This window comes from Oncorhynchus mykiss, chromosome 3 (assembly GCF_057628025.1).
Source record: "Oncorhynchus mykiss isolate SJ-2025 chromosome 3, ASM5762802v1, whole genome shotgun sequence".
NCBI classification, from domain to species: domain Eukaryota; kingdom Metazoa; phylum Chordata; class Actinopteri; order Salmoniformes; family Salmonidae; genus Oncorhynchus; species Oncorhynchus mykiss.
The window spans coordinates 10925693-10995649 of record NC_143024.1 but is presented as its reverse complement, the minus strand read 5'-3'; the positions used below and the strand labels follow the sequence as shown (position 1 = coordinate 10995649).

Genomic DNA, 69957 nt, shown 5'->3' with positions numbered 1-69957 from the left:
GGAGTAATCCACCGGTCCCTGCTCTGTGTATAGAGGAGTAATCCACCGGTCCCTACTCTGTGTATAGAGGAGTAATCCACCTGTCCCTATTCTGTGTATAGAGGAGTAATCCACCGGTCCCTGCTCTGTGTATAGAGGAGTAATCCACCTGTCCCTGCTCTGTGTATAGAGGAGTAATCCACCTGTCCCTGCTCTGTGTATAGAGGAGTAATCCACCTGTCCCTACTCTGTGTATAGAGGAGTAATCCACCTGTCCCTGCTCTGTGTATAGAGGAGTAATCCACCTGTCCCTGCTCTGTGTATAGAGAAGTAATATACCTGTCCCTGCTCTGTGTATAGAGGAGTAATCCACCTGTCCCTACTCTGTGTATAGAGGAGTAATCCACCTGTCCCTGCTCTGTGTATAGAGGAGTAATCCACCTGTCCCTGCTCTGTGTATAGAGAAGTAATATACCTGTCCCTGCTCTGTGTATAGAGGAGTAATCCACCTGTCCCTACTCTGTGTATAGAGGAGTAATCCACCTGTCCCTGCTCTGTGTATAGAGAAGTGATCCTTCCCCTGTCCCTACTCTGTGTATAGAGGAGTAATCCACCTGTCCCTGCTCTGTGTATAGAAAAGTGATCCTTCCCCTGTCCCTGCTCTGTGTATAGAGGAGTAATCCACCTGTCCCTGCTCTGTGTATAGAGGAGTAATCCACCTGTCCCTACTCTGTGTATAGAGGAGTAATCCACCTGTCCCTGCTCTGTGTATAGAGGAGTAATCCTTCCCCTGTCCCTACTCTGTGTATAGAGGAGTAATCCACCTGTCCCTGCTCTGTGTATAGAGGAGTAATCCACCTGTCCCTACTCTGTGTATAGAGGAGTAATCCACCTGTCCCTATTCTGTGTATAGAGGAGTAATCCACCTGTCCCTGCTCTGTGTATAGAGGAGTAATCCACCTGTCCCTGCTCTGTGTATAGAGGAGTAATCCACCTGTCCCTACTCTGTGTATAGAGGAGTAATAATCCACCTGTCCCTGCTCTGTGTACAGAGGAGTAATCCACCTGTCCCTGCTCTGTGTATAGAGGAGTAATCCACCGGTCCCTACTCTGTGTATAGAGGAGTAATCCACCTGTCCCTGCTCTGTGTATAGAGGAGTAATCCACCGGTCCCTACTCTGTGTATAGAGGAGTAATCCACCGGTCCCTACTCTGTGTATAGAGGAGTAATCCTTCACCTGTAGACCAGGACCTTCCACCTAATCCTACAGGATTACTCTAGATGCTTTAGTACAGGCTTTTATTTAGTTATGACAGGCCTGTGTCAACAATGTTACCTTCTCAACCCACAACGTGATGGAAAAAATCTTTGTCCAGGGAAAGCCACTTGTCTAAACAGATAACTCTGAGAACGACAAATGTTTTTTTTAAATAAATGGGAACGTTGTGATTGATTTGAGTCTGTATGAAAGCACAGACTGCAGTGTGATTTAACCACAACTATTTATACTATTTATAGGAAGAGCCATGGTGCCCATATTTGGGCATGGAGTTCTGCCAAATTGTGGAATAATCACATGGCCTTGGTCTGATCTACTGATCACTTTGCATCCTAAATAACTAGTCATTATTATATGAAGAGTCACAGTCAGTCATAAGTTACCCGTAACGCATCATGTCAGCTGTGAAGTCGGACAAGCCCACTTTCTCTCACAGGCATGGAGAATGTCCTTGAGATGTTGTTGCCAGCTCTGAGCTCCAGCAGGGGGCTTGTGTTATGGTCCGTGCTCCCCAGTCTCAGCCATCTGTTGTCAGGCTCACACGGCCTTGGGACCTGCCCTCTCCTCACAGCCTCCACGGGCGGCTGCTGTATGAAGGGGGGCGAGAGGCTCAAGGCTCTGTGTGTGTGTATGTAGGGAGGAGGCTTACTTGTGTGATGGGAGCCTTTTCATGCCTCCTGCTTTGATCTTCTCTCTGTGCCTTTAGGCCCCCAGTCTGCAGAGCACACCGATGGGGGGACGTGGGGGTACGGGGGCGGCCGCTGCTCCTCTCACTGAGACACTGCTTGTTCTGTGTCCATAATGCTGGGAGGTGCTGCAAGCTGTACAGGGGACACTGCAATCACAATCTGCACAGGGGACACTGCAATCACAATCTGCACAGGGGACACTGCAATCACAAGCTGCACATGGGACACTACAATCACAAGCTGCACATGGGACACTACAATCACAAGCTGCACAGGGGACACTGCAATCACAAGCTGCACATGGGACACTGCAATCACAAGCTGCACATGGGACACTACAATCACAAGCTGCACAGGGGACACTACAATCACAAGCTGCACATGGGACACTACAATCACAAGCTGCACATGGGACACTACAATCACAAGCTGCACAGGGGACACTACAATCACAAGCTGCACAGGGGACACTACAATCACAAGCTGCACAGGGGACACTACAATCACAAGCTGCACATGGGACACTACAATCACAAGCTGCACATGGGACACTACAATCACAAGCTGCACAGGGGACACTGCAATCACAAGCTGCACATGGGACACTGCAATCACAAGCTGCACATGGGACACTACAATCACAAGCTGCACAGGGGACACTACAATCACAAGCTGCACATGGGACACTACAATCACAAGCTGCACATGGGACACTACAATCACAAGCTGCACATGGGACACTACAATCACAAGCTGCACATGGGACACTACAATCACAAGCTGCACATGGGACACTACAATCACAAGCTGCACATGGGACACTACAATCACAAGCTGCACATGGGACACTACAATCACAAGCTGCACATGGGACACTGCAATCACAAGCTGTACAGGGGACACTGCAATCACAAGCTGCACATGGGACACTACAATCACAAGCTGCACAGGGGACACTACAATCACAAGCTGTACAGGGGACACTACAATCACAAGCTGTGTCCTAAATGGCACTTTTCTATGTACAGGGTGTCTTTACTATGATCCTCAAACAAATACACACACACATTACACACACATTACACACACATTACACACACATTACACACACATTACACACACGTTACACACACATTACACACACATTACACACACATTACACACACATTACACACACATTACACACACATTACAAACACATTACACACACGTTACACACACGTTACACACACATTACACACACATTATACACACATTACACACACGTTACACACACGTTACACACACATTACACACACATTGCACACACGTTACACACACGTTACACACACATTATGCACACATTACGCACACATTACACACACATTACACACACATTACATACACGTTACACACACGTTACACACACATTACACACATATTACACACACATTACACACACGTTACACACACGTTACACACACATTACACACACATTACACACACATTGCACACACGTTACACACACGTTACACACACATTACACACACATTACATACACATTACACACACATTACACACACATTACACACACATTACACAAACATTACACACACATTACATACACATTACACACACATTACACACACATTACACACACATTACACACACGTTACACACACATTACACACATATTACATACACATTACATACACATTACACACACATTACACACACGTTACACACACATTACACACATATTACACACACATTACACACACGTTACACACACGTTACACACACATTACACACATATTACACACACATTACACACACGTTACACACACGTTAGACACACGTTACACACACATTACGCACACATTACGCACACATTACACACACATTACACACACATTACACACACGTTACACACACGTTACACACACATTACACACACATTACACACACAAAACAGTGGAATTCCACACCAAAACAAAATTTGTTCTCGAAAATCAGGATATTGAAACACAAGACATAATGTGACAGCCAACTAATTTAATGTGACAGTCTCCAACCCCCCCTACCCCTTCCTCCAATCACCCTCATCCTCCCCTTTCACTCCCTGCTGGGTAGTCAGCAGTCAGCCATGGGCTGAGTGAGGAGAACAGATGTGAAAGCGGTGACCCTAATTGTGGACTAATTGGATGGGTAGAACACTTACCTTTCATTAGACATGTGTTAGACCCTGACAACCAATCACCGACCAACAACACCATCTCAACACATGACTGCACTTAATAATGCATGACCAACACATTTGGGTCGATGGGAGGGAGGGAGGAGGGAGGAGGAGGGAGGGAGGGAGGGAGGGGGGAGGAGGAGGGACGGAGGGGGAATGTCTGTGTTCTGATAACAGTGTGATGATGTGGGGGGTGTCTGTGTTCTAATAACAGTGTGATGATATGGGGGGTGTCTGTGTTCTAATAACAGTGTGATGATGTGGGGGGTGTCTGTGTTCTAATAACAGTGTGATGATTATCCCATTGGAGGTAACAACGACAGATTGGTGAATTGCCATGACAACAAGCCACCACACCTTATCCCTGCATTTCAGCGCCTTTACATTGAATAAAGCCATCTCCTTTACATTGAATGGCAGTGTTGGATTGGGAAGATTGGCACTAGACATAGTAGTACGGTGTTTAGTATTCATTTATTATTAATGGTACAACATGTTGTGATGCCACGCTTTCATAGGGGGGAAAATGCATGTGTGTGTGTGTGCGTGGGTGTGTGCGTCTTGCCTGTTGCTGGTCGTGGTTGACTGTGGGCCTACGTAAACAGGAGGCAAATAGGCAAAATCCCAAAAGCATTGGCTGTCTGATGTACTGTATGTAACTACATTAACTACTACATCTCTCTCTCTCTCTCTCTCTCTCTCTCTCTCTCTCTCTCTCTCTCTCTATCTCTTCCTCTCTCTCTCTCTCTCTCTCTCTCTCTCTCTCTCTCTCTCTATCTCTTCCTCTCTCTCTCTCTCTCTCTCTCTCTCTCTCTCTCTCTCTCTCTCTCCACCATCAGTGGGTTGGCTGTCTGGTGTATTGTATGTAACTACATTAACAGATGGTGAAATTGGGATTAAAAAGAGAGGGAGTAATGGAGAGGGAGTAATGGAGAGATAATGAGAAAGGAAAAAAGAAAGGAGGAAAAGAGAGAATAAGTGTCACAGAGACTGAGAGAGAGACAGAGATACAGAGAGACAGAGAGAGACAGAGAGACGGAGAGAGAGAGAGAGAGAGAGAGAGACGGAGAGAGAGAGAGAGAGAGAGACGGAGCGAGAGAGAAAGAGACAGAGAGAGACGGAGAGAGAGAGAGACAGACAGACAGACAGACAGACAGAGACAGAAAGAGAGGTAGACATAAAGAGAGAGAGAGACAGAGAGAGACTGACACCCCTATCAGATCACAGCAAAATCACAGTCTACTTGAACCCAGGGCCAACCGCACCAGCATATGGTCTCACAAGGGGTCTGAGGATCTCATCTCGGTACCTAATGGCAGTCAGGCTACCTCTGGCGAGCACATGGAGGGCTGTGCGGCCCCCCAAAGAAATGCCACCCCACACCATGACTGACCCACCGCCAAACCGGTCATGCTGGAGGATGTTGCAGGCAGCAGAACGTTCTCCACGGCGTCTCCAGACTCTGTCACGTCTGTCACATGTGCTCAGTGTGAACCTGCTTTCATCTGTGAAGAACACAGGGCGCCAGTGGCGAATTTGCCAATCTTGGTGTTCTCTGGCAAATGCCAAACGTCCTGCACGGTGTTGGGCTGTAAGCACAACCCCCACCTGTGGACGTCGGGCCCTCATACCACCCTCATGGAGTCTGTTTCTGACCGTTTGAGCAGACACATGCACATTTGTGGCATGCTGGAGGTCATTTTGCAGGGCTCTGGCAGTGCTCCTCCTGCTCCTCCTTGCACAAAGGCGGAACCCATTGCCCTTTATGTTTGTGAGGTCTGGGGTCCGCTTACCAACCAAGAATTCACAAAATGGGACAAACACCAAATTGAGACTCCGCATGCAGAATTCTGCAAAAATATCCACAGTGTATAACGTAAAAAACAATAATGCATGCAGAACATAATTAGGCCGATACCCGCTAATTATCAGAGTCCAGAAAAGAGCTGTTAAAAGGAAGTGATTCCCAAACCTTCCATAACAAAGCCATCACCTACAGAGAAATGAACATGGAGAAGAGTCCCCTAAGCAAGCTGGTCCTGGGGCTCTGTTCACAAACACAAACAGACCCCACAGATCCCAAGGACAGCAACACAATTAGACCCAACCAAACCATGAGAAAACATGCCAATAAAGCCCCATAAATTGAAATTGAAATTGAAATTGAGAGGGAGAGAGAGAGAGAGGGAGAGAGAGAGAGAGAGAAAGGGGGCTGTACTAACACTAAAAGGCTTTCTGCAGGCCGCTGAAAGTTTCAATGCAGTAGAAAGTAATGGGGCTGGCAGGCCGGAATCAATTATTAACCACAACAGAATTTCCCACAGGTCTGAGGCTGCCAGCTGGTACTGTGCTTCCACTGGCAAAGGAAGACTTTACTGCAACAAAGGCAGCTGACATGTAGCAGGTCATGGACATGTAGCCAGTCTCTCTCTATAGTAACAGGTCCAGTCTCTCTATATAGTAGCAGGTCCAGTCTCTCTCTCTCTCTCTCTCTCTATAGTAACAGGTCCAGTCTCTCTATATAGTAGCAGGTCCAGTCTCTCTCTCTCTCTCTATAGTAACAGGTCCAGTCTCTCTATATAGTAGCAGGTCCAGTCTCTCTCTCTCTCTCTCTATAGTAACAGGTCCAGTCTCTCTATAGAGTAGCAGATCCAGTCTCTCTATAGATAGTAGCAGATCCCGTCTCTCTGTCTATATACTAGCATATCCAGTCTCTCTCACTATATAGTAGCAGGTCCAGTCTCTATCTATATAGCAGCAGATCCAGTCCCTCTCTCTATATAGTATCAGGTCCAGTCTCTCTATATATATAGTAGCAGATCCAGTCTCTCTATAGATAGTAGCAGGTCCAGTCTCTCTATATATATAGTAGCAGATCCAGTCTCTCTATATAGTAGCAGGTCCAGTCTCTCTCTCTATTTAGTAGCAGGTCCAGTCTCTATCTATATAGCAGCAGATCCAGTCCCTCTCTCTATATAGTAGCAGGTCCAGTCTCTCTCTATATATAGTACCAGATCCAGTCTCTCTGTCTATATACTAGCAGATCCAGTCTCTCTCTCTATATAGTAGCAGGTCCAGTCTCTATCTATATAGCAGCAGGTCCAGTCTCTCTGTCTATGTAGTAGCAGGTCCAGTCTCTCTCTCTATATATAGTAGCAGGTCCAGTCTCTCTATATATAGTAGCAGGTCCAGTCTCTCTCTATATATAGCAGCAGATCCAGTCCCTCTCTCTATATAGTAGCAGGTCCAGTCTCTCTATATACGTATATTAGCAGGTCCAGTCTCTCTCTATATATAGTAGCAGGTCCAGTCTCTCTCTATATACGTATATTAGCAGGTCCAGTCTCTCTATATATATTAGCAGGTCAAGTCTCTCTCTCTCTACAGCAGCAGGTCCAGTCTCTCTATATATAGTAGCAGGTCCAGTCTCTCTCTATATATAGTAGCAGGTCCAGTCTCTCTCTATATACGTATATTAGCAGGTCCAGTCTCTCTCTATATATAGCAGCAGGTCCAGTCTCTCTCTATATATAGTAGCAGGTCAAGTCTCTCTATATATAGTAGCAGGTCCAGTCTCTCTCTCTATATACGTATATTAGCAGGTCCAGTCTCTCTCTCTATATAGCAGCAGGTCCAGTCTCTCTCTATATATAGTAGCAGGTCCAGTCTCTCTCTGTATACGTATATTAGCAGGTCCAGTCTCTCTCTATATATAGCAGCAGGTCCAGTCTCTCTCTATATATAGTAGCAGGTCCAGTCTCTCTATATATAGTAGCAGGTCCAGTCTCTCTATATATAGCAGCAGGTCCAGTCTCTCTCTATATATAGCAGCAGGTCCAGTCTCTCTCTATATATAGTAGCAGGTCCAGTCTCTCTATATATATTAGCAGGTCCAGTCTCTCTATATATAGTAGCAGGTCCAGTCTCTCTATATATAGCAGCAGGTCCAGTCTCTCTCTATATATAGCAGCAGGTCCAGTCTCTCTATATATAGTAGCAGGTCCAGTCTCTCTATATATATTAGCAGGTCCAGTCTCTCTATATATAGTAGCAGGTCCAGTCTCTCTATATATAGCAGCAGGTCCAGTCTCTCTATATATAGCAGCAGGTCCAGTCTCTCTCTATATATAGCAGCAGGTCCAGTCTCTCTCTATATATAGCAGCAGGTCCAGTCTCTCTATATATAGCAGCAGGTCCAGTCTCTCTCTATATATAGCAGCAGGTCCAGTCTCTCTCTATATATAGCAGCAGGTCCAGTCTCTCTATATATAGCAGCAGGTCCAGTCTCTCTCTATATATAGCAGCAGGTCCAGTCTCTCTCTATATATAGTAGCAGGTCCAGTCTCTCTATATATAGTAGCAGGTCCAGTCTCTCTATATATAGCAGCAGGTCCAGTCTCTCTCTATATATAGCAGCAGGTCCAGTCTCTCTCTATATATAGTAGCAGGTCCAGTCTCTCTATATATATTAGCAGGTCCAGTCTCTCTATATATAGCAGCAGGTCCAGTCTCTCTCTATATATAGCAGCAGGTCCAGTCTCTCTCTATATATAGTAGCAGGTCCAGTCTCTCTATATATATTAGCAGGTCCAGTCTCTCTATATATAGCAGCAGGTCCAGTCTCTCTCTATATATAGTAGCAGGTCCAGTCTCTCTATATATATTAGCAGGTCCAGTCTCTCTATATATAGCAGCAGGTCCAGTCTCTCTCTATATATAGCAGCAGGTCCAGTCTCTCTCTATATATAGCAGCAGGTCCAGTCTCTCTCTATATATAGTAGCAGGTCCAGTCTCTCTATATATATTAGCAGGTCCAGTCTCTCTATATATAGTAGCAGGTCCAGTCTCTCTATATATAGCAGCAGGTCCAGTCTCTCTATATATAGCAGCAGGTCCAGTCTCTCTCTATATATAGTAGCAGGTCCAGTCTCTCTATATATAGCAGCAGGTCCAGTCTCTCTATATATAGCAGCAGGTCCAGTCTCTCTCTATATATAGCAGCAGGTCCAGTCTCTCTCTATATAGCAGCAGGTCCAGTCTCTCTCTATATATAGCAGCAGGTCCAGTCTCTCTCTATATATAGTAGCAGGTCCAGTCTCTCTATATATAGTAGCAGGTCCAGTCTCTCTATATATAGCAGCAGGTCCAGTCTCTCTCTATATATAGCAGCAGGTCCAGTCTCTCTCTATATATAGTAGCAGGTCCAGTCTCTCTATATATATTAGCAGGTCCAGTCTCTCTATATATAGCAGCAGGTCCAGTCTCTCTCTATATATAGCAGCAGGTCCAGTCTCTCTCTATATATAGTAGCAGGTCCAGTCTCTCTATATATATTAGCAGGTCCAGTCTCTCTATATATAGCAGCAGGTCCAGTCTCTCTCTATATATAGCAGCAGGTCCAGTCTCTCTCTATATATAGCAGCAGGTCCAGTCTCTCTCTATATATAGTAGCAGGTCCAGTCTCTCTATATATATTAGCAGGTCCAGTCTCTCTATATATAGTAGCAGGTCCAGTCTCTCTATATATAGCAGCAGGTCCAGCCTCTTATTTCATGATCTTAGCCAGCCAGAGTTACGTTTCACTCCAGTTTTTGTTTTTGCCACTTTCTCATTGATATGCAAACATTGTTTTTCCGGAATGTAGGTCGAGGGACAATGTGTGGCCTCAAAAGCTGTTTTCTCTTTGGTCCTCACTTCCCTGGTGAGGACTTCATGTGCTGTCTCCTGTTGTGCTGGTTTGGGAATCAGTCTTTAGGGCTGCCTTGCCTGCCTTCCAACCATTGTGTCATTGCTTAAGGCTGGATGCTGGTAGTAGGTGTATTGGATTACAGTGTGCCTGCTTATGGTGTGATATGAACTCTGTTACAGGGGAGATATGGCAGTAGGTTTGGAAGAATGCATCAAGTCTACCAAACATACATATTGTGATGGAGATTGGAGTGTTTGCCAATACTTAGTGTTTAAAATATATATGTTTTATTTGGGGTTAATGGTTAGAATAGTTTATGAAAACTTTATTTGAAGATTCTAGAATTCAAGAGAAGGTTAGTGTTTAAGTTAAAAGCACCCTATTCACTAAATGCCCTGTGAGCCCTGGTCCAACGTAGTGCACTATATGTAGTGTTTAGGGACTAGGATGCCATTTAGGACGAGTCCATGTGATGTCACTGGTGTGTAACCTGAGGAGCTGTCTTCAATTCAAATCAAATCAAATCAAATTTAATTTGTCACATACACATCAAAACAAATCAAAACAAACCTTTGACTAAACAGAGGAACACGGAAGTGAACACATCCTCCTTTACAAGGTTTCACCTGTCCAGAAACCACCGCACACTAACATTAATGGATGCCAACAAAGGTAGGAAGGTGAACAGCGAGAAGGAAGGTGTATTTTGGTCTGATGGCTGGTGGGAATGGGTCTGGTCTGGTCCCGGTATAGAAACTGACTGACTGGTTGACCTGTCGACCGACTGACACACACTATATTATAGATCCCTGGTGGATCAGGGTACCTGCCTGACACTGACTGCTTGACTGACTGGGTACTGACTACCTGACTGAGTGCAGACTGACTGACTGACTGACTGCCTGGGTGTAGACTGACTGAATGACTGACTGACTGCCTGACTGACTGGGTACAGACTGACTGACTGATTGGGTACAGACTGACTGCCTGACTGACTGACTGGGTGTAGACTGACTGACTGCCTGACTGACTGCCTGACTGACTGGGTACAGACTGACTGACTGGGTGTAGACTGACTGACTGACTGGGTACAGACTGACTGACTGCCTGACTGACTGGGTGTAGACTGACTGACTGACTGACTGACTGCCTGACTGACTGACTGGGTGTAGACTGACTGACTGACTGACTGACTGCCTGACTGACTGGGTGTAGACTGACTGACTGACTGGGTGTAGACTGACTGACTGGGTACAGACTGACTGACTGACTGACTGGCTGGGTGTAGACTGGAACCAGTGGGAGGGAGACAGGAAGCTGTGGCCCATACGATAACATTGTTGTACTGAGGGTGTCTGGGGGGGACACAGGCAGGTTAGGAGCACCATGGGTAGCGCTGAGATGCATGTCTAAGGTTCTGTCCCAAATAACACCCTATTCCCTATATAGTGCACTACTTTGTCCAGAGACCTCATCAAAAGTAGTGCACTACATAGGAAATAGGGTGTTATTTGGGACACACTATAAGTCTCTGAAGTCACTATGTGGTATATTGTGTGGCATTTATTTACTCTCTCTTTTTAAATGCCTTTGTCTATTTAGGATTCTAATTATTACATTAAATGAGAACTTTGAATTATTGATTTACTAATGTGTTCTCTTACAGTAGTAGGTTAAGAATGATGATCAAGAAATTAATCCTTACCATGCAGTCAGTCAACACTCACTCACACACACACACACACACGCACGCACGCACACACACACACACACACACACACACACACACACACACACACACACACACCCTCCCTTATTCTCTTGCAGTTGTTGCATGACAGATATAAGATGTCTTGGTGGTGTGCACACAGGACGCAGGAGGCCTGTGAGTGCCGTTGCTGCCGACAGACCCCACAGTCGACACAGTAAATCAACCCTGGGAGGTTCCTGTGAGACTTACCTGCTGTGTGTGTGTGTGTGTGTGTGTGTGTGTGTGTGTGTGTGTGTGTGTGTGTGTGTGTGTGTGTGTGTGTGTGTGTGTGTGTGTGTGTGTGTGTGTGTGTGTGTGTGTGTGTGTGTGTGTGTGTGTGTGTCACATTCAGCCAGCTAGAGAGGGTCTGTAGACGGGTGTGATAACGCTCGCCTGGACCCGCTCACACGGAGATTGAATTACCACAGAATTAGCTCAGGGCTGTGGGAAGCAGCACCTCCTGAACACACACACACACTCACTGACACACACACACACACAGACACACACACAAACAGTCACAAAGGGAAACCTGAGGGAAGACTGAAGAAGGCAGCTGGGCACACGCCAGGTCTCTAACAAATGCTTTCTGATAGCTTTTAACTTCCTGACTCTGCCTTGAGAACCAGTATGAGGCTCATGGTCCATGGGATTCTTGGATTAGTTCATTATAATAGTTCTGGTGCCATATTTATATTTCTTTACAGTAAGGTCATAATACTACAATCATGTAAAATAAAGACGAAGCAAACGAACTAAGGGCAAATTATTGCAAATCAGAAGACATAATTGTTCCATTGCCATGAGGGCAAACATCCAAGCATCCAGAAGAGATATGAGGGTTGAAATTGGTTTGCTGGGGAAAGCAACACAATTGGTTTGCTGGGGAAAGCAACAAAATTGGTTTGCTGGGGAAAGCAACACAATTGGTTTGCTGGGGAAAGCAACAAAATTGGTTTGCTGTGGAAAGCAACACAATTGGTTTGCTGGGGAAAGCAACAAAATTGGTTTGCTGTGGAAAGCAACACAATTGGTTTGCTGGGGAAAGCAACAAAATTGGTTTGCTGGGGAAAGCAACAAAATTGGTTTGCTGGGGAAAGCAACAAAATTGGTTTGCTGGGGAAAGTAACAAAATTGGTTTGCTGGGGAAAGCAACAAAATTGGTTTGCTGGGGAAAGCAACAAAATTGGTTTGCTGGGGAAAGTAACATAATAGGTTTGCTGGGGAAAGTAACATAATTGGTTTGCTGGGGAAAGTAACATCATTGGTTTGCTGGGGAAAGTAACATCATTGGTTTGCTGGGGAAAGTAACATAATTGGTTTGCTGGGGAAAGTAACATAATTGTGTATAATGAACACAAATAATTCAGTACTAATACAGAAGGCCTTGACAGTAGTCAGTGTGAGGAGAACGGTTTGTGTCTGGCTAATGGAAACCATCTGACCACCAGTCTTGGCTAGTGTATCCCAAATGGCACCCTAAAGTGTATATAGTGCACTACTTTTGACCAGGGTAGTGCAAAAGTACTGCACTATATATGGAATAGGGTGCCATTTGTTACGCATACCTAGTGTAGATGTAGCAGCACCACCGTAGAGCCTGATTAGGGCTAATAGCTCCATAAACAGACTTGGAGCGACGCCTCCTAAATCCACTGAAGCTCAGGGGAAAGTCACAGAGGGGCCATGTTCGGCTTCTGTCTGGGGTCAAGGTAAAGCAAGTGGTTGTCGTTGATCTGGCTGAGTTGTTAGGTCAGTGGACTGTCTTGCCAAAGGCCTGTCATAACTCCCTAAGCATTCTGGAATACAGAGAGAATAACACAGGGAGGCTGTCCAGGGAGGCTGTCCAGGGAGGCTGTCCAGGGAGGCAGTCCAGGGGAGGCTGTCCAGGGGAAGCTGTCTAGGGAGATTGTCCTGTGAGATTGTCCAGGGAGACTGTCTAGCAGGGAGACTCTCCAGCCCGAGAATGGGAGACAGTCCAGCAGGGAGAATGTCCAGCAGGGAGAATGTCCAGCAGGGAGACTGTCCAGCAGGGAGACTGTACAGCAGGGAGACTGTCCAGCAGGGAGACTGTCCAGCAGGGAGACTGTACAGCAGGGAGACTGTACAGCAGGGAGACTGTCCAGCAGGGAGACTGTCCAGCAGGGGGACTGTACAGCAGGGAGACTGTCCAGCAGGGGGACTGTACAGCAGGGAGACTGTCCAGCAGGGAGACTGTACAGCAGGGAGACTGTCCAGCAGGGAGACTGTACAGCAGGGAGACTGTACAGCAGGGAGACTGTACAGCAGGGAGACTGTCCAGCAGGGAGACTGTCCAGCAGGGAGACTGTACAGCAGGGGGACTGTACAGCAGGGAGACTGTCCAGCAGGGGGACTGTACAGCAGGGAGACTGTCCAGCAGGGGGACTGTACAGCAGGGAGACTGTACAGCAGGGAGACTGTACAGCAGGGGGACTGTACAGCAGGGAGACTGTCCATCAGGGAGACTGTCCAGCAGGGAGACTGTCCAGGGGTGTGTGTGTGTGTGTGTGTGTGTGTGTGTGTGTGTGTGTGTGTGTGTGTGTGTGTGTGTGTGTGTGTGTGTGTGTGTGTGTGTGTGTGTGTGTGTGTGTGTGTGTGTGTGCAGCTGCTCCTTGGAATCAACTCCAAGTGCCAACAAGTTAACAACTGAGCTAATGGACAGGCCAGGGAAACAGGTGCTCTCCTCCAAGGTGCTGCTGGGAACAGAACAGAGACAGACAGGGCAGAGACCTGCTCCAAGGTGCTGCTGGGAACAGAACAGAGACAGACAGGGCAGAGACCTGCTCCAAGGTGCTGCTGGGAACAGAACAGAGACAGACAGGGCAGAGACCTGCTCCAAGGTGCTGCTGGGAACAGAACAGAGACAGACAACTGTTGACTCAACTCTGGAGAAACATCTAGTTTTGCCCGTGGTTAAGATCTGTCAGTGTCAGGCTTTTCTTTCTCCAATTACTGGCTGAATGTTTCCTGGGTGAGGGGTGCCATTCAGGCTCCTTGAGCCAGTCAATTCACCTGGTTGCTCTTCAGAACAGGGAACTTCCTAGAAGTGCTTGGCAACTGAAGCAACAAGAGCCACTGGGGCCTCCAGTCCGATCAATGCTGCTGTTGACCCACACAGCTGACAGCATACAATGAACAACACACTCTGCCTAATGGCCCATGAGTCCTGTTACACTACACACCAGTGAAGAAGGCGAGAGCTCTTGGGCTAATGGTTCCTGTGGCCCCTGACTGGGAGCTCAACAGGGGGGCTGAGGACCGACTGACAGGCTGGCTGCCTGGGAGTCTTGGTTTGAGCACCAAGTGGCTATAGGGATCTGGTCAAAAGTAGTGCATTTTATGGAGAATAGTGTGCTATTTGGGACACATCCTTGAGGAGGTTAAAACTATTTATTGAATGGTGATTGAAAACATATTCTGTGGGTTGTCTTAAAGATGCAATATGTATCAGTTTCGGCTACTCGACCAAATTCACATAGAAAATGGAATTATAGATGTCATTTTTGTTGAAAGCAAGTCTAAGAAGTGTTAGATCAGTTCTATGTGCGCTATTTCTATGCCTCCATTCTCTTAAATTTCCAATTGGCTCGTTCATCCCTCCCTCCTCTCCCTGTAACTATTTTCCAGGTCATTGCTGTAAATGAGAACCTGTTCTCAGTAACTTTACATTGTAAAATAAGGGTACAAAAAAATAATGAAATAAAATAAAACATTTCGTTGTTGACGTAAACAGACATTAGGCAAACTATTAGAATGCAACATTTGTTTTTTTTTTGCGTAAAATGAAATTAAGCAAACTATTAGAATTTGACCAGGAAATCGCGCATCTTTAACTAATGGTAGACCTACAGTTGGAGTCTACGGATTATATTTGTATCGCCCATACTGGCATTCAGAGAAGCCCCGCCATCATTGAACGAAAACAACAAAACATGTCACTCAAACGTCAGTTTGATTTTAATAGGCTTAGTACTTTTAGAGCCCGCCTATTCCCCGCCCCTCTCATTTTAAGCTACATGGTCTGAAAATAATACCCTGAGAACAAGGTTTGACTTTAAACAGTTGCGTGGACACGTCGCTTTCACAGGATTTGCGGAGATCACATTGAGGGACAATCTATACTGAATATTGCTACTTGGGATTCTGGAGCAAAATGAGACGAAAATACAATTACAGCTGTTCATCTGATAGCGAACTTGATGACAATATAGAAGTGGAGAAGGACAGTGGTGACGAAAATGTGTATGTTGAAAATTCAGTTATGAAGAATAGGAAATATTTTTTTTAATGAGAAAATCAATTAATTTGTCATTCTGATATAAACCTAATGTGTATTTTTTTTTGTTTTTGTGGTAGTCTAATCTAAATCACGCATCTCTACACAGTGTATCTCTCTTGAAGCCTATCGTCACCAATATTTTATTGAAACTGAATGAAAATGACTTTGATTATTTCAGAAACCTTGACTCTCCGCATGACTTGATGTCACCCCCGAAAACCACTCAAACTCAAGCCAGAAAACGACGCAGAGGAGTGAGTATTACATTTCTCTTGCATAATTATACTCCATATATATTTCCATTATTAAGGTTCACCATCACCTTGATATGCTGTCGGAGACGCAAACATCTAATTACACCTCGCTCTCATCCACAGATTATTGAGAAACGGCGACGTGACCGAATCAACAACAGCCTGACTGATCTCAGAAGACTTGTGCCAAGTGCGTTTGAGAAGCAGGTAAGGCTACAGACAACTGTATATACCATACAGACCTATTGGATTCAGAGTATATTCATCTCAGTAGTCAACTTCCGCCTTTTCTACGTCTGTTGGTTAGGACTGTTATTTTACACGTAACACAATCTAATCGAATTTTTGTCACAGGGATCGTCAAAATTGGAAAAAGCTGAAATTTTGCAGATTACTGTAGATCATTTGAAGATGGTACATGCTGCCAGCGGACAAGGTGAGTCAATACCAAAACAATACAAAGATTTGATTTATGATGACAGCCTGTAAAAAACATGTTGTGATAGGGAAACTTCTAGAAAAACTTCTGCATATTTGTCGGGAACTAGGCATATCCTCCAAGCTCCAACACAGAATTAGAACCAAGTGTCTCCATGTCCTTTCGTTCCTCTAGTTGTGTAGTGCTCTGTATACTCCTGTGTGTTGTAGTTCCTGCTCCTGACCCTCTGCCTCCCTCTCCTGGTAGGGTATTTTGAAGCCCACGCCCTGGCCAAGGACTACCGCAGCCTGGGCTTCAGGGAGTGTCTGTCAGAGACGGCCCGCTACCTAAGCATCATGGAGGGCTGGAACAGTGTCGACCCACTCCGCGTACGCCTGGTCTCTCACCTCAACAACTACGCCTCTCAGAGAGACATCCACACTGGATTGACTGGACACCCTGGACAACTAGCCTGGGGCTCCGCTTTGAGGACATCCTCCGCCCACCTGCCACACCCCCTCTTACCACTCCCCCAGGGACGGACACTAGCCCCCCACAGTACCAGCAGCCCACCCTCCTCCTGCTCCATCTCCTCCTCCTCCTCCTCCTCCTCCATGTCATCCCCCTGTTCAACTGAAACCTCAGTGACCTCCAGACTCAGCGTGACGGCCCCCTCAGAGGCACTCAGGGTGCCCCCCAATGACAATCTACCCCTGGGGCTGGCCCTGTCAGTCTCAGCCTCCAAGCTCTCCCAACCACCACCCCTCCTCTCCTCCCTGTCTGCCTTCTCCTTCACTACTTTTCCCCTAGTGTCCCCGGCAGCCCTCAATTCATCAGGCTCCTCCACAGCCCTGAGAAATCAGCCTTACAGGCCCTGGGGGACAGAGATCGGGGCCTTCTGAACTCTTGTGATCATCAGGACCGGAAGGCAACAACTTAGATCCCCGCCAACCTGCCTCCCCCCAATCTGCCTCCCTCCAACCTGCCTCCCCCCAATCTGCCTCCCTCCAACCTGCCTCCCGCCAACCTGCCTCCCGCCAACCTGCCTCCCGCCAACCTGCCTCCCCCCAACACGCCTCCCGCCAACACTCCACAAACCCAGCAGGAGTACCTGGCTGTCTCATCTGTTTTTCCCCTCTGGCAATGAGGGGGATGGGGTAGGCTAATGCCACCTCCCTTGGTCAGTACTGCTGTATAAAGGAACATAGATAACATAGTGTTCTATCCTATATGTTTTTATCATGAATAATTCATGTTAAATGTTGTTGTGAGCCCAGATATGGCCTCCAAGGTAAGAAAGGACTGACTATTGTTTCATGACCACAAAACTGATTTCATTTGGTTTATTATCAGAGTGCACTAAGAGAAGGATTTTGGGGTATTTGTAGGTCAAATATAATATTGTAAAAATAGAACTCCTGCAGCTTTGAAAGGGAACAAATACACCTACAATGTATCATAAATAGAGTTACACATGACCTGGATCTGCTAATACTTTAGTTATGGCTATATGGGATTGTCGAACATGCTTTATATAGAAAGCAACTTTGAAAAAATGTAGTTTTGTAATATTTTTGTACCAATAAACTGAGTTAAGGAGATGCGTGTTTTTTTTTTAAATCAATGCTCAGGATTCATGTGTTGTTCCTATGAACTGTTGTGGGGTTTAGAGTATGTTGTCCACTTCCCACATCACTTCAAATAAACTCAAATCATTTATCGGTTTCAACTGTGTCACGGCTGGCTGGGTGTGTAGCGAGGAATCAGGCGCAGAGAGCAGCGAGGTCCAGGGGAAAAGTGCACTTTAATACGGCACCAAAATGAAATGCCCAACACGCAGGGAGAAAACACTGACCAACCCAAACCAACGGGTAACAAGGTCCAGAGCACTAACAACACCAACGTGAACATCAAAATAATCCCGCACAACAAAGGGGCGGGTTCCATACGCTAAATAGGGAAGACAATCAAGCACACATAAAATAGGAACGGGTGTAACGAATGAGACAAAACTAACCGAACAGAAAAAGCGATCGGTGGCGGCTAGTAGCCCGGTGACGACGACCGCCGAGCACCACCCGTACAGGCGGGGGAGCCAACTTCGACGGGAGTCGTGACAAACTGCCTTTTTTTCTTGGTTTTTGGTGAATGAAGGAGTTGCATACAGATGTTGGCTCTTCATTTGATCACTCTTCTGTTGCTGAGCATTGTCCTACACAGCAGGAAATTCAAACTTGTAGTGTATTTGAGTTTTATAACGACTTCTAAAGTGTAATTCCGACATTGACATTTCAGACTTGATTTGCCTTGCAGAAAAAGGTATCAACCCCTACAAAAATGTCCATTAATTATAATGCACATAATTCACTTTTTCTGTTGCTGCAGGATTATTTTACTATTGTAACAAACTGGCTCAAATTAAGATCCTACATCTGTATGTACTATATGTTTTATATATGAGCAAAGTGGTAGCTAACAGTAATATAGCAGAGAATCTGACTGACTGACTAGCTGGCTGACTGACTGGCTGGCTGGTTGTAATCTCTCATAGACAGACGCAAGATTTTGGTTCTGGGTTGACGAGATTAGGGTTGGTCGAGATACAGTCTCCAAAACGTAGTTTTAGTGCCATTGTTGCCTCCATGAATACCCAGGAAGTGATTAAAAGGAAATCCTTGAGGAAATCATCGATGCCCCTTGACGCCACTCATATGGACTGGCCTGATATGACCTCACTAATATAGTCTGGTCTGACCCCACTAATATGGTCTGGTGTGGCCAAGATTGAGGTATAGATGGCAGCTGGATGACACTTTTGACTAGGGCTCATGGGGTTCTGGTCAAAAGTAGTGTACAGTAGGGAATAGGGTGCCATTTGGGACTCATTCACTCGATGTGCCCTTTAAGTTCCTGCTGTGGTAGTATGCAATGTATCCACTAGAGACCATTGGATAGCAGTAGAAAACTAGTGATGGAGACTTGCTGCAGCCAAATCATTAGTGTTAGGTTTATAGCATCCCAGCGGAAAGAAAAAACACAGCTCTAAAACTGAAACTTTTCAGGAAATGAAAAAAGAGCCATATTCTACTATTTATGAACATACAATCACAAAACTTCAAAAGCTATTTTGAAATGTATTTTATTGGACCTGGAGTCATGAACTGTTCAGCGTACATAAAGGACAATCATGTTAGTAACAGTAACCATTCAGGTCCCTCAAGATGTTTATCCCCTCCCCTGTTCTTTACAATCTGTTACTCAGTCAGACAAACTTTGTTGGATGAAAATCTGGAGTTTTTCTGTGAAAAATGTCATTCAATATGGTGTTCAATGGCTCCATCTGCTGGCTCAATGGACCTCACTGCTTTACAATAGAATAGAACAGGACAGAACAGAACAGAACAAAACAGGACAGAACAGAATACAATAGAACAGAACAGAACAGAATAGAAATTAATAGAACAGAATAGAACATAACAGAATAGAACAGAATAGAACAGAACAAAATAGAATAGAACAGAATTTAATAGAATTTGCAGGGTGGAGATAAAATACCCCAGTATGAGTCACAATACCCATAAAAACTAGCGGTCAATCAAGGAAATGGTTCCAATAATTTCCCAACTATTCATTTTTCCCATAGAGGATTTTAGAAACACTTAAAATAAGAGTTGTGGTTTGTGTAGGCTTACCCTGGCGTGATTTTTGTTAACTGTAAATCTCTCTAGGACAAGGTGACTGTTATCAATAAATTTGCCTGTATTTACCACCCCAAAAAATGAAATGCTAATTAGTGGCTAATGTGTCTATCATAAACTACACATGCCATGATGATCTGGACGGGACTGCTGAAACGAAGCAAAGGTAAGAATCTCTGGATTAGCTATCTAATGTTAGCTAAATGTAGTAATGAATAGATTAATACATTGGAAAACTGTATTTAAATTGACAAATCTGTGAACTGTCTTGTGCACGTTTTAAATTGACACAATACCTGTTAGCAAAGATGTCAGCTACAGATGACGTGCAGGATTTGTAGTCTTGCATGATACCGAGTCAAGGACCAAAAGCTGAAGCTGGAGACTCATATCTCCCTCTCACTAACTTTAAGCACCAGCTGTCAGAGCAGCTCACAGATCACTGCACCTGTACATAGCCCATCTGTAAATAGACCATCCAACTACCTCATCCCCATACTGTATTTATTCATTTATCTTGCTCCTTTGCACCCCAGTATCTCTACTTGCTCATTCATCTACTGCACATCTACCATTCCAGTGTTTAATTTCTATATTGTAATTACTTCGCCACTATGGCCTATTTATTGCCTTACCTCCCTTATCCTACCTCATTTGCACAGACTGTATATATACTTTTCTACTGTATGATTGAGTGTATGTTTGTTTTACTCCATGTGTAACTCTGTGTCGTTGTATGTGTCGAACTGCTTTGCTTTATCTTGGCCAGGTTGCAGTTACAAATGAGAACTTGTTCTCAACCAGTCTACCTGGTTAAATCAAGGTGAAATAAAAATGTAAATAAGAAAAAGGCTCCTCAACAGCTTCCACCCTCAAGCCATAAGACTGCTGAACAATTAATAAAATCACCCGCCCCAGGACTTTCCTGAACTGCACTGTTGGTTAAGGGCTTGTAAGTAAAGCATTTCACGGTAAAGTCTACACTTGTTGTATTCGGTGCATGTGACAAATAAAGTTTGATTTGATGCTAATTAGCATTTTAGAATCTGAGAGTAAATAGAGCAGAATATATTGATAAAAGTCACCTTGTCCGTGAGAGATTGACATGGTTATCAAAACGCCACACCAGGGGAAGTCTACACGATACACAGACCTTATTTTAAGTGTTTCTAAAATCCACTATGGGAAAAATGAATGGTGGAAAAACATTTGGAACCATTTCCCTGTTTGACCTCTAGGTTTCATGGGTATTTTGACACCTCCACCTTGGGGCTTCTCTGTCCAGTGTCTGTGTTCTTTTGCCCATCTTAATCTTTTATTGTCTTAGATATGGCTTTTTTTTTGCAACTCTGCATAGAAGGCAAGCACCCCGGAGTCGCCTCTTCACTGTTGACGTTGAAACTGGTGTTTTGCGGGTACTATTTAATGAAGCTGACAGTTGAAGACTTGTGAGGTGTCTGTTTCTCATACTAGACACTCTAATGTACTTGTCCTCTTGCTCAGTTGTGCACCGGGGCCTCCCACTCTTTCTATTCTGGTTAGAGACAGTTTGTGCTGTTCTGTGAAGGGAGTAGTACACAGCGTTGTACGAGATCTTCAGTTTCTTGGCAATTTCTCGCATGGAATCGCCTTAATTTCTCAGAACAAGAATAGAATTTCAGAAGAAAGGTCTTTGTTTCTGGCCATTTTGGTGATGCTCCAGACACTCAAATGATGATGCTCCAGACACTCAGCTAGTCTAAAGAATGCCAGTTTTATTGATTCTTTAATCACAACAACAGTTTTCAGCTGTGCTAACATAATTGCAAAAGGGTTTTCTAATGATTAGCCTTGGATTAGCTAACACAACGTGCCATTGGAACACATGAGTGATGGTTGCTGATAATGGGCCTCTGTACGCCTATGTAACAGTATAACTTCAGACCGTCCCCTCGCCCATACCCGGGCACGAACCAGGGAACTTCTGCACACATCAACAACAGTCACCCTCGAAGCATCGTTACCCATCGCTCCACAAAAGCCGCAGTCCTTGCAGAGCAACTACTTCAAGGTCTCAGAGCAAGTGACGTCACCGATTGAAAGGCTATTTAGCGCGAACACCGCTAACTAGCTAGCCATTTCACATCCGTTACACCTATGTAGATATTACGTAACATTTTCTGCAGTTTCCAGCTACAATAGTAATTTACAACGTTAACAATGTCTACACTGTATTTCTGATCAATTTTATGTTATTTTAATGTGCAAAAAAATGTGCTTTTCTTTCACAAACAAGGACATTTCTAAGTGACCCCAAACTTTTGAACGGTAGTGTAAATATTGAAATAAATAAAAACGTGGAAAATATATTTAAAAAAAAAAATGTTTTTATGAATATCTCTAGCAATAATGGAATAAACAAACTGTGTATTACATACCCACAGCAGAACAGATGAGAATATATTATTTTATAAATGTGTATGTTTTTTTCTCTCCAATTCCTATTATTGAGCAAATCCCACTTTCAAAAAGCACCCATTGCTTCAAGGGCCGCTGGCTGCTGATAGGCTTTCTTGACTTTACATTCATTTTTGCCAACACATCCTTGTTGTCTTTAATCTCTGTTTTACCAGCTAAACAGCTGCTCTTAGCGAAAAGGTTTTTGAGTTACCATTCTAGCTAATTGGCTATGTTAGGGTTTACACGTTCTCTTCCAATTAGGCTATCATGTGTTGAGGTCAAAACTATCTACCAAATCTATTCATTTGAAAATGTTGATTACTTCTCCTTGACATTATCATTCACAAGATGATAAGACAAGATACAGTACATTATGTTTTTAGATATATTTTTTGCTAACACGTGATTGGGGTTCCTTGGTCTCCGGTTTGCCTGGCAGGGGGTCCCTGGGTAAGAAAAGGTTGAAGACCCCTGTCAAAGACAGTGCAGTCTGAGTCCCTGCCCGAAAATAATTTATCCCCCGCCCCTCATCCTCTCTGTTGCCATGGAAGCACCAGATATAGCACTTGATTGGCTTGCATGGGTAAGCACGTGCTTAGATGAGGCTTCAAATTTGACAACTTGCCCAAATGTAATTATTGCAGAGTCGAAGCAGTGTGCGTTAAGGTGGTTTGTGGTGTTGATTAGCTCAAATTTACAACATGGTCGAGGCATTCGTTGGAACTTGGAAGATGACTTCCAGTGAGAATTTTGATGAATATATGAAGGCAATAGGTGAAGTCTTAACTTATTAAATAAAGCAGTTTTTTTTTTTAAATGAAAGACAATGTTGCATGTCGATCTAGAACCTCACTAAAGTTGATTAGATAAATATCCGTTTGTTTCACAGGTGTGGGTTTTGCTACTCGGCAGATGGGGAATATGGCGAAGCCCAATTTGCTGTTCAGCATCGACGACGGTGTAATATCAATGAAATCCCAGAGCACTTTCAAAACCACAGAGGCCAAGTTTAAATTGAATGAGGAATTCGACGAGATGACTGCAGATGACAGGAAAACCAAGGTGGGTGCAGGCACCACACCATAGACATAGACGGTTGTTACAGTAGTGTGGATTCCAATTGATAAAATAAACAAATTACTTTTTATAAACTTTTTAAAATGTATGGAGTTGTGCCCTCCTGACACTACTCTATTTCCAGACTCTGATGACCTTTGAGAACGGAAAACTGGTGCAGAAACAAACTTGGGACGGCAAGACAACCACGCTCGAGCGGGAGTTGCAAGATGGAAAATTGATTGCGGTAAGGGTTAATGTCTTGCTTGCGATTCCCTTTTCTGCTTGGTTTGACATAAAATATGCGTGTTTCATAAGCTTATTTTGGAATATGTCCATGCTTGATATTGCAATTTTGTTCAATGTTGCATGTGATCATCATTATGCAATACACGTTGTCATCTTGCAAATTGGGTTCTCCCGGGGTTACCAACAAGGATGGCACGCGTCTTTACGCGCGAACGTGTTCAAAATGTCCTTTATAGTTTTGGCTGGGAAGCGTGGCTTGATAAGCACTTGCAGTCATGTGCAACACGCTACTGAATTATTTTAAACTAAAGGATTAATTGGTAATCGAGTGCTAATAAACCCAATGATTTACATAAACCCGGGATTGCTGCTGCATGTGGCATTGCCATTGCGAGGCTTTGCTGCCACCAGTCCGCCATAGGAATTCATGGGATGCATGTTTTTGGGGTGAGGGGGTTGTAGTGTGGACAGTAACATCAGTTTCCTTAAAGTAATTTTATAATGCATTTAGCTCACAATGTGAAAGTGCCTGTTATAGAATAAATTAATAAAGATTCCAACATGTATTTTATGATTGAATATTACGGTGGCTGCACAGTGGTGTCAATAGTGCCCCCGGTCAGTCATCCAGGGTTTATAAGTCGTATTAAACCTGTTAACTTATCTACGCTCTGTTCATTGGTCAACATGGTCAGTTCCCGTTTATATTTGACGTTTTAACTCCTACCCGGTCACATTTAGCTTACGTGATAACTTCCTTCAGTTTTAAAGGAAGTTAACGTGGTTTGGCTCATTCAGACTGCAGTTTTAAGTGGAACTACGACAACTAACTGATGCACTCAGGCTGATGTGGGGGTTTGTTCATCACTGAATGTGTCATTGCATTTAGTGTTCTCGGTTCTGACACTTGTTGTCATTGCGTGACCTAAAGCGTGTACTGCTCTCGTTTCCAGAAATGTGTCATGGATGATGTGGTGGCGCTGAGGACCTACGAGAAAGAGGTGTGATTCCAGTCTGCTGAATTGAAGACCCCCACCAGCAAAAACATACATGTTTTTGATATCTGTTCAGTACCTACCATGTTAAATTCACTGACTCAATTGGTACCAAAATCCCATGAAGCTTTCAATAAAGTCAATTGTTCTTGCTTTGTGAAAAGTGGTGTTTCCTTCATTGCAATATGTAGGCCAGTTTGGAGGCTAAGGCCTATTCATCAAACTTAATCCATGTGGATTACAAACTGGCAAATCTCTGGTCTATCCTGAGTACTTCGGTTGTAGGTGGCGCTAACATTCAATACATTTCAGTGTCAATTTTTCTCCAATAAATTGATGTTCGCTTTAGTGTAGCGTACACAAAGCAAGTGTTCACGGCAAAATACACTGATTTCACACTGTGCCTATTTTGAGAACTGGTGACCAAGTAGCAATGTCCAAAACTGACCATTTGTCTACACAATACGATGCAAAAAATACCACGACTGACTAGTGGGGGGGATTATTCTTTATTGTGACACTGGGCTATCACCACTCCTAAACCACTGAGGAATATTAAGTATTGTCTGAGCAGTGGCATGGTAACTAAACCCAGGATGCCTTCATAGTAGCATGCTGCTGCTAACTAGCTATTACTGAACATTGAAATCTGAGAATTTCTTTGCCCATTTAGGACTGTTCTGTGCGGGGAACTTTTCAGCACCATTCAGGTGCTTCTGAATATGACTACTGGGACCAGTGGTCATCCCAGTGGCGCTGTTGCTGCTATGACTGCATCTCCGTTTGTTCCAAGTGTCTCTAGGATAGGTCCTACTCAAGTGTTCCAAATGCCACCCTGTTAGCTTTATAGTGCACTAATTTTCACAAGCCTTAAGGGCCCTTGTCAAAATTCATAAATGCAAATGAACTTACAGGACACTTGCTGAATCCTAAATCCATTCATGGGTGGGAAAATTCACAAGCTTACCCAGGCTGGGTGCCAAAACTAAAAAATGCTCAAACTACAAGTACAGGTGCCAAGTTGACCATTTAAAAAAATATCATCAGCTTACATTCTACATAGTAGTCCAAATGAGTTCATTGTCAACAGGTCCCAAAAATATCAAATCCAATAAGAATGCACAATGCCAGAGGGAGTACTATCCAGCCCTCTTCATAGCCTTCCAGCACCCATTAGACACGACCCCTGACCCCTTATGCTGCATTCGTAACGAAGTGGGAATATACCACATACGACTGGGGGAAAATCCATTAGAACGGACTTCCAACTGGTAATTACTAGTGGGAAACTATCATCCTGAGCTCCCACTTCTCCCACATGCTGACCTCTGTTAGATTATGGTTTATGTAGCTTGTTGGCCATTAGTCAATCGGCATTCCTCAACGAGTTCAAAGCACGTGAATGCATCCAACTGGTATTCATGGCTTCACAACTGGTAACATCCCACCTGGTTAGGAACGCAGCATTAACAGTCTCTTGTTCATGAACGGAGTAAGTTCTGAGTATTAAAGTTGTAATATTGCTGTTGCTGCTTAATGGAGCTAGACTGATGAAGGAATGACAAGCACCTTTTTGTATCTGGCTCTTTGGGTTGAGATGCCTTAAACCTAAAACTGTAATGCATCCCAAATGGCTCCCTATTCCCTACATAGTGCACTACTTTTTACCTGGGCTTTACCTTTTCTGCATCACATGTCTCCTTATTCCCTGCATAGTGCACTACTTTTGACCAGAGCCCTATGCACTATAAAGGGAATCGGGTGTCACTTGGGATGCAGACCTTGAGAGAAGACCAACTGTCTTCTGCTTCATGGTCAGATTTTTCACACATGATATCATGTGCTTTTTGAAACTAAGTGTTGATTTGTCATGATAGTGTCACTACAGTTGCAAGTTAGTTCGTTACACACACACACACACACGATGGTTCAGTCAACACATCCGGGAGTGTTTCTTGAAAACCAAGGCCAAACTATTCCTCGAACATTGTGTTTGCCAAATGTATCAAGTATGCACATAACTATTGGATCAAAAAGCTCACACTGCCCTGCACACACTTTGAAACCAGCAGGGTTACAACTGAGGAGTGTCACGGGGTCCCTTGGTATGCTGTTGTTAGTCAAACACAAAAGGACAATCTATATGGAATGTGATGTCCTAGGGTACGTTCCAAATGGCACCCTATTTACTATATAGTGTACTACTTTTGACCACAGCCCTATGGGCCCCCCTATGGGCCCTAGTCATAAGTAGTGCACTATGACGGGAATAGGGTGCCATTTGAGGCAGATGTAGTATCAGAGTGGCTGGGGGGGTTTAGGGAGGTTTAGAGGGGAGGCCAAATCCCAGTTTAAGGTCTATGTTGTGACCTTTCATCTGTAACAGGCTTATTGTTGTGGATGCAAAGACTTCATCACAAATGGCAGCCAATTCCCTATATAGTGCACTACTTTTGACTAGGGTCCATAAGGGGGCCCATAGGGCTGTGGTCAAAAGAAATGCACTAAATATGGAATGGGGTGCCATTTAGGACACAGGCACAGACTTCCAGTCCAAGCAAGTGCACCTAATTCCTTTAATTAGGGCTTTCTGGGGCAGTAGGTTGCGGCCAAATTCTCCGAAAGATTTGGGGGTTTTAGTGAATGATTATGACCATGGGTGGTGCTCCTGCAGCAATCTGTCCTGATTAATGAAAAGCTGATCTAGCCAAGTTGAATAAGACCAAGGACACACACGCACACGTACGCACACGCACTCTCACACACACACACACACACACACACACACACACATTTGCACACACTCCTCTGACTTTTTTGTTACTCTTTTGCTCCATTTTCCCTTTTCTTCTCCTTACTCTATCCCCTGTCCACCCCTACTCAACTTACCAGTCCCCTGTCCACCCCTACTCAACTTACCAGTCCCCTGTCCACCCCTACTCAACTTACCAGTCCCCTGTCCACCCCTACGCAACTTACCAGTCCCCTGTCCACCCCTACTCAACTTACCAGTCCCCTGTCCACCCCTACTCAACTTACCAGTCCCCTGTCCACCCCTACTCAACTTACCAGTCCCCTGTCCACCCCTACTCAACTTACCAGTCCCCTGTCCACCCCTACGCAACTTACCAGTCCCCTGTCCACCCCTACGCAACTTACCAGTCCCCTGTCCACCCCTACGCAACTTACCAGTCCCCTGTCCACCCCTACTCAACTTACCAGTCCCCTGTCCACCCCTACTCAACTTACCAGTCCCCTGTCCACCCCTACTCAACTTACCAGTCCCCTGTCCACCCCTACTCAACTTACCAGACCCCTGTCCACCCCTACTCAACTTACCAGTCCCCTGTATCATGAGAACACATTCAGGGACTTTCTATTACGATCTGATCTCCCAAAGAACGTCGGAACCCTGGGTGTCCGATTTGTTACGGCTGAATAACCACATTGTTGTTTAGGTTAAGCTGACTTAGGGCAGTTCTTTGAAAATGGCCTTGTGCCTCAGATGTTTCTTTAGACTCTGTGGTAGTGGGTCCTTTGAACAGATTTATTTTGTTTTGAGGCATCAAAGAACCGATTGGCAAGTTCTTGGAAATGAGTTGGCTAAGGAATTCTGAGATGAAGGCTGTAATGTAATTGAACATATTAACTGTTTGCTTGCTGTAAAACGTTAAGAAAAGCAGCAGTAGCGGTGGACATAGAGGGCATATCAGATGCATCCAATTTCACAATTCTCAAAGTGCAAAAAAAAACACAGAGTGGTTAAATAGCCTACTATTGCTATATAAAATATACAGACAGTGGGAGATTTGCAGGACGAGGTTGTGCACACTGCACCTCCAGTCATCCATTGAAGGTGTGAGATGTAAGTCATTTCAAGGATATACCAGGCCTTAATGGAACAAAGACCTCCTCTCTCTCTCTGGTCATTCTTTGGAAATGATCTGAAAACAGGATAGGTGAAAATAATATGGCTATTAGTGATGGGTTTGGAACTAAAGACCATAGTCGAATTCATTGTGATTGGAGTGAAGAACAGTCAATAATACTATCTGGTACAGAAGGCTAGTCAGTGTATTTCCAATGCTCTGCGTCGTTCACTATAAGGGTAGCAGTGCTGCGCCCTAGTGGTATGTAGAAGTGCACGGTGTTCATTTCGGCCAGGCTGGGAATAGGATGACGAAACTATTTATTTTATGAGATTTTGCTGTGAGTGATTGTTTTATCATCGATATTGTTTACCTCTTTGAATGCAGCTTACTCGCAAAATATTTGCAAATATTATCACAGTAATTATGTTATTCCAGAAATCGTATATTTTCTTCACGGAAATGGAAACATCCTTCCGGATGTGACGTCGGCGTTAAACATGGCTGATGTGGAGAACACAAACAGACAAGTCGATAAGAAAAACATGTCTTTTAATATTAGAGAGAAGCTAGATATCGACGAAAATATGCCAAAATTACGTCATCAAGACACTTCGGAAAGTGGAAAGGGCACTGTCGAAACACGTACAACCTCGGAGTACTGTGAAAAGTTGCAGGGGTGGATGTGGCAGTACTACACGGCATATGTGAACTGGCAAAGTTGGCTGGCAGTGTCTGCTTCTCCGTATTTTGCACCGCAACCAATGCAACCACTCACTGCACCCGTCTGGCCAGCGGATTTCCCTAATTTTGATGCCCAGAACTGGTACAATAATCCATTTGGACTCCCCTTATCGACGTATCCAACCGCCATCCCCGCGGCTGGGATTCCGCCTGGGGAAACGGCTGGGAGTGGTGCTGTGTCCACTTCAGTACCAGCGAACCAACAACCACAACAGAACGGCAATGCACAACGGCCAGGTAGATATCAGAGACACAGGTGTTGTTATTATTGTATTTGTTAAATGTGTCTAATATTATAACGTTAGTTATATAGCTAAATAACTGTTTGAGATACAACAACATGACAACAGGCCTGTTACAGTGATGAATTATGAAAATAGTGCCCTCTGTGGTCTGCTAAAGTAAACACCATAGGCACATCTGCTAAAGACCCCCAACCTAGGCATATTAACATTTTTGAAACAAGGAATTTCCTCTTGAAGGACAATAACGTCATCAATGAATGTGTTGGCGACGTCTGTGGCTCATTTGGTAGAGCACGGTGCTTGCAACACCAGGGTTGTGGGTTTGATCCCCATGGGAGACCAGTACAGAAAATCAATATGAAAATTTATTTACTCACGACTTTAAGATGCTCTGGATAAAAGCATCTGCTAAATCGGTGGTTCCCATATCTATGGGGAGGCCCATAGATATTGTTGTAATTTTTTTGGTCACTCAGATATCACATGAATTCACATTAGACATGGTAAAATGTATAGAATTCCAAGAAAATGTCCTTTAAAACTGCAGCATTTTCTTTGCACCACATGACAAAATTTGTAGAATTGCAGGAAATAAGCTTTAAACCTGCAAAATTCTCTCCACCAACCGAGTGTGAACAGTGTGTGTCCTGAACATTGCCTGTGCCCATAGAAATAGACATGGTGCGTGCACCTGGGATGTTCCCCAACGCTGGAAGGGGGGCCCCGAAAGGAAAGAGTTTGGTGACCCCTGGCGTCTGCTAAATGACTAAAATGTAAATGTTTTGTTTGTGTTTGCAGGTCGAGAATACAGTATTCCCTCTCCTCTTCAAAGGTTCATGGCTGAAATGGTGGATTTCTTCATTCTGTTCTTCATCAAAGCAACTATTATTCTCAGCATCATGCATCTGAGTGGGATGAAGTGAGTTTAGTTTAATACAAATGTTTCTGTTCTTTTATTCCCTATAGTGCATTCCTTTAGACCAGAGCACTATGGGGCCCCCCTCTATGGGGCCCCCCTCTATGGGCCCCCCTCTATGGGCCCCCCTCTATGGGCCCCCCTCTATGGGCCCCCCTCTATTGGCACCCCCTCTATGGGCCTCCCTCTATGGGGCCCCCCTCTATGGGTCCCCCTCTATTGGCCCCCCTCTATGGGGCCCCCCTCTATTGGGCCCCCCTCTATTGGGCCCCCCTCTATTGGGCCCCCCTCTATTGCCCCCCCTCTATTGGTCCCCCTCTATGGGGTCCCCCTCTATGGGGTCCCCCTCTATTGGGCCCCCCTCTATTGGGCCCCTGATCAAAAGTGGTGCACTACAGGGAATAGTATTTTATTGAAACATCCTAGGAATTGATTTGTTTCGCACTCCATAGGTGATGGTGAAGATTAGTCCAATGCATGCATAACTACTGTGAAAATATAGTCATGATTGAAGAATCATGCATAACTGCTGTATATAGTCATGATTGAAGAATCATTTGTAGCATGCATAACTACTGTATAGAACGTGTTCTCAGTCAACTTACCTGGTAAAATAACGGATAAATAAATCAAATGTAGTCATGATTGAAGAATCATTTGTATTTTTGTTTCAGGGACATTTCCAAGTTTGCCATGCATTTCATTGTGGAGGAAATAGATGAAGACACGTCCATGGAAGAACTCCAGAAGATGATGCTGGTCGCCCTGGTCTACCGGATATTAGTCTGTTTCTATGAGGTCAGGTGACACATCAAACTGCTACTGTGAACAGAAATCACATACAATGTTTTGATTTTCTGCTTAAATGTCTCTGGGCTGTGAAATGACCCTTGACTGTTTTTGTCCTGACGTTGCAGTGGGATGATGTTTCTGTTTTTGTCCTGACGTTGCAGTGGGGTGATGTTTCTGTCTTTGTCCTGACGTTGCAGTGTGATGATGTTTCTGTCTTTGTCCTGACGTTGCAGTGGGATGATGTTTCTGTGTTTGTCCTGACGTTGCAGTGTGATGATGTTTCTGTCTTTGTCCTGACGTTGCAGTGGGATGATGTTTCTGTGTTTGTCCTGACGTTGCAGTGTGATGATGTTTCTGTCTTTGTCCTGACGTTGCAGTGGGATGATGTTTCTGTCTTTGTCCTGACGTTGCAGTGGGATGATGTTTCTGTCTTTGTCCTGACGTTGCAGTGGGATGATGTTTCTGTGTTTGTCCTGACGTTGCAGTGGGATGATGTTTCTGTCTTTGTCCTGATGTTGCAGTGGGATGATGTTTCTGTCTTTGTCCTGACGTTGCAGTGGGATGATGTTTCTGTCTTTGTCCTGACGTTGCAGTGTGATGATGTTTCTGTGTTTGTCCTGACGTTGCAGTGTGATGATGTTTCTGTCTTTGTCCTGACGTTGCAGTGTGATGATGTTTCTGTGTTTGTCCTGACGTTGCAGTGGGATGATGTTTCTGTGTTTGTCCTGACGTTGCAGTGGGATGATGTTTCTGTGTTTGTCCTGACGTTGCAGTGTGATGATGTTTCTGTGTTTGTCCTGACGTTGCAGTGTGATGATGTTTCTGTGTTTGTCCTGACGTTGCAGTGTGATGATGTTTCTGTCTTTGTCCTGACGTTGCAGTGTGATGATGTTTCTGTCTTTGTCCTGACGTTGCAGTGTGATGATGTTTCTGTGTTTGTCCTGACGTTGCAGTGTGATGATGTTTCTGTGTTTGTCCTGACGTTGCAGTGGGATGATGTTTCTGTCTTTGTCCTGACGTTGCAGTGTGATGATGTTTCTGTCTTTGTCCTGACGTTGCAGTGGGATGATGTTTCTGTCTTTGTCCTGACGTTGCAGTGTGATGATGTTTCTGTCTTTGTCCTGACGTTGCAGTGTGATGATGTTTCTGTGTTTGTCCTGACGTTGCAGTGGGATGATGTTTCTGTCTTTGTCCTGACGTTGCAGTGGGATGATGTTTCTGTCTTTGTCCTGACGTTGCAGTGTGATGATGTTTCTGTGTTTGTCCTGACGTTGCAGTGGGATGATGTTTCTGTCTTTGTCCTGACGTTGCAGTGGGATGATGTTTCTGTGTTTGTCCTGACGTTGCAGTGGGATGATGTTTCTGTGTTTGTCCTGACGTTGCAGTGGGATGATGTTTCTGTCTTTGTCCTGACGTTGCAGTGTGATGATGTTTCTGTGTTTGTCCTGACGTTGCAGTGGGAGGATGTTTCTGTCTTTGTCCTGACGTTGCAGTGGGATGATGTTTCTGTGTTTGTCCTGACGTTGCAGTGTGATGATGTTTCTGTGTTTGTCCTGACGTTGCAGTGTGATGATGTTTCTGTGTTTGTCCTGACGTTGCAGTGTGATGATGTTTCTGTGTTTGTCCTGACGTTGCAGTGTGATGATGTTTCTGTGTTTGTCCTGACGTTGCAGTGTGATGATGTTTCTGTGTTTGTCCTGATGTTGCAGTGGGATGATGTTTCTGTGTTTGTCCTGACGTTGCAGTGTGATGTTTCTGTCTTTGTCCTGACGTTGCAGAGGGATGATGTTTCTGTCTTTGTCCTGACGTTGCAGTGGGATGATGTTTCTGTCTTTGTCCTGACGTTGCAGTGGGATGATGTTTCTGTGTTTGTCCTGACGTTGCAGTGTGATGATGTTTCTGTCTTTGTCCTGACGTTGCAGTGGGATGATGTTTCTGTGTTTGTCCTGACGTTGCAGTGTGATGATGTTTCTGTCTTTGTCCTGACGTTGCAGAGGGATGATGTTTCTGTGTTTGTCCTGACGTTGCAGTGGGATGATGTTTCTGTGTTTGTCCTGACGTTGCAGTGTGATGATGTTTCTGTGTTTGTCCTGACGTTGCAGTGTGATGATGTTTCGGTCTTTGTTCTGACGTTGCAGTGTGATGATGTTTCTGTGTTTGTCCTGACGTTGCAGTGTGATGATGTTTCTGTGTTTGTCCTGACGTTGCAGTGTGATGATGTTTCTGTGTTTGTCCTGACGTTGCAGAGGGATGATGTTTCTGTGTTTGTCCTGACGTTGCAGTGGGATGATGTTTCTGTCTTTGTCCTGACGTTGCAGAGGGATGATGTTTCTGTCTTTGTCCTGACGTTGCAGTGTGATGATGTTTCTGTGTTTGTCCTGACGTTGCAGTGTGATGATGTTTCTGTGTTTGTCCTGACGTTGCAGTGTGATGATGTTTCTGTGTTTGTCCTGACGTTGCAGTGTGATGATGTTTCTGTCTTTGTCCTGACGTTGCAGAGGGATGATGTTTCTGTCTTTGTCCTGACGTTGCAGTGTGATGATGTTTCTGTGTTTGTCCTGACGTTGCAGTGTGATGATGTTTCTGTGTTTGTCCTGACGTTGCAGTGGGATGATGTTTCTGTGTTTGTCCTGACGTTGCAGTGGGATGATGTTTCTGTGTTTGTCCTGACGTTGCAGTGTGATGATGTTTCTGTGTTTGTCCTGACGTTGCAGTGTGATGATGTTTCTGTGTTTGTCCTGACGTTGCAGTGTGATGATGTTTCTGTGTTTGTCCTGACGTTGCAGTGTGATGATGTTTCTGTGTTTGTCCTGACGTTGCAGTGTGATGATGTTTCTGTGTTTGTCCTGATGTTGCAGTGGGATGATGTTTCTGTGTTTGTCCTGACGTTGCAGTGTGATGATGTTTCTGTGTTTGTCCTGACGTTGCAGTGGGATGATGTTTCTGTGTTTGTCCTGACGTTGCAGAGGGATGATGTTTCTGTCTTTGTCCTGACGTTGCAGTGGGATGATGTTTCTGTGTTTGTCCTGACGTTGCAGTGTGATGATGTTTCTGTGTTTGTCCTGACGTTGCAGTGGGATGATGTTTCTGTGTTTGTCCTGACGTTGCAGTGTGATGATGTTTCTGTGTTTGTCCTGACGTTGCAGAGGGATGATGTTTCTGTGTTTGTCCTGACGTTGCAGTGGGATGATGTTTCTGTCTTTGTCCTGACGTTGCAGTGTGATGATGTTTCTGTGTTTGTCCTGACGTTGCAGAGGGATGATGTTTCTGTCTTTGTCCTGACGTTGCAGTGTGATGATGTTTCTGTGTTTGTCCTGACGTTGCAGTGTGATGATGTTTCTGTGTTTGTCCTGACGTTGCAGTGGGAGGATGTTTCTGTCTTTGTCCTGACGTTGCAGTGGGATGATGTTTCTGTGTTTGTCCTGACGTTGCAGTGTGATGATGTTTCTGTGTTTGTCCTGACGTTGCAGTGTGATGATGTTTCTGTGTTTGTCCTGACGTTGCAGTGTGATGATGTTTCTGTGTTTGTCCTGACGTTGCAGTGTGATGATGTTTCTGTGTTTGTCCTGACGTTGCAGTGTGATGATGTTTCTGTGTTTGTCCTGATGTTGCAGTGGGATGATGTTTCTGTGTTTGTCCTGACGTTGCAGTGTGATGATGTTTCTGTCTTTGTCCTGACGTTGCAGAGGGATGATGTTTCTGTCTTTGTCCTGACGTTGCAGTGGGATGATGTTTCTGTCTTTGTCCTGACGTTGCAGTGGGATGATGTTTCTGTGTTTGTCCTGACGTTGCAGTGTGATGATGTTTCTGTCTTTGTCCTGACGTTGCAGTGGGATGATGTTTCTGTGTTTGTCCTGACGTTGCAGTGTGATGATGTTTCTGTCTTTGTCCTGACGTTGCAGAGGGATGATGTTTCTGTGTTTGTCCTGACGTTGCAGTGGGATGATGTTTCTGTGTTTGTCCTGACGTTGCAGTGTGATGATGTTTCTGTGTTTGTCCTGACGTTGCAGAGGGATGATGTTTCTGTGTTTGTCCTGACGTTGCAGTGGGATGATGTTTCTGTCTTTGTCCTGACGTTGCAGAGGGATGATGTTTCTGTCTTTGTCCTGACGTTGCAGTGTGATGATGTTTCTGTGTTTGTCCTGACGTTGCAGTGTGATGATGTTTCTGTGTTTGTCCTGACGTTGCAGTGTGATGATGTTTCTGTGTTTGTCCTGACGTTGCAGTGTGATGATGTTTCTGTCTTTGTCCTGACGTTGCAGAGGGATGATGTTTCTGTCTTTGTCCTGACGTTGCAGTGTGATGATGTTTCTGTGTTTGTCCTGACGTTGCAGTGTGATGATGTTTCTGTGTTTGTCCTGACGTTGCAGTGGGATGATGTTTCTGTGTTTGTCCTGACGTTGCAGTGGGATGATGTTTCTGTGTTTGTCCTGACGTTGCAGTGTGATGATGTTTCTGTGTTTGTCCTGACGTTGCAGTGTGATGATGTTTCTGTGTTTGTCCTGACGTTGCAGTGTGATGATGTTTCTGTGTTTGTCCTGACGTTGCAGTGTGATGATGTTTCTGTGTTTGTCCTGACGTTGCAGTGTGATGATGTTTCTGTGTTTGTCCTGACGTTGCAGTGTGATGATGTTTCTGTGTTTGTCCTGATGTTGCAGTGGGATGATGTTTCTGTGTTTGTCCTGACGTTGCAGTGTGATGATGTTTCTGTGTTTGTCCTGACGTTGCAGTGGGATGATGTTTCTGTGTTTGTCCTGACGTTGCAGAGGGATGATGTTTCTGTCTTTGTCCTGACGTTGCAGTGGGATGATGTTTCTGTGTTTGTCCTGACGTTGCAGTGTGATGATGTTTCTGTGTTTGTCCTGACGTTGCAGTGGGATGATGTTTCTGTGTTTGTCCTGACGTTGCAGTGTGATGATGTTTCTGTGTTTGTCCTGACGTTGCAGAGGGATGATGTTTCTGTGTTTGTCCTGACGTTGCAGTGGGATGATGTTTCTGTCTTTGTCCTGACGTTGCAGTGTGATGATGTTTCTGTGTTTGTCCTGACGTTGCAGAGGGATGATGTTTCTGTCTTTGTCCTGACGTTGCAGTGTGATGATGTTTCTGTGTTTGTCCTGACGTTGCAGTGTGATGATGTTTCTGTGTTTGTCCTGACGTTGCAGTGGGAGGATGTTTCTGTCTTTGTCCTGACGTTGCAGTGGGATGATGTTTCTGTGTTTGTCCTGACGTTGCAGTGTGATGATGTTTCTGTGTTTGTCCTGACGTTGCAGTGTGATGATGTTTCTGTGTTTGTCCTGACGTTGCAGTGTGATGATGTTTCTGTGTTTGTCCTGACGTTGCAGTGTGATGATGTTTCTGTGTTTGTCCTGACGTTGCAGTGTGATGATGTTTCTGTGTTTGTCCTGATGTTGCAGTGGGATGATGTTTCTGTGTTTGTCCTGACGTTGCAGTGTGATGATGTTTCTGTCTTTGTCCTGACGTTGCAGAGGGATGATGTTTCTGTCTTTGTCCTGACGTTGCAGTGGGATGATGTTTCTGTCTTTGTCCTGACGTTGCAGTGGGATGATGTTTCTGTGTTTGTCCTGACGTTGCAGTGTGATGATGTTTCTGTCTTTGTCCTGACGTTGCAGTGGGATGATGTTTCTGTGTTTGTCCTGACGTTGCAGTGTGATGATGTTTCTGTCTTTGTCCTGACGTTGCAGAGGGATGATGTTTCTGTGTTTGTCCTGACGTTGCAGTGGGATGATGTTTCTGTGTTTGTCCTGACGTTGCAGTGGGATGATGTTTCTGTGTTTGTCCTGACGTTGCAGTGTGATGATGTTTCGGTCTTTGTTCTGACGTTGCAGTGTGATGATGTTTCTGTGTTTGTCCTGACGTTGCAGTGTGATGATGTTTCTGTGTTTGTCCTGACGTTGCAGTGTGATGATGTTTCTGTGTTTGTCCTGACGTTGCAGAGGGATGATGTTTCTGTGTTTGTCCTGACGTTGCAGTGGGATGATGTTTCTGTCTTTGTCCTGACGTTGCAGAGGGATGATGTTTCTGTCTTTGTCCTGACGTTGCAGTGTGATGATGTTTCTGTGTTTGTCCTGACGTTGCAGTGTGATGATGTTTCTGTGTTTGTCCTGACGTTGCAGTGTGATGATGTTTCTGTGTTTGTCCTGACGTTGCAGTGTGATGATGTTTCTGTCTTTGTCCTGACGTTGCAGAGGGATGATGTTTCTGTCTTTGTCCTGACGTTGCAGAGGGATGATGTTTCTGTGTTTGTCCTGACGTTGCAGTGGGATGATGTTTCTGTCTTTGTCCTGACGTTGCAGTGTGATGTTTCTGTGTTTGTCCTGACGTTGCAGAGGGATGATGTTTCTGTCTTTGTCCTGACGTTGCAGTGTGATGATGTTTCTGTGTTTGTCCTGACTTTGCAGTGTGATGATGTTTCTGTGTTTGTCCTGACGTTGCAGTGGGAGGATGTTTCTGTCTTTGTCCTGACGTTGCAGTGGGATGATGTTTCTGTGTTTGTCCTGACGTTGCAGTGTGATGATGTTTCTGTGTTTGTCCTGACGTTGCAGTGTGATGATGTTTCTGTGTTTGTCCTGACGTTGCAGTGTGATGATGTTTCTGTGTTTGTCCTGACGTTGCAGTGTGATGATGTTTCTGTGTTTGTCCTGACGTTGCAGTGTGATGATGTTTCTGTGTTTGTCCTGATGTTGCAGTGGGATGATGTTTCTGTGTTTGTCCTGACGTTGCAGTGTGATGATGTTTCTGTCTTTGTCCTGACGTTGCAGAGGGATGATGTTTCTGTCTTTGTCCTGACGTTGCAGTGGGATGATGTTTCTGTCTTTGTCCTGACGTTGCAGTGGGATGATGTTTCTGTGTTTGTCCTGACGTTGCAGTGTGATGATGTTTCTGTCTTTGTCCTGACGTTGCAGTGGGATGATGTTTCTGTGTTTGTCCTGACGTTGCAGTGTGATGATGTTTCTGTCTTTGTCCTGACGTTGCAGAGGGATGATGTTTCTGTGTTTGTCCTGACGTTGCAGTGGGATGATGTTTCTGTGTTTGTCCTGACGTTGCAGTGGGATGATGTTTCTGTGTTTGTCCTGACGTTGCAGTGTGATGATGTTTCGGTCTTTGTCCTGACGTTGCAGTGTGATGATGTTTCTGTGTTTGTCCTGACGTTGCAGTGTGATGATGTTTCTGTGTTTGTCCTGACGTTGCAGTGTGATGATGTTTCTGTGTTTGTCCTGACTTTGCAGAGGGATGATGTTTCTGTGTTTGTCCTGACGTTGCAGTGGGATGATGTTTCTGTCTTTGTCCTGACGTTGCAGAGGGATGATGTTTCTGTCTTTGTCCTGACGTTGCAGTGTGATGATGTTTCTGTGTTTGTCCTGACGTTGCAGTGTGATGATGTTTCTGTGTTTGTCCTGACGTTGCAGTGTGATGATGTTTCTGTGTTTGTCCTGACGTTGCAGTGTGATGATGTTTCTGTCTTTGTCCTGACGTTGCAGAGGGATGATGTTTCTGTCTTTGTCCTGACGTTGCAGTGTGATGATGTTTCTGTGTTTGTCCTGACGTTGCAGTGTGATGATGTTTCTGTGTTTGTCCTGACGTTGCAGTGGGATGATGTTTCTGTGTTTGTCCTGACGTTGCAGTGTGATGATGTTTCTGTGTTTGTCCTGACGTTGCAGTGTGATGATGTTTCTGTGTTTGTCCTGACGTTGCAGTGTGATGATGTTTCTGTGTTTGTCCTGACGTTGCAGTGTGATGATGTTTCTGTGTTTGTCCTGACGTTGCAGTGTGATGATGTTTCTGTGTTTGTCCTGATGTTGCAGTGGGATGATGTTTCTGTGTTTGTCCTGACGTTGCAGTGTGATGATGTTTCTGTGTTTGTCCTGACGTTGCAGTGGGATGATGTTTCTGTGTTTGTCCTGACGTTGCAGAGGGATGATGTTTCTGTCTTTGTCCTGACGTTGCAGTGGGATGATGTTTCTGTGTTTGTCCTGACGTTGCAGTGTGATGATGTTTCTGTGTTTGTCCTGACGTTGCAGTGGGATGATGTTTCTGTGTTTGTCCTGACGTTGCAGTGTGATGATGTTTCTGTGTTTGTCCTGACGTTGCAGAGGGATGATGTTTCTGTGTTTGTCCTGACGTTGCAGTGGGATGATGTTTCTGTGTTTGTCCTGACGTTGCAGTGGGATGATGTTTCTGTCTTTGTCCTGACGTTGCAGTGTGATGATGTTTCTGTGTTTGTCCTGACGTTGCAGTGTGATGATGTTTCTGTCTTTGTCCTGACGTTGCAGTGTGATGATGTTTCTGTGTTTGTCCTGACGTTGCAGAGGGATGATGTTTAAGTCTTTAATATGGATTTGGTGTATTTTAGCATGTTTCTCCTCTCTGTCTGCCAATACAAGTTCCCTCTGTTGACAGTACGGTTTTATTGATTGTCTCCTGTCAGATTGTGTGTATCTGGGGAGCAGGGGGCGCCACTCCAGGGAAGTTTCTCATTGGTCTCAGAGTGATCAGCTGTGATTCCTCCATCCTGGTTCAGCCCAACCGGGTCCTCGTGGTGCCTGCCACCAACGTCACTCTCTCTGCGTAAGTAGTGGATCACACCAACACCAACCCTCTCATCCATCCACGTGTTGTGAAATAATAAACCAGCTCATGTGGTTATTTGACACTTGATTTTTGAAGTGGTGATGAGGTGAAACATGACAATCTGGCCATTAGATGAAGTCCCTTGATGTTCTGCTCGTCTGTTGTTTCTATCATCTCTGTGACTTTCACACGTACTGTCCCTGTGTCCTTTTTCAGATCGACAGTCCGAGCCATGAACAAAAACTTCTCCATTGCCTTCTTGTTCCCAGCCTTCATCACGGTCTTCTTCTTCCAACACAACAGGACTGTGTATGACATGGTGGCTGGCACTATCGTTGTCAAGCGCACCGGAGCCAGATGACCATTCTGATTGGTTAAGGCCAAGCTAAAGCCTGGCTGGGACCTGGCTACTATTTTATTTAAAGAGGTACATGCTGCTCTCAACCCTGCAGTACAGAGGAGGCTGGTGAGGGGAGGACGTCTCATAATAATGGCTGGAGTGGAGTGAATGGAATGGTATCAAACACATGGAAACCGTACATTCCCTTCCATCCGTTACAGTGAGTCCGTCCTCCGGTTGAAAGTGACACCACTACTCCAGCACTAAGGCAGCCTGGTGTCACTAGTCTGGGGAGACAACTGAACTGGGAACCACTCTGCAAAAAACGATGACGGGAGGCGAAAGCTCTGCATGAGCCTGAAGACAGGAAACACACTATGACATCATCAGTATCTAGGTCCCTCTGCACAGCTCTCGTTTGTGACGTCAGAGTTTTTAGAACCATCTCTTGTTTCTCAACTACTGTTCTCTGGTTGTTTTTCAGAGGAGGTATACGTTCTACCCTTTTACATTTGTGCAATGGTAGTATGCAAATTAGCACCCGATCAGTTAGGAAGCACTGAGGAATCAACTTTTTTCAGGAAAATGTATTACATGTTTTAATTTAATTGCCTTTGCTTTTCAAAATGAATTAAATGAAAATGTAGTCTCTAGGATGAGGAAGTGGAAGACGAGAGAATAGTTATTTAGTAGTTTTAACCTATCAGCATATTGATGCAGTTTTATAATTTGGCTTATTTTAAGATATTGCTTGGTAACAATCCAACACTCCTAGAATCACAACATGCTAATGGTTTGGTTGACATTGCCCTCGCGTCTATGGGTGGATTATTGTCTAATCATTATCTGGTTACAACTAGACACTTCTTTGGTTGTCATTAGACTATAAAATAGCTTTATTTTGGATCTGTTAACATAACAGAACACCTGGGCTGATTCAGTGTAGGTTTTCACGTGTATTATCTCAATGCTCAAGAGGAGATTTATTTAACTAGGCAAGTCAGTTAAAGAACAAATTCTTATTTACAATGACAGCCTACCCCTAACACGGAAGAAGCTGGGCCAATTGCATGCCGCCCTTATGGGACTCCCAATCATGGCCGGCTGTGATACAGCCTGGAATCGAACCAGTGTCTGTAGGGATGCCTCTAGCACTGAGATGCAGTGCCTTAGACCGCTGCGCCACTCAGGAGCCCCATATGGTTGTGTTTCAGTTGATATACTATCTGATCTAACATGGAAAAACACATTTGTTTCTTAGGACTGTATTTATGTTTGGAACTTCAGTCGTAATTGAATCGCTCTCTAAATTATTCCTTAAACTTTGTAACATGAGATACTTTACCAAATACCAGAAAGCTGGAGTGAGTGGCACGTTGTTCTCCATCACAGCATTAATCAATTTTACCACAGCCTGCATTAATGAACTCAGCAAGTATTAAGGGGTATATTCATGATTGGTCTAATCTTGTTGTCTAAATGTACCCATGAACAACCAAACTTGTCACCATATCCAATTTAGCCACGGAGATTAAAACATTTTGAGTGCTTCAAGCGGACAGTATTATGATTGTGTCTGTCAGTAAATGCTACTACCATATGAGGTGCCAATAGGGTTTCAATTCTGGTCATTTCCCCAAAATACCCAGGTTTTCCAGAAATCCCAGTTTGAAGATTCCTGAATTCTGAAGCAAGAAATCCGGAATCCTTTAGCCAGAATATCTGGAAAAAAATGTGAATACCTGAGTATGGAGTCCAGATGTAGTATCACTTTTTCAGAATTAGATGTCAGCTAACTATGATTCTAATTTCTGTTTGTTGTTTAAAGTCCAAAGTGACAGGCTCGCCTGTCTTCCTAACATGGTACCTTTCCTTGCTTGTCATTTTAATATATTTGCCTTGATTATAGAATATAAGTACTACAGTATTTCTATACATTTGTTAAAGGACAGTAACAGTATAAAGAAAATGGCCCGGTATAAAATGTAAGTAATTCAAAAACACTCTTAATTCAGTTGCTAGGCTACATCTAATACCATGGGATGATAGGACAGTATTGATGTATTTTATTTGTGATTTTATACATTAATTTATGAAATATGATAGTGTACTAATTCATTTTATTTTAGTAAATGAGCTTGGTGTATTAGTTGGAGTTGTCAGCACATTTCGGGGTTGAATTTGCACTTTTTATGGATTTGAATTCACATGAATAAAACTTTATTGATCATTATTTTTACAGAGAATGGGTTTCAAATTTCATGGACCAGTCATGGCAACTGTTAGAGTTGCGTCAATTCGAATCTGGTATCAGGATAAATATGACAATGAGTCACCGATTGTATACTATGTATTTTTTATTAGCTAAGCAATAAGTGGTAAATGCAATTTTCGTATATACGGGCTCTCTGTCCCACCTCGCAGGGCAAGCAGAGAACTGACAAGATGTATGTAAACAGTATTCTTTATACTGTGATAGACAGTTCCAACCCGTCTGTTGGCCTATCACAGTAGAGGCTGGGCGTGGTTTAAACTTGCTCAGCCTATTGCAGGCGCTCATGCGGGTCCCCGCCTCTTGGCGCTTCTGTTGATAGATGTAAGTGTTGCTGTGAAGAACATCCAGGCTCTCATGCTCCATACCGTTATCTCGCACCTGGCTCCTGTTATCTAACAAAAGACCGCTTGTTCTGCAACCCCAAGCTCTGAATGTGCCCTGTCTTCTGTATTTTTCCATCATGAGAAAGTCCCCTGGCCCTGACACTTTTAACAATGTTTCAAGTCAGCTATGTTGCACAACACATACATACATCCACACAAGCCAACAGCAGATAATATTCAATCATATATATATGGTAATGGGCTATAGTGCATAACACAGAAACCTCATACAACTGTTCAGTTTCCTTGGCGTCTGTGTGATGATATCGATATGTGCCAAAGCATTCTGTTATGAAGTGTAATCAACCCAACAATACCATGACATATTGTACTGTGTGTGTGCTGGCAAATGGAGACCACTGGATCACTCAGGGCGTCCCGAACGGTGCAGCCTATGGGCCCTGGTCACTGAGTGAACTATCCTGGCTAAATAAATCAATTGATTGACTAGGCCCCTTAGCTAGTTCTGCCATGCAACAACACACCAATGTTGCATTATTCCAGACCGGTCTACAGTGTGTTGGTCTCGACGTTGGATACGTTTTTACTCGGTCTTGACTCCATGCCAGACACTAGCTTCTGTTTCCATCCAATTTCCGACAGATTTCCGAATAAAGAAAACATTTGCATTTTCCCATCAGTGGTGTTTCCACCAAACAGACTTTTTTTGTATTCATTAATTTTTATATTTAGTTTTTTAACGTATTTTTTAAATGTATAATACATAATTATCAACTTACACCGCTACATCAAACATGTCTAACAAAACAAAACACAACACAGATATAAACAATAAAATACTAAATACATACAGAACATAAAATATATAAATAATAATAAAAAAACAATTCTAGGCCTTGGACGTGCGTTCTAGTCAACTGTTCAAAGATACTTTGCGGGTAGTCTACATTTATGAAATTATTATGGATAATATTGAGAATATTTTTAGTTGTCAAACGGCAGTCAAGCATCGATCATCATGTCACCAGAATCAGACCCTCCGATATTTATTAGAAAAGTGCATCCTTCACCACCCTGTTAAATTGGAAAGAACCGGGATGAACACTTTAACGCCGTTTTCCCCCTAATTACTCACAGATCGATAGCGCTAGAGAGAATGTATTTTATGACAAACAATGTATTTGTCCTCTACTATTAGCAACTTCAATTTCGTTTCTAGAATAAATGACAAAAAATCTAAGACCAAGAACGGAATTTCAGCAAAATTACGCAGCCTGGTCTCAGAGCATTTCGTATTATTCTGTACGTTGGCCGACGGGGCGGGAGAAACCCAGCCTTGGGATGAAAGTAACAGCTGGCGAGAAGTGCACAATATCTGTCTTATTTATTACAAATGTACTATCAGCCATCATTTCATGTTTCTATGCGAGTTCAATAATTCATGCTATAGGTTAAAAATGTATGAAAATGAACCATGCTTCAACATCGCAATGTTGCGCAAACACAACAATTTGCCTTAGAATATGAATCAGACTAAAATGTATCAGATAACAGCTATATTAACCATCATTTTCTCCTCTCACTTTAATGGGAATGTAGTAGGTTATCTTCCTCTCCATTTTCCATGACTATTCATGCTAAGCCAATCAGGTGCGCTCCAACTGTCCTTGTCATGCACACTCCTCGTGTCTTGGTAGAATAAACTTTTTTATTATTTTCACAAACAGCAAACTCATCAGGCTTATCACATTTTCATGGCTTGACACAAGGTAATTAACCCCCAGAATCATAAAAAAATATATTTTTAATAACCCCTAACCTGTCGATAAAAGCTTATGTGAGTAGCTGATTCATCAAGTGAATTGATTAAGGCATAATTCTAATGATATCATATAGAATTTTCTAACATTCAGTCACTTGTTGATATTTGGCATTATAAAAGCAGTGTCAACTAGAGAAGACAATGGCCTGTGTTAAAACATTTATTCCAGGTCATCAGTTAACATTGTGTTTCTTTCGTCCCACCCATCTCTCCTGTAACTTCTCCCAGGCTAATGTTGCGTTCAAAAGAACTGGGAACTCAGAAATCTCTAACTACCGACTCACTGGGAACTCAACAAAAAAAACGAACTGTTTTGAACGGTCATCCAACACAGAATTTCAATTCGGGGAAATCGGGCCTCTATCTAGAGCTCCGACTTTCTGACCTGAAGATCATGGACGTCATGCTTTGACCTTGTATTTTTCAGAGTTCAACAACGCACCACAGCACCCATAAATAGCTAGCGTGATACTTGAAACCTATGCTGTCATTTAGTCACTAGATGGGTTAAAAAATATATGTATTTTAGGAACCTTGAACAACTAAACACAACTCTACAGTTCAAAGCCACTTTTTATTGATAACTTAGCAAAACATGGTCGGACTGGGCTGTTTTTTTTGCAGGGAGCTCGTCCTCCGCGTTAGGTACATGCTTCTGTCTTATCTGAGAAAATGGGCGTGTTACTTTTGCCCCATATTACTTTTGTCCCGGCTCTCCCTTCATAATTTGTTTTATTTTAGCCTAATAAACATGGTTTCCTGGGTCGTAGTGGGGGGATCACACACCATATCATTGTGTGACTCCAAGTTTACTTTGATATGATGGTTATCATATCATTATTTGTGCAAAAAGGCGGATCAATCAATCAAGCCATTTCCTGCATAATTAATTTGACCAACAAAATAATACCCCACCATGTCGAAAAACACATTTTCTGTCGGCATTTGTAAAATTGTATCAAAACTTCCTCTTTCCATCACTTTTTTAATACGCTATGACTTTACTGGCATAACACCTGTAGATGTTACTGGCATAACACCTGTGGATGGATACGCTATGACTTTACTGGCATAACACCTGTAGATGGAAATGTGGTTAATGAGGACTTTTCTTTCCAAGACAAATTCCATTTGACAAATAAAAATATTCTTGCTCTTATCCACAATAACCTCGTCATGTAGACTAGCCTACCCGCACTGTATCTGCCAGCTGTTGGCTAGAGAGCACGTGCAAAGACCAGAGGAGGCACATTTGCTATTCAACGCAGCAGTTTTTGTGACAAAACTTTAGGTAAAGTTGGTAAAGTTTGCAATTTGGACTGACCAACACTCCAACAGTATTCCAGGCCCTGGTCAACGACATGCTCCATGACATGTTGAACCTGTTCCTGTTCGTGTTAATCGACCACGACGACCCCCCCACCCCCCCTGTTCAGCTCAAGTGCACGTCCTCTAGGTCCTCCAGCGTCTCCTGGAGAACCAGCTTTTTGTGAAAGCAGAGAAATGTGAATTCCATCGCTCCACTGTCTCCTCCCTGCAGGAAATATTCAGATGGATTCTGACAAGGTGAGGGTCCCGTAACCTTTCCCCAGGTTTTATCGGCCCTTTCCTCATCTCTAAAATCCTTAGCCCCTCTGCTGTTCGTCTTCTGTTGCCCCCAGCACCCTCCGTATACATCCCACGTTTCATGTGTCTAGGATTGAACCTCTGTCTCCCAGCCCTCTGTCTCTCTGCCCTCTGTCTCTCTGCCCTCTGTCTCCCAGCCCTCTGTCTCCCAGCCCTCTGTCTCCCAGCCCTCTGTCTCCCAGCCCTCTGTCTCCCAGCCCTCTGTCTCCCAGCCCTCTGTCTCCCAGCCCTCTGTCTCCCAGCCCTCTGTCTCCCAGCCCTCTGTCTCTCTGCCCTCTGTCTCCCAGCCCTCTGTCTCCCAGCCCTCTGTCTCCCAGCCCTCTGTCTCCCAGCCCTCTGTCTCCCAGCCCTCTGTCTCTCTGCCCTCTGTCTCCCAGCCCTCTGTCTCCCAGCCCTCTGTCTCCCAGCCCTCTGTCTCCCAGCCCTCTGTCTCCCAGCCCTCTGTCTCCCAGCCCTCTGTCTCCCAGCCCTCTGTCTCCCAGCCCTCTGTCTCCCAGCCCTCTGTCTCCCAGCCCTCTGTCTCTCTGCCCTCTGTCTCTCTGCCCTCTGTCTCCCAGCCCTCTGTCTCCCAGCCCTCTGTCTCCCAGCCCTCTGTCTCTCAGCCCTCTGTCTCTCTGCCCTCTGTCTCCCAGCCCTCTGTCTCCCAGCCCTCTGTCTCCCAGCCCTCTGTCTCCCAGCCCTCTGTCTCTCAGCCCTCCGTCTCTCTGCCCTCTGTCTCCCAGCCCTCTGTCTCCCAGCCCTCTGTCTCCCAGCCCTCTGTCTCTCTGCCCTCCGTCTCTCTGCCCTCTGTCTCCCAGCCCTCTGTCTCCCAGCCCTCTGTCTCCCAGCCCTCTGTCTCCCAGCCCTCTGTCTCTCAGCCCTCTGTCTCTCTGCCCTCTGTCTCCCAGCCCTCTGTCTCCCAGCCCTCTGTCTCCCAGCCCTCTGTCTCTCAGCCCTCTGTCTCTCAGCCCTCTGTCTCTCTGCCCTCTGTCTCCCAGCCCTCTGTCTCCCAGCCCTCTGTCTCTCAGCCCTCTGTCTCTCAGCCCTCTGTCTCACAGCCCTCTGTCTCCCAGCCCTCTGTCTCCCAGCCCTCTGTCTCCCAGCCCTCTGTCTCTCAGCCCTCTGTCTCTCTGCCCTCTGTCTCCCAGCCCTCTGTCTCCCAGCCCTCTGTCTCCCAGCCCTCTGTCTCCCAGCCCTCTGTCTCTCTGCCCTCTGTCTCTCTGCCCTCTGTCTCCCAGCCCTCTGTCTCCCAGCCCTCTGTCTCTCTGCCCTCTGTCTCCCAGCCCTCTGTCTCCCAGCCCTCTGTCTCCCAGCCCTCTGTCTCCCAGCCCTCTGTCTCCCAGCCCTCTGTCTCTCTGCCCTCTGTCTCCCAGCCCTCTGTCTCTCTGCCCTCTGTCTCCCAGCCCTCTGTCTCCCAGCCCTCTGTCTCCCAGCCCTCTGTCTCCCAGCCCTCTGTCTCCCAGCCCTCTGTCTCCCAGCCCTCTGTCTCTCAGCCCTCTGTCTCTCTGCCCTCTGTCTCCCAGCCCTCTGTCTCCCAGCCCTCTGTCTCCCAGCCCTCTGTCTCTCAGCCCTCTGTCTCTCTGCCCTCTGTCTCCCAGCCCTCTGTCTCTCAGCCCTCTGTCTCTCTGCCCTCTGTCTCCCAGCCCTCTGTCTCCCAGCCCTCTGTCTCCCAGCCCTCTGTCTCTCAGCCCTCTGTCTCTCAGCCCTCTGTCTCTCTGCCCTCTGTCTCCCAGCCCTCTGTCTCCCAGCCCTCTGTCTCTCAGCCCTCTGTCTCTCAGCCCTCTGTCTCCCAGCCCTCTGTCTCCCAGCCCTCTGTCTCCCAGCCCTCTGTCTCCCAGCCCTCTGTCTCTCAGCCCTCTGTCTCTCTGCCCTCTGTCTCCCAGCCCTCTGTCTCCCAGCCCTCTGTCTCCCAGCCCTCTGTCTCCCAGCCCTCTGTCTCTCTGCCCTCTGTCTCTCTGCCCTCTGTCTCCCAGCCCTCTGTCTCCCAGCCCTCTGTCTCTCTGCCCTCTGTCTCCCAGCCCTCTGTCTCCCAGCCCTCTGTCTCCCAGCCCTCTGTCTCCCAGCCCTCTGTCTCCCAGCCCTCTGTCTCCCAGCCCTCTGTCTCCCAGCCCTCTGTCTCTCAGCCCTCTGTCTCCCAGCCCTCTGTCTCCCAGCCCTCTGTCTCCCAGCCCTCTGTCTCCCAGCCCTCTGTCTCTCAGCCCTCTGTCTCTCAGCCCTCTGTCTCCCAGCCCTCTGTCTCCCAGCCCTCTGTCTCCCAGCCCTCTGTCTCCCAGCCCTCTGTCTCCCAGCCCTCTGTCTCTCTGCCCTCTGTCTCTCAGCCCTCTGTCTCCCAGCCCTCTGTCTCCCAGCCCTCTGTCTCTCAGCCCTCTGTCTCCCAGCCCTCTGTCTCTCTGCCCTCTGTCTCCCAGCCCTCTGTCTCTCTGCCCTCTGTCTCCCAGCCCTCTGTCTCCCAGCCCTCTGTCTCCCAGCCCTCTGTCTCCCAGCCCTCTGTCTCTCTGCCCTCTGTCTCCCAGCCCTCTGTCTCCCAGCCCTCTGTCTCTCTGCCCTCTGTCTCCCAGCCCTCTGTCTCCCAGCCCTCTGTCTCTCTGCCCTCTGTCTCCCAGCCCTCTGTCTCCCAGCCCTCTGTCTCCCAGCCCTCTGTCTCCCAGCCCTCTGTCTCTCTGCCCTCTGTCTCCCAGCCCTCTGTCTCTCTGCCCTCTGTCTCCCAGCCCTCTGTCTCCCAGCCCTCTGTCTCTCTGCCCTCTGTCTCCCAGCCCTCTGTCTCCCAGCCCTCTGTCTCCCAGCCCTCTGTCTCCCAGCCCTCTGTCTCCCAGCCCTCTGTCTCTCTGCCCTCTGTCTCCCAGCCCTCTGTCTCCCAGCCCTCTGTCTCCCAGCCCTCTGTCTCCCAGCCCTCTGTCTCCCAGCCCTCTGTCTCTCTGCCCTCTGTCTCTCTGCCCTCTGTCTCCCAGCCCTCTGTCTCTCTGCCCTCTGTCTCCCAGCCCTCTGTCTCCCAGCCCTCTGTCTCCCAGCCCTCTGTCTCTCTGCCCTCTGTCTCCCAGCCCTCTGTCTCCCAGCCCTCTGTCTCCCAGCCCTCTGTCTCTCTGCCCTCTGTCTCTCTGCCCTCTGTCTCTCAGCCCTCTGTCTCTCTGCCCTCTGTCTCCCAGCCCTCTGTCTCCCAGCCCTCTGTCTCCCAGCCCTCTGTCTCCCAGCCCTCTGTCTCTCTGCCCTCTGTCTCCCAGCCCTCTGTCTCTCTGCCCTCTGTCTCCCAGCCCTCTGTCTCCCAGCCCTCTGTCTCCCAGCCCTCTGTCTCCCAGCCCTCTGTCTCTCTGCCCTCTGTCTCCCAGCCCTCTGTCTCCCAGCCCTCTGTCTCCCAGCCCTCTGTCTCCCAGCCTTCTGTCTCCCAGCCCTCTGTCTCTCTGCCCTCTGTCTCCCAGCCCTCTGTCTCCCAGCCCTCTGTCTCCCAGCCCTCTGTCTCTCTGCCCTCTGTCTCCCAGCCCTCTGTCTCCCAGCCCTCTGTCTCCCAGCCCTCTGTCTCCCAGCCCTCTGTCTCCCAGCCCTCTGTCTCCCAGCCCTCTGTCTCCCAGCCCTCTGTCTCTCTGCCCTCTGTCTCCCAGCCCTCTGTCTCCCAGCCCTCTGTCTCCCAGCCCTCTGTCTCCCAGCCCTCTGTCTCCCAGCCCTCTGTCTCCCAGCCCTCTGTCTCTCTGCCCTCTGTCTCCCAGCCCTCTGTCTCCCAGCCCTCTGTCTCTCTGCCCTCTGTCTCCCAGCCCTCTGTCTCCCAGCCCTCTGTCTCCCAGCCCTCTGTCTCCCAGCCCTCTGTCTCTCTGCCCTCTGTCTCCCAGCCCTCTGTCTCCCAGCCCTCTGTCTCTCAGCCCTCTGTCTCTCTGCCCTCTGTCTCCCAGCCCTCTGTCTCCCAGCCCTCTGTCTCCCAGCCCTCTGTCTCTCAGCCCTCTGTCTCCCAGCCCTCTGTCTCCCAGCCCTCTGTCTCCCAGCCCTCTGTCTCCCAGCCCTCTGTCTCTCAGCCCTCTGTCTCCCAGCCCTCTGTCTCCCAGCCCTCTGTCTCTCAGCCCTCTGTCTCCCAGCCCTCTGTCTCCCAGCCCTCTGTCTCCCAGCCCTCTGTCTCCCAGCCCTCTGTCTCTCAGCCCTCTGTCTCCCAGCCCTCTGTCTCCCAGCCCTCTGTCTCTCTGCCCTCTGTCTCCCAGCCCTCTGTCTCCCAGCCCTCTGTCTCCCAGCCCTCTGTCTCCCAGCCCTCTGTCTCTCAGCCCTCTGTCTCTCTGCCCTCTGTCTCCCAGCCCTCTGTCTCCCAGCCCTCTGTCTCTCTGCCCTCTGTCTCCCAGCCCTCTGTCTCCCAGCCCTCTGTCTCTCTGCCCTCTGTCTCCCAGCCCTCTGTCTCCCAGCCCTCTGTCTCTCTGCCCTCTGTCTCTCTGCCCTCTGTCTCTCTGCCCTCTGTCTCTCTGCCCTCTGTCTCCCAGCCCTCTGTCTCCCAGCCCTCTGTCTCTCAGCCCTCTGTCTCCCAGCCCTCCGTCTCTCTGCCCTCTGTCTCCCAGCCCTCTGTCTCTCTGCCCTCTGTCTCTCTGCCCTCTGTCTCTCTGCCCTCTGTCTCTCTGCCCTCTGTCTCCCAGCCCTCTGTCTCTCTGCCCTCTGTCTCTCTGCCCTCTGTCTCCCAGCCCTCTGTCTCTCTGCCCTCTGTCTCTCTGCCCTCTGTCTCTCTGCCCTCTGTCTCTCTGCCCTCTGTCTCTCTGCCCTCTGTCTCTCTGCCCTCTGTCTCTCTGCCCTCTGTCTCTCTGCCCTCTGTCTCTCTGCCCTCTGTCTCCCAGCCCTCTGTCTCTCTGCCCTCTGTCTCTCTGCCCTCTGTCTCCCAGCCCTCTGTCTCTCTGCCCTCTGTCTCTCTGCCCTCTGTCTCTCTGCCCTCTGTCTCTCTGCCCTCTGTCTCCCAGCCCTCTGTCTCTCTGCCCTCTGTCTCTCTGCCCTCTGTCTCCCAGCCCTCTGTCTCTCTGCCCTCTGTCTCTCTGCCCTCTGTCTCTCTGCCCTCTGTCTCTCTGCCCTCTGTCTCTCTGCCCTCTGTCTCTCTGCCCTCTGTCTCCCAGCCCTCTGTCTCTCTGCCCTCTGTCTCTCTGCCCTCTGTCTCTCTGCCCTCTGTCTCCCAGCCCTCTGTCTCTCTGCCCTCTGTCTCCCAGCCCTCTGTCTCTCTGCCCTCTGTCTCTCTGCCCTCTGTCTCCCAGCCCTCTGTCTCTCTGCCCTCTGTCTCCCAGCCCTCTGTCTCTCTGCCCTCTGTCTCTCTGCCCTCTGTCTCCCAGCCCTCTGTCTCCCAGCCCTCTGTCTCTCTGCCCTCTGTCTCTCTGCCCTCTGTCTCTCTGCCCTCTGTCTCCCAGCCCTCTGTCTCCCAGCCCTCTGTCTCTCTGCCCTCTGTCTCTCTGCCCTCTGTCTCTCTGCCCTCTGTCTCCCAGCCCTCTGTCTCTCTGCCCTCTGTCTCCCAGCCCTCTGTCTCTCTGCCCTCTGTCTCCCAGCCCTCTGTCTCTCTGCCCTCTGTCTCCCAGCCCTCTGTCTCTCAGCCCTCTGTCTCTCTGCCCTCTGTCTCTCTGCCCTCTGTCTCCCAGCCCTCTGTCTCCCAGCCCTCTGTCTCTCAGCCCTCTGTCTCTCTGCCCTCTGTCTCTCTGCCCTCTGTCTCCCAGCCCTCTGTCTCTCTGCCCTCTGTCTCTCTGCCCTCCGTCTCTCTGCCCTCTGTCTCTCTGCCCTCTGTCTCTCTGCCCTCTGTCTCCCAGCCCTCTGTCTCTCTGCCCTCTGTCTCTCTGCCCTCTGTCTCTCTGCCCTCTGTCTCTCTGCCCTCTGTCTCCCAGCCCTCTGTCTCTCTGCCCTCTGTCTCTCTGCCCTCTGTCTCTCTGCCCTCTGTCTCTCTGCCCTCTGTCTCCCAGCCCTCTGTCTCCCAGCCCTCTGTCTCCCAGCCCTCTGTCTCCCAGCCCTCTGTCTCTCTGCCCTCTGTCTCCCAGCCCTCTGTCTCCCAGCCCTCTGTCTCTCAGCCCTCTGTCTCTCTGCCCTCTGTCTCCCAGCCCTCTGTCTCCCAGCCCTCTGTCTCCCAGCCCTCTGTCTCTCAGCCCTCTGTCTCCCAGCCCTCTGTCTCCCAGCCCTCTGTCTCCCAGCCCTCTGTCTCCCAGCCCTCTGTCTCTCAGCCCTCTGTCTCCCAGCCCTCTGTCTCTCTGCCCTCTGTCTCCCAGCCCTCTGTCTCCCAGCCCTCTGTCTCTCTGCCCTCTGTCTCCCAGCCCTCTGTCTCCCAGCCCTCTGTCTCTCTGCCCTCTGTCTCTCTGCCCTCTGTCTCTCTGCCCTCTGTCTCTCTGCCCTCTGTCTCCCAGCCCTCTGTCTCCCAGCCCTCTGTCTCTCAGCCCTCTGTCTCTCAGCCCTCTGTCTCTCTGCCCTCTGTCTCCCAGCCCTCTGTCTCTCTGCCCTCTGTCTCTCTGCCCTCTGTCTCTCTGCCCTCTGTCTCCCAGCCCTCTGTCTCTCTGCCCTCTGTCTCTCTGCCCTCTGTCTCCCAGCCCTCTGTCTCTCTGCCCTCTGTCTCTCTGCCCTCTGTCTCTCTGCCCTCTGTCTCTCTGCCCTCTGTCTCTCTGCCCTCTGTCTCTCTGCCCTCTGTCTCTCTGCCCTCTGTCTCCCAGCCCTCTGTCTCTCTGCCCTCTGTCTCTCTGCCCTCTGTCTCCCAGCCCTCTGTCTCTCTGCCCTCTGTCTCTCTGCCCTCTGTCTCTCTGCCCTCTGTCTCTCTGCCCTCTGTCTCCCAGCCCTCTGTCTCTCTGCCCTCTGTCTCTCTGCCCTCTGTCTCTCTGCCCTCTGTCTCTCTGCCCTCTGTCTCTCTGCCCTCTGTCTCTCTGCCCTCTGTCTCTCTGCCCTCTGTCTCCCAGCCCTCTGTCTCTCTGCCCTCTGTCTCTCTGCCCTCTGTCTCTCTGCCCTCTGTCTCCCAGCCCTCTGTCTCTCTGCCCTCTGTCTCCCAGCCCTCTGTCTCTCAGCCCTCTGTCTCTCTGCCCTCTGTCTCCCAGCCCTCTGTCTCTCTGCCCTCTGTCTCCCAGCCCTCTGTCTCTCTGCCCTCTGTCTCTCTGCCCTCTGTCTCCCAGCCCTCTGTCTCCCAGCCCTCTGTCTCCCAGCCCTCTGTCTCTCAGCCCTCTGTCTCCCAGCCCTCTGTCTCCCAGCCCTCTGTCTCCCAGCCCTCTGTCTCCCAGCCCTCTGTCTCTCAGCCCTCTGTCTCCCAGCCCTCTGTCTCTCTGCCCTCTGTCTCCCAGCCCTCTGTCTCCCAGCCCTCTGTCTCTCTGCCCTCTGTCTCCCAGCCCTCTGTCTCCCAGCCCTCTGTCTCTCTGCCCTCTGTCTCTCTGCCCTCTGTCTCTCTGCCCTCTGTCTCTCTGCCCTCTGTCTCCCAGCCCTCTGTCTCCCAGCCCTCTGTCTCTCAGCCCTCTGTCTCCCAGCCCTCCGTCTCTCTGCCCTCTGTCTCCCAGCCCTCTGTCTCTCTGCCCTCTGTCTCTCTGCCCTCTGTCTCTCTGCCCTCTGTCTCCCAGCCCTCTGTCTCTCTGCCCTCTGTCTCTCTGCCCTCTGTCTCCCAGCCCTCTGTCTCTCTGCCCTCTGTCTCTCTGCCCTCTGTCTCTCTGCCCTCTGTCTCTCTGCCCTCTGTCTCTCTGCCCTCTGTCTCTCTGCCCTCTGTCTCTCTGCCCTCTGTCTCTCTGCCCTCTGTCTCCCAGCCCTCTGTCTCTCTGCCCTCTGTCTCTCTGCCCTCTGTCTCCCAGCCCTCTGTCTCTCTGCCCTCTGTCTCTCTGCCCTCTGTCTCTCTGCCCTCTGTCTCTCTGCCCTCTGTCTCCCAGCCCTCTGTCTCTCTGCCCTCTGTCTCTCTGCCCTCTGTCTCTCTGCCCTCTGTCTCTCTGCCCTCTGTCTCTCTGCCCTCTGTCTCTCTGCCCTCTGTCTCTCTGCCCTCTGTCTCTCTGCCCTCTGTCTCCCAGCCCTCTGTCTCTCTGCCCTCTGTCTCTCTGCCCTCTGTCTCTCTGCCCTCTGTCTCCCAGCCCTCTGTCTCTCTGCCCTCTGTCTCCCAGCCCTCTGTCTCTCTGCCCTCTGTCTCCCAGCCCTCTGTCTCTCTGCCCTCTGTCTCCCAGCCCTCTGTCTCTCAGCCCTCTGTCTCTCTGCCCTCTGTCTCTCTGCCCTCTGTCTCCCAGCCCTCTGTCTCCCAGCCCTCTGTCTCTCAGCCCTCTGTCTCTCTGCCCTCTGTCTCTCTGCCCTCTGTCTCCCAGCCCTCTGTCTCTCTGCCCTCTGTCTCTCTGCCCTCCGTCTCTCTGCCCTCTGTCTCTCTGCCCTCTGTCTCTCTGCCCTCTGTCTCCCAGCCCTCTGTCTCTCTGCCCTCTGTCTCTCTGCCCTCTGTCTCTCTGCCCTCTGTCTCTCTGCCCTCTGTCTCCCAGCCCTCTGTCTCTCTGCCCTCTGTCTCTCTGCCCTCTGTCTCTCTGCCCTCTGTCTCTCTGCCCTCTGTCTCCCAGCCCTCTGTCTCCCAGCCCTCTGTCTCCCAGCCCTCTGTCTCCCAGCCCTCTGTCTCTCTGCCCTCTGTCTCCCAGCCCTCTGTCTCCCAGCCCTCTGTCTCTCAGCCCTCTGTCTCTCTGCCCTCTGTCTCCCAGCCCTCTGTCTCCCAGCCCTCTGTCTCCCAGCCCTCTGTCTCCCAGCCCTCTGTCTCCCAGCCCTCTGTCTCTCAGCCCTCTGTCTCCCAGCCCTCTGTCTCCCAGCCCTCTGTCTCTCAGCCCTCTGTCTCCCAGCCCTCTGTCTCCCAGCCCTCTGTCTCCCAGCCCTCTGTCTCCCAGCCCTCTGTCTCTCAGCCCTCTGTCTCCCAGCCCTCTGTCTCCCAGCCCTCTGTCTCCCAGCCCTCTGTCTCCCAGCCCTCTGTCTCCCAGCCCTCTGTCTCCCAGCCCTCTGTCTCTCAGCTCTCTGTCTCTCTGCCCTCTGTCTCCCAGCCCTCTGTCTCCCAGCCCTCTGTCTCTCTGCCCTCTGTCTCCCAGCCCTCTGTCTCCCAGCCCTCTGTCTCTCTGCCCTCTGTCTCCCAGCCCTCTGTCTCCCAGCCCTCTGTCTCTCTGCCCTCTGTCTCTCTGCCCTCTGTCTCTCTGCCCTCTGTCTCTCTGCCCTCTGTCTCCCAGCCCTCTGTCTCCCAGCCCTCTGTCTCTCAGCCCTCTGTCTCCCAGCCCTCCGTCTCTCTGCCCTCTGTCTCCCAGCCCTCTGTCTCTCTGCCCTCTGTCTCTCTGCCCTCTGTCTCTCTGCCCTCTGTCTCCCAGCCCTCTGTCTCTCTGCCCTCTGTCTCTCTGCCCTCTGTCTCCCAGCCCTCTGTCTCTCTGCCCTCTGTCTCTCTGCCCTCTGTCTCTCTGCCCTCTGTCTCTCTGCCCTCTGTCTCTCTGCCCTCTGTCTCTCTGCCCTCTGTCTCTCTGCCCTCTGTCTCCCAGCCCTCTGTCTCTCTGCCCTCTGTCTCTCTGCCCTCTGTCTCCCAGCCCTCTGTCTCTCTGCCCTCTGTCTCTCTGCCCTCTGTCTCTCTGCCCTCTGTCTCTCTGCCCTCTGTCTCCCAGCCCTCTGTCTCTCTGCCCTCTGTCTCTCTGCCCTCTGTCTCCCAGCCCTCTGTCTCTCTGCCCTCTGTCTCTCTGCCCTCTGTCTCTCTGCCCTCTGTCTCTCTGCCCTCTGTCTCTCTGCCCTCTGTCTCTCTGCCCTCTGTCTCTCTGCCCTCTGTCTCTCTGCCCTCTGTCTCCCAGCCCTCTGTCTCTCTGCCCTCTGTCTCTCTGCCCTCTGTCTCTCTGCCCTCTGTCTCCCAGCCCTCTGTCTCTCTGCCCTCTGTCTCCCAGCCCTCTGTCTCTCAGCCCTCTGTCTCTCTGCCCTCTGTCTCCCAGCCCTCTGTCTCTCTGCCCTCTGTCTCCCAGCCCTCTGTCTCTCTGCCCTCTGTCTCTCTGCCCTCTGTCTCTCTGCCCTCTGTCTCCCAGCCCTCTGTCTCTCTGCCCTCTGTCTCTCTGCCCTCTGTCTCTCTGCCCTCTGTCTCCCAGCCCTCTGTCTCCCAGCCCTCTGTCTCTCTGCCCTCTGTCTCTCTGCCCTCTGTCTCTCTGCCCTCTGTCTCCCAGCCCTCTGTCTCTCTGCCCTCTGTCTCCCAGCCCTCTGTCTCTCTGCCCTCTGTCTCCCAGCCCTATGTCTCTCTGCCCTCTGTCTCCCAGCCCTCTGTCTCTCAGCCCTCTGTCTCTCTGCCCTCTGTCTCTCTGCCCTCTGTCTCCCAGCCCTCTGTCTCCCAGCCCTCTGTCTCTCAGCCCTCTGTCTCTCTGCCCTCTGTCTCTCTGCCCTCTGTCTCCCAGCCCTCTGTCTCTCTGCCCTCTGTCTCTCTGCCCTCCGTCTCTCTGCCCTCTGTCTCTCTGCCCTCTGTCTCCCAGCCCTCTGTCTCTCTGCCCTCTGTCTCTCTGCCCTCTGTCTCTCTGCCCTCTGTCTCTCTGCCCTCTGTCTCTCTGCCCTCTGTCTCCCAGCCCTCTGTCTCTCTGCCCTCTGTCTCTCTGCCCTCTGTCTCCCAGCCCTCTGTCTCTCTGCCCTCTGTCTCTCTGCCCTCTGTCTCTCTGCCCTCTGTCTCTCTGCCCTCTGTCTCTCTGCCCTCTGTCTCTCTGCCCTCTGTCTCCCAGCCCTCTGTCTCTCTGCCCTCTGTCTCTCTGCCCTCTGTCTCCCAGCCCTCTGTCTCCCAGCCCTCTGTCTCTCTGCCCTCTGTCTCTCTGCCCTCTGTCTCTCTGCCCTCTGTCTCTCTGCCCTCTGTCTCTCTGCCCTCTGTCTCCCAGCCCTCTGTCTCTCTGCCCTCTGTCTCTCTGCCCTCTGTCTCTCTGCCCTCTGTCTCGCTGCCCTCTGTCTCTCTGCCCTCTGTCTCTCTGCCCTCTGTCTCTCTGCCCTCTGTCTCCCAGCCCTCTGTCTCTCTGCCCTCTGTCTCTCTGCCCTCTGTCTCCCAGCCCTCTGTCTCCCAGCCCTCTGTCTCTCTGCCCTCTGTCTCTCTGCCCTCTGTCTCTCTGCCCTCTGTCTCCCAGCCCTCTGTCTCTCTGCCCTCTGTCTCCCAGCCCTCTGTCTCTCTGCCCTCTGTCTCCCAGCCCTCTGTCTCTCTGCCCTCTGTCTCCCAGCCCTCTGTCTCTCAGCCCTCTGTCTCTCTGCCCTCTGTCTCTCTGCCCTCTGTCTCCCAGCCCTCTGTCTCCCAGCCCTCTGTCTCTCAGCCCTCTGTCTCTCTGCCCTCTGTCTCTCTGCCCTCTGTCTCCCAGCCCTCTGTCTCTCTGCCCTCTGTCTCTCTGCCCTCTGTCTCTCTGCCCTCTGTCTCTCTGCCCTCTGTCTCCCAGCCCTCTGTCTCTCTGCCCTCTGTCTCTCTGCCCTCTGTCTCCCAGCCCTCTGTCTCCCAGCCCTCTGTCTCTCTGCCCTCTGTCTCTCTGCCCTCTGTCTCTCTGCCCTCTGTCTCTCTGCCCTCTGTCTCCCAGCCCTCTGTCTCTCTGCCCTCTGTCTCTCTGCCCTCTGTCTCCCAGCCCTCTGTCTCTCTGCCCTCTGTCTCTCTGCCCTCTGTCTCTCTGCCCTCTGTCTCCCAGCCCTCTGTCTCTCTGCCCTCTGTCTCTCTGCCCTCTGTCTCCCAGCCCTCTGTCTCTCTGCCCTCTGTCTCTCTGCCCTCTGTCTCTCTGCCCTCTGTCTCTCTGCCCTCTGTCTCCCAGCCCTCTGTCTCTCTGCCCTCTGTCTCTCTGCCCTCTGTCTCTCTGCCCTCTGTCTCCCAGCCCTCTGTCTCTCTGCCCTCTGTCTCTCTGCCCTCTGTCTCCCAGCCCTCTGTCTCTCTGCCCTCTGTCTCTCTGCCCTCTGTCTCCCAGCCCTCTGTCTCTCTGCCCTCTGTCTCCCAGCCCTCTGTCTCCCAGCCCTCTGTCTCTCTGCCCTCTGTCTCTCTGCCCTCTGTCTCTCTGCCCTCTGTCTCTCTGCCCTCTGTCTCCCAGCCCTCTGTCTCTCTGCCCTCTGTCTCTCTGCCCTCTGTCTCTCTGCCCTCTGTCTCCCAGCCCTCTGTCTCTCTGCCCTCTGTCTCTCTGCCCTCTGTCTCCCAGCCCTCTGTCTCTCTGCCCTCTGTCTCTCTGCCCTCTGTCTCCCAGCCCTCTGTCTCTCTGCCCTCTGTCTCCCAGCCCTCTGTCTCTCTGCCCTCTGTCTCCCAGCCCTCTGTCTCTCAGCCCTCTGTCTCTCTGCCCTCTGTCTCTCTGCCCTCTGTCTCTCTGCCCTCTGTCTCTCAGCCCTCTGTCTCTCTGCCCTCTGTCTCTCTGCCCTCTGTCTCTCTGCCCTCTGTCTCCCAGCCCTCTGTCTCTCTGCCCTCTGTCTCTCTGCCCTCTGTCTCTCTGCCCTCTGTCTCTCTGCCCTCTGTCTCTCTGCCCTCTGTCTCTCTGCCCTCTGTCTCTCTGCCCTCTGTCTCTCTGCCCTCTGTCTCTCTGCCCTCTGTCTCTCTGCCCTCTGTCTCTCTGCCCTCTGTCTCTCTGCCCTCTGTCTCTCTGCCCTCTGTCTCTCTGCCCTCTGTCTCTCTGCCCTCTGTCTCTCTGCCCTCTGTCTCTCTGCCCTCTGTCTCCCAGCCCTCTGTCTCTCTGCCCTCTGTCTCTCAGCCCTCTGTCTCTCTGCCCTCTGTCTCCCAGCCCTCTGTCTCTCTGCCCTCTGTCTCCCAGCCCTCTGTCTCTCTGCCCTCTGTCTCTCTGCCCTCTGTCTCTCTGCCCTCTGTCTCCCAGCCCTCTGTCTCTCTGCCCTCTGTCTCCCAGCCCTCTGTCTCTCTGCCCTCTGTCTCCCAGCCCTCTGTCTCCCAGCCCTCTGTCTCTCTGCCCTCTGTCTCTCTGCCCTCTGTCTCCCAGCCCTCTGTCTCTCTGCCCTCTGTCTCCCAGCCCTCTGTCTCCCAGCCCTCTGTCTCTCTGCCCTCTGTCTCCCAGCCCTCTGTCTCTCTGCCCTCTGTCTCCCAGCCCTCTGTCTCCCAGCCCTCTGTCTCTCTGCCCTCTGTCTCTCTGCCCTCTGTCTCCCAGCCCTCTGTCTCTCTGCCCTCTGTCTCTCTGCCCTCTGTCTCTCTGCCCTCTGTCTCCCAGCCCTCTGTCTCTCTGCCCTCTGTCTCCCAGCCCTCTGTCTCTCTGCCCTCTGTCTCTCTGCCCTCTGTCTCCCAGCCCTCCGTCTCTCTGCCCTCTGTCTCCCAGCCCTCTGTCTCTCAGCCCTCTGTCTCTCTGCCCTCTGTCTCTCTGCCCTCTGTCTCTCAGCCCTCTGTCTCTCTGCCCTCTGTCTCCTGTCTACATCTGGGTCTTATACTTACTTTCATTGAAAAATATCCTTGAACTCTGTCATGCTTGTCTGAATTAACTTGATTCGTGGGTAGGGAAGAGTGAGGGAAACTGTTTGAAAGTTACACGTTCCATTAGTAAGGGGAGACCGGGGGAAGTTTATCTAGTGTAGACCTGTTTCGGTTAGTGATCAATAAATGTATTGGAAAATGTGTGTGTTTGGCCGGTGTCTGTTATTTTTCCCTCCATAAATTGTCTGTCAGACACGCAGTAGGGAGAGGGAGATCTGCCTCTTTATTCAGTTGTAGAAATCTACAGTGTATTCCAAGAGAAGGACAGATGAGAAAGCCGTTGAGGCCCCCCCCCCAAAAAAATGGCACCATGTTCCCTTGTCTGGCTACCCATCCTCATCACATTGTTTCTTCTGGACGATGAGTCTGGATTTGCCTCCCTCTCTGATGATTTTCTGGAATGCGAACACATTCTGACCGTTCTGATTGGTCCCCAGAAAAGTAATGGGTTGGGCAAAAGGCGGCCCTACATGATATCAACATTGATACTCTGACTGGTTAGAGACGATCCAATCGCTGATGAACGCCCCTCCTTTTGAAGTCCCACAAACGACTTCTAGGGTGGCAGTTTCAGACTGTATTTAGTGAACGATAGAGCAGAGGAGTTAAATTGAGGGTGAGTCGTCAGGAACCATATTTCCTACATAGCACACTACCTTTGACCATAGCCCAATAGGAATAGGTCACCATTTTGGAGGTGTTCTAGGTTTGGTTAAGATATGAAGACAACCAGTTTTCTGTCCACGAGAGAGATTAAATGAATGTCAGCTCTACTTCATCTACTTACCTCCCTGTTTTCATTATAATAAATGGCCCAGTGCATAGGGTAATAAGCAAGGGCAGACAGACAAAGTAGAGAGTTGTTTTTCTGTGGTACTGCTAATGGCTTAGTCTGGAGAGGTGCTTGTCCACGTCTGACTGTCCCCGGCCCAGGCTAACTGCCACTTCAGTGTTCCACTTTATCACTGATTGGAACCAAGCAGCAAATCTGATCTGCCCGGCAACAGTTCAATGTTTATGTGATGAAAACCTTTGTAACAAACATTTTGCCAATTTACTTTTATTTTTGTATTATTATTTTTATACATGTATTGAAAGCAGTGGGTTTGATGTTGAAAAACAGAAGCTTCTGCAGAAAAATACCTCATACCAGTAAAATATGGTAGTGGATCTGTGATGTTATGGCGCTATTTAGCTTCCACTGGTCCTGGGGCCCTTTAAGGTCAACGACATCACAAACTTTACCAAGTACCAGGACATTTTAGCCCAAAATGTTTTACCTCTGCGAGGAGGCTGACACTTGGCCACAAGTAGATCTTCCAGCAAGATAATAACCCCAAGCAAGCATTCATCAAAATCCACAAAGAAATGGTTAGCCTAATTGACCACAAAATTAATATTTTGCAATGGCCACCTGTCTCTGGAATTGAACCCCATTGAAACCCTGTGGTTTGACTTAGAGGGCAGTCCATAAGCACAAACAAAGGGTATCAAGGATCTGGAAAGATAATGTGTGGAGGAATGGTCTTAGATTCCTCCCAAAAGGTTTTCCAATCTCATAAAACATTTCAGAAAAAGTCTCCCATAAGTGTTCAATTGGGTTGAGACCTGGTGACTGAGACAGCCATGGCATATGGTTTACATCGTTTTCATGCTCACCATATTATTTAGTGACCACTCGTGCCATGTGGAGGTGGGCGTTGTCATCCAATGGGGGCATAGCCATGGTAGTAAAATAATGGCCTGACAGAGTGAGGGTTTTGCATAGGTGCTTTGAGTTTTTGTTGTAGGACTAGAAAAAAATGCCTGGAATGTATAAGAACTTCATTAACCGGTTCCCATGCTTTTAAAGTAACGGTTCTGTTCCGGAACAGTATGGATCACTTTCGTTCCAGGTTCTATTTCTGTTCCTTGAAAAATGTTGTTCTGTTCCCTGAACAGGTTCCAACCCCTGGTGTTAATTGCTTAATTAACTCAGAAACCCCACCTGTGTGGGAGCACCTGCTTTCAATATACACTGAATCTCTCATTTACTCAAGTGTTTCCATTGGAGAATTGGTTTAAGCTTAGGATAAGAGTTAGCTAAAATTGTTACAGACACGACTCAATTTAAAAAAATGTTTTTAAAACTTTAGTTGTACTCTATCTAGTCACAACCACAGATGGGAGTCTGGTTCACTGGAAGTTAAAAGGTTTGCTGACTGTAACTGATTGTACTGTATATGTATGTATATATTTTTACTGCTCTAGGGATATAATTATTGTTTGGATAACCTTATTTATTATTATGTATTGATTTTTATATTTTAATTGTTTCACTCTTTATGCGATGCACACTACAGAGAACACCGGAAGACGAAATTATCACTGAATTATCACAGTGAATTGTTGTAATGTTTGTTTATCTGTCAATTGATCCCATATGGGAAGGGTTGCCAACTGTCGATGTGACACGAAAATAACATTTCATTCATTCAATACTCCATAATTCACATTATACAGGCCTTCCTGAGGTTGAAATTGCTGCTCACGTCTCACAATATAATGCCCTATTTCTAGAGAACAAAACTGCTGTTCCTCATGCCATAGCTTGACACCATAGCTTGACACATCTATGAGGTTTGGTCTTACTATTGCATCACCAAATGTGTATTCACCAAAACCAGTTTCCCAGCAATATGACCTTAAGACCACCCTTTTATTATGCTGAATTGATTGGGTCAAGGAGAATGTTTCAATCAAAACGCTCCAACCTCAGAATATTCAGCTTATTCCTTATTCCCCAGGGTTCTATTCATTATTCTACATTCCCCAAGGTTCTATTCATTATTCTACATTCCCCAAGGTTCTATTCATTATTCTACATTCCCCAAGGTTCTATTCATTATTCTACATTCCCCAAGGTTCTATTCATTATTCTACATTACCCAAGGTTCTATTCATTATTCTACATTCCCCAATCCTTATTCTACAATCTATTCATTATTCTATATTCCCCAGGGTTCTATTCATTATTCTATATTCCCCAAGGTTCTATTCATTATTCTACATTACCCAAGGTTCTATTCATTATTCTACATTCCCCAATCCTTATTCTACAATCTATTCATTATTCTATATTCCCCAGGGTTCTATTCATTATTCTATATTCCCCCGGGTTCTATTCATTATTCTCTATTCCCCAGGGTTCTATTCATTAATCTCTATTCCCCAGGGTTCTATTCATTATTCTATATTCCCCAGGGTTATATTCTATATTCCCCAGGGTTCTATTCATTAATCTCTATTACCCAGGGTTCTATTCATTATTCTATATTCCCCAGGGTTATATTATATATTCCCCAGGGTTCTATTCATTCATCTCTATTCCCCAGGGTTATATTCATTATTCTATATTCCCCAGGGTTCTATTCATTAATCTATATTCCCCAGGGTTATATTCTATATTCCCCAGGGTTCTATTCATTATTCCATATTCCCCAGGGTTCTATTCATTCATCTCTATTCCCCATGGTTCTATTAATTCATCTCTATTCCCCAGGGTTCTATTCATTATTCTATATTCCCCAGGGTTATATTCTATATTCCCCAGGGTTCTATTCATTAATCTCTATTACCCAGGGTTCTATTCATTATTCTATATTCCCCAGGGTTATATTCTATATTCCCCAGGGTTCTATTCATTCATCTCTATTCCCCAGGGTTATATTCATTATTCTATATTCCCCAGGATTCTATTCATTAATCTATATTCCCCAGGGTTATATTCTATATTCCCCAGGGTTCTATTCATTATTCTATATTCCCCAGGGTTCTATTCATTCATCTCTATTCCCCATGGTTCTATTAATTATTCTATATTCCCCAGGGTTCTATTCTATATTCCACAGGGTTCTATTCTATATTCCCCAGGGTTCTATTCATTCATCACTATTCCCCAGGGTTCTATTCATTATTCTATATTCCCCAGGTTCTATTCATTATTCTATATTCCCCAGTGGTGTGTGTGGTACAACACCAACAGGTATTTTTGTTTCTGCTTCTTGAAACTCAGGTGGTGGGGTGGGATCAGTGACACCTTGCCAATGGATCTGAGCTGACCCTGGTCAAAAGTAGTGCACTATGGGTCCTGGTCAAAAGTAGTGCACTATATAGGGACTAGCGTGCTATTTGGGAGACAACCCTGCAATTTTCCTTAACTGCTGAATTCCCCAGCTTAGTCTCAATGGGCTCTATAAGCACGGCGGTGTCATGCTACAGCACCATTGAGGGCAGAGCTGCAGAGCCGCAGAGCCACCACATCTTTCTTAATGGAGTGGGGAGAACTGTGGCGCTGCCCTGTTGCCATGGCAGCAAGCACTGCTCTTGTTGGCATTTTTCCCAGCTACTGTTGACTGGCTTGCTGTTCCTTCAGAATGCTCCCTTCCACGACACAGAGACCGCTCTGCTCTGCTCTCTGAGGGAGCACAGTGAAGCTTACCGTCTTCTCTGATGTGGTGACACTTCAGATGTTTCCCAATTGGCACCCTATTCCTTATAGGCCTGGTCAAAAGTAGTGCACTATAAAGGGAATAGGGTGCCATTTGGAACAACGACTTAATCCCACTGCTGACACCAATATCTGAATCACATTATTCCTAACTAATACAAGGTGCTGCCCAATAACCACCTCTCATATATCTGCTGTCATACCTTCCTGTAGGTATCGTGATGTTGTTTCAAAAGACTTCTGGATTGGAGAAAAAAATCTGAAAACGTCTTATTTCTTATTTTTATATCTCCTGTGTTTTTGTTCTACCTTATTATTTTTAATATTACATCGTTATTGATGACTGCATTGTTGGGTTTAGAGTTTGCAAGAAAGGCATTTCACTGTATTTGTGCACGTGACATTAAAACTGGAAACTGCCACTACGGTGGTCCTATGGGGAAAAGTGTCGGTTAAAATTCAGTTACAGTGCACATGCAAAACAATACCTTGAACAGTTTTGCGACGCTGTCCCGTCCCTGGTATGAGGAGAATAGTTTTGAGACGCTGTCCCGTCCCTGGTATGAGGAGAATAGTTTTGCGACGCTGTCCCGTCCCTGGTATGAGGAGAATGGTTTTGAGACGCTGTCCCGTCCCTGGTATGAGGAGAATGGTTTTGAGACGCTGTCCCGTCCCTGGTATGAGGAGAATGGTTTTGAGACACTGTCCCGTCCCTGGTATGAGGAGAATAGTTTTGAGACGCTGTCCCGTCCCTGGTATGAGGAGAATGGTTTTGAGACGCTGACCCGTCCCTGGTATGAGGAGAATGGTTTTGCGACGCTGTCCCGTCCCTGGTATGAGGAGAATGGTTTTGAGACGCTGTCCCGTCCCTGGTATGAGGAGAATGGTTTTGAGACGCTGTCCCGTCCCTGGTATGAGGAGAATGGTTTTGAGACGCTGTCCCGTCCCTGGTATGAGGAGAATGGTTTTGAGACGCTGTCCCGTCCCTGGTATGAGGAGAATGGTTTTTCATTGTTCAAATGTCATTGAATTGCTGCCATTTAAACAATGATTTGTTAAGTAATAATAACACAACATTATTATCATCGTTGTACCGGGGAAGGAACAGCATTGCAAAATGGTTCATCACAAGTGTGTTTCCTTTTGATAACAGCATGTTACATCACATCACACTTTACTATTGTCTATGTAACTCCACTTCTTATTGGACTTAACAATAGTGATCACCGATTTCACCAGAATTACAAGATCGCTCAAAAGCCACGCCCCTTGGTTGAGCAACTACAAGGACTTGTGTTACATCTAGTATAAAATGGTGAGTTGTTGGAGAGAAGACATGGACTTGACTCCTGATCACACAGACCAGCTCCAGCATCTTGTCTTGACTCCTGATCACACAGACCAGCTCCAGCATCTTGTCTTGACTCCTGATCACACAGACCAGCTCCAGCATCTTGTCTTGACTCCTGATCACACAGACCAGCTCCACCATCTTGTCTTGACTCCTGATCACACAGACCAGCTCCAGCATCTTGTCTTGACTCCTGATCACACAGACCAGCTCCAGCATCTTGTCTTGACTCCTGATCACACAGACCAGTTCCAGCATCTTGTCTTGACTCCTGATCACACAGACCAGCTCCAGCATCTTGTCTTGACTCCTGATCACACAGACCAGCTCCAGCATCTTGTCTTGACTCCTGATCACACAGACCAGCTCCAGCATCTTGTCTTGACTCCTGATCACACAGACCAGCTTGTCTGGTCTTTGGCATCATTAAACTGAAGATTAATCTTTATAAAAAATTATCTGTAATTATTATTACGTGATTAAACTACTTAATCATGTAACTGTAATTAACTAGGAAATCGGGGCACCAAGGAAAATATTCAGATTACAAAGTTATAATATTCCTAATATAACTTTCAGATATTTTAATATCTGATCAATTGGTCTTCTGATTAATGAATTATTCTTTACCTCACGTTGTCACACCCTGAGCTTAGAGCTTCTTGTGTCTCTATTTTGGTTTGGTCAGGGTGTGATTTGGGTGGACATTCTATGTTCCTTTTTCTATGTTTTGTATTTCTTTGTTTTTGGCCGGGTATGGTTCTCAATCATGGACAGCTGTCTATCGTTGTCTCTGATTGGGAACCATACTTAGGTAGCTTTTTCCCACCATTGTTTTGTGGGTAGTTGTTTTCTGTTCAGTGTTTTCTGCACCAGACAGGACTGTTTCGTTTATTTCTCTTTGTTATTTTGTTATAGTGTTCAGTTACAATAAAAAGGCATGAACACTTACCACGCTGCGCTTTGGTCCGATTCCTCTTCTTCAGACGACGACACCCGTGACACACGTTAATCTCATTCCAAACGTCGTAAATTGTTGGTTATCTGCACGAACCCAGTCTTCACTATGAGTCATCAATACATCAATCGTCTTAAAATAATTTATTTACTAACTAATTCACAGAAATGCATAACACAAACAAAGTAGATGTGGTTACAAAGAAATGATAGGGGAGTGTGCCCTAGTGGGCTAAACTGGCATGGGGGTTTGTTAGACAGAGGGACTGATAAGGGCGCGAAAGATAAGAGACACTATAAAGTTGATCATTATAACAATTGAAATGCCAATCCTTTGCACAAGAACGCTAACTCATTCGGGAATAATTGCAATCAATATATATATTTACGCTCAGTGTGTCGTCGGGATCTCTGTTGGAAAATTTGTTTCTGTTGGAGAGTTTGTCCGCCCTCTCTCTCTCTCGTGGTTAGAATGGATAGTTCAGAGTGACGATGTTTCTGCGGTTGTCGGCTCAATGATACCGAATTCCTAGCTGCAGACTAGTATTTAATATCAAAGACTTGTTCTTATTCTGTCCGTATCGATAGTCTAAGAGTTTAACCACGTGGGATGGTTAAAAGATTCAGCAATCTACTTAAACCATATTTCCCTCTGTGATAAAGGTACTGGTCTGGTCTCAAACCTTGGCCCTCTTGTTATCGAGGTAAGCTGGTCTGGTGATAGAAAACCCAGGTGGGGGTTTTATTCGGAACATAGAAAAGGCTGTCTCATGATGCCAGTTCCTGTCTGTGCCCCTGGAGGCACAGACAGGTGAAACTTTAAACAGAAATACAATTCTCTCACATTAACATCATTACATAGCATCACATCATTTCACAAATAGTATCATCTTTACTAATTAATCTTATACAACAATTAGATGTAAGCCTCATAACTGAGGCTATTGTATAAACAGCGTTATGGTAATGTGGCCGTATTGTCTCCCGTGAGTTTCACAAAATTGTACCAAACGGACCAGTTCGTAGCTGGATTCTTCACCGATCTTTTATACATTCTCCAGGACATAAATATTGTTCGGACCTCCCATTCTGTGAGGTGGAAGAAATTCCTTTGTTCTCTCTATGAAAACTCACTCTCTATACTGTCTGGCCCTGAGGCAGGATTCTCCTCCAGGAATTTACAACCTCTCTGACCACAGCAGCATGGGTGTGGGAGACAGAGGTAGGGGGATGGTGCAGAGGGAGGGGGAATAGCTTGCACATTATTAGAACATTTGAAGGGAATTTTTTTTTCTCCTAATTTTCCAAAGTTTGGTTTTGGAATATGTTGGGAGCTGAGCAAAGACGATTTTTAAAATTATTATTATTTAACATTTTTACCCCAATTGTTATTTTGTCTCATCTCTACAACTCCCGTACGGGCTCGGAAGAGACAAAGGTCGAAAGCCACACTGCTTCTTAACACAGCGCACCTCCAACCCAGAAGCCAGCTGCACCAATGTCAGAGGAAACACCATGCACCTGGCCACCTTGGTTAGCACGCACTGCGCCCAGCCCGCCACAGGAGACAAGGATATCCCTACCTACCGGCCAAACCCTCCCTAACGACGCGAGTTGAACCCGGAGTCGAACCCAGAGTCTCTGGTGGCACAGCTAGCACTGCGATGCAGCATCCTAGACCACCAACTTCTCAGGTTCATTTAAAGTTTAATTCCCAGGTATGATTAATCAAATTGTCCAGTACTGCTGGTTCATTAACGTCTATGTATAGATTAAAATCATCTTTATGGGTCCTCTGGCGCAGTGGTGGCCACCAACTTCTCAGGTTCATTTAAAGTTTAATTCCCAGGTATGATTGATCAAATTGTCCAGTACTGCTGGTTCATTAACGTCTATGTATAGATTAAAATCATCTTTATGGGTCCTCTGGCGCATAGACGTTAATGAACCAGCAGTAAAGATGATTTTAATCTATACATAGACGTTAATGAACCAGCACCACTGCGCCAGAGGACCCATAAAGATGATTTTAATCTATACATAGATGTTAATGAACCAGCAGTACTGGACAATTTGATTAATCATACCTGGGAATTAAACTTTAAATGAACCTGAGAAGTTGGTTCATCTAGGTTACTATTGCAAAGTTTAAGATGTATAATTTAATTGGAAGAACCTAGAAAGGTATGTTCAACAATTTAAATAAATAAATTGAATGAGACGATGATACCCAAGCAATTGAGATTGCTGGATTATCATAAAAGTAATGTTAGGTACATTCACTACTATGGTACACTTTCCCCTCAGGCCACAGCCATATGGGATTCCCACTGGAGGCGGGACTGATTGATTGTGCTTTGCAAAAGCAGATTTTACTGATTGATCAAATCTAATGAATAATCAAACCTGTATAGGCCATCTGGGAATTAAACTTTAAATTAACCTGAGAGCTTTGCTTCATCTAAGTTAATGTGGAAAAAATTCATATTGTCTCATTGTAGAAGCCCAATCAATTTGGATATTATTTAAAAGATCCACTTAAATCAGGCAATTTCACTTGTTAGTTAAATTGTATGAGACGTCGATATTCAGTCAATTGCGATTGGCTGGATATCTTAACATGATCCAAGTTTGGATTTCCTCTACTTCTTTTAAGAGATGTACTTGCGATTCTTCACCACCAGTGATGCAGAATGCTGAAATCAAACGGAAGTACAAAGGGTGGGGCTTCCGTCGCGCAAGGCTGAGGAATTTAAACGGAACACAGGACGAGAAAATATTGTTTCCCTTTTTTTTTTTTTTTTTATCTTAGCGTCTCGTGCAAACTAATCCTACTTTGTTCAGAAATATCACTTCCAAGCTCAAAATCGGGTCTTCTCACATTAACCCATTCGGCATACTTTGCTAGCGCCAGCGTCTTGTTACTGAAGGTAAGAGACTGATGGGGTTTCCTTCTCTTGTTGTGCTTATTGTCTGATGTTATGGGGGAGGATTATTGAATGACACCTCGCTCTACAGCTCAACAGAACCTACAGAATCTACCTGTCAATCCAGTCTAAATTCCTGTCAATCATGGTAAGTTCCTTCTATCATTGCATGTTTATGTATGAGGAATTATAAATTACTATAGGTTATTTTATTACCCAGAGATCTAGAGGAGGGTTAATGACCTATCACTTCCATATGTTAAAATGTGTCAGTTCACTTTGCTGGTTCTTCATCTTTAATGTTTAGACGGTTTGATGAAAGGCCTATGTTTTATTGCCCTCGGTCTGCGTCTATGTATCCTGTGTGTATATTCTCTT

At 47.2% G+C, this 69957-nt stretch overlaps 4 protein-coding genes across 5 annotated transcripts in view; all 4 read left to right on the top strand.

Moving 5' to 3' along the window:
• Positions 1-15663: 15663 nt before the first annotated feature.
• On the top strand, positions 15664-18303 carry LOC149984340 (hairy/enhancer-of-split related with YRPW motif protein 1-like). Its single transcript, XM_090230667.1, has 5 exons — positions 15664-15868; positions 16084-16159; positions 16283-16366; positions 16514-16595; positions 16845-18303. The coding sequence occupies exons 1-5, from the start codon at positions 15780-15782 to the stop codon at positions 17477-17479; spliced, it is 966 nt and encodes a 321-aa protein (XP_090086793.1). The 5' UTR covers positions 15664-15779; the 3' UTR covers positions 17480-18303.
• A 2015-nt stretch (positions 18304-20318) lies between these two features.
• LOC149984339 (fatty acid-binding protein, adipocyte-like) lies at positions 20319-25177 on the top strand. Of its 2 annotated transcripts, none has more exons than XM_090220470.1 (4): positions 20319-20441; positions 23604-23776; positions 23916-24017; positions 24973-25177. In XM_090220470.1, exons 1-4 carry the CDS (start codon positions 20405-20407, stop codon positions 25024-25026), a joined length of 366 nt encoding a protein of 121 aa, XP_090076596.1. In that variant the 5' UTR covers positions 20319-20404; the 3' UTR covers positions 25027-25177. The 2 variants fall into 2 exon arrangements, with proteins under 2 accessions (XP_090076596.1, XP_021440549.1); XM_021584874.3 differs by lacking the exon at positions 20319-20441 and adding an exon at positions 23279-23488.
• A 3971-nt stretch (positions 25178-29148) lies between these two features.
• On the top strand, positions 29149-42742 carry LOC110505553 (protein FAM8A1). The gene is made up of 5 exons (XM_021584852.3): positions 29149-29864; positions 30671-30791; positions 31463-31586; positions 40027-40166; positions 40386-42742. Exons 1-5 carry the CDS (start codon positions 29384-29386, stop codon positions 40528-40530), a joined length of 1011 nt encoding a protein of 336 aa, XP_021440527.2. The 5' UTR covers positions 29149-29383; the 3' UTR covers positions 40531-42742.
• Positions 42743-69363: 26621 nt separating this feature from the next.
• The window catches only part of LOC149984338 (beta-microseminoprotein E1-like), a 5130-nt gene continuing 4536 nt past the window's right edge, over positions 69364-69957 (top strand). The window contains exons 1-2 of the mRNA XM_090220451.1: positions 69364-69582; positions 69671-69727. Of these exons, the coding sequence (XP_090076577.1) occupies positions 69725-69727 (3 nt within the window). The 5' untranslated portion in view covers positions 69364-69582; positions 69671-69724. The remainder of the gene's footprint in view (positions 69583-69670; positions 69728-69957) is intronic.

Excerpts from the sequence above, each read along its gene's own strand:
- LOC149984340 (XM_090230667.1), top strand. The coding sequence starts at position 15,780 with ATGAGACGAAAATACAATTACAGCTGTTCATCTGATAGCGAACTTGAT. Across the intron at positions 15,869-16,083 it reads GACAGTGGTGACGAAAATGT|AAACCTTGACTCTCCGCATG; the intron begins GTATGTTGAAAA and ends TGATTATTTCAG. Across the intron at positions 16,367-16,513 it reads CAAGTGCGTTTGAGAAGCAG|GGATCGTCAAAATTGGAAAA; the intron begins GTAAGGCTACAG and ends TTTTTGTCACAG.
- LOC149984339 (XM_021584874.3), top strand. The coding sequence starts at position 23,416 with ATGGTCGAGGCATTCGTTGGAACTTGGAAGATGACTTCCAGTGAGAAT. Across the intron at positions 23,489-23,603 it reads TGAATATATGAAGGCAATAG|GTGTGGGTTTTGCTACTCGG; the intron begins GTGAAGTCTTAA and ends TTTGTTTCACAG. Across the intron at positions 24,018-24,972 it reads AAGATGGAAAATTGATTGCG|AAATGTGTCATGGATGATGT; the intron begins GTAAGGGTTAAT and ends TCTCGTTTCCAG.
- LOC110505553 (XM_021584852.3), top strand. The coding sequence starts at position 29,384 with ATGGCTGATGTGGAGAACACAAACAGACAAGTCGATAAGAAAAACATG. Across the intron at positions 31,587-40,026 it reads TATTAGTCTGTTTCTATGAG|ATTGTGTGTATCTGGGGAGC; the intron begins GTCAGGTGACAC and ends GTCTCCTGTCAG. Across the intron at positions 40,167-40,385 it reads ACCAACGTCACTCTCTCTGC|ATCGACAGTCCGAGCCATGA; the intron begins GTAAGTAGTGGA and ends GTCCTTTTTCAG.